The 62,603-nt window shown below is 39.1% G+C and overlaps 3 protein-coding genes across 4 annotated transcripts; all 3 read right to left on the bottom strand.

Annotated features, from left to right (window-relative positions):
• Positions 1-3,259: 3,259 nt before the first annotated feature.
• LOC107302430 (SERTA domain-containing protein 2-like) lies at positions 3,260-22,266 on the bottom strand. 2 transcript variants are annotated; one of them, XM_015831533.1, is made up of 2 exons: positions 22,165-22,266; positions 3,260-5,842 (listed from the first exon to the last, which is right to left on the bottom strand). In XM_015831533.1, exon 2 carries the CDS (start codon positions 5,836-5,838, stop codon positions 4,984-4,986), a length of 855 nt encoding a protein of 284 aa, XP_015687019.1. In that variant the 5' UTR covers positions 5,839-5,842; positions 22,165-22,266; the 3' UTR covers positions 3,260-4,983. The 2 variants fall into 2 exon arrangements, with proteins under 2 accessions (XP_015687019.1, XP_015687020.1); XM_015831534.1 differs by lacking the exon at positions 22,165-22,266 and adding an exon at positions 6,246-6,252.
• Positions 22,267-37,440: 15,174 nt separating this feature from the next.
• CDCA4 (cell division cycle associated 4) lies at positions 37,441-48,293 on the bottom strand. The gene is made up of 3 exons (XM_015831532.1): positions 48,220-48,293; positions 45,480-45,630; positions 37,441-40,569 (listed from the first exon to the last, which is right to left on the bottom strand). Exons 2-3 carry the CDS (start codon positions 45,516-45,518, stop codon positions 39,808-39,810), a joined length of 801 nt encoding a protein of 266 aa, XP_015687018.1. The 5' UTR covers positions 45,519-45,630; positions 48,220-48,293; the 3' UTR covers positions 37,441-39,807.
• Positions 48,294-59,843: 11,550 nt separating this feature from the next.
• GPR132 (G protein-coupled receptor 132) lies at positions 59,844-61,303 on the bottom strand. Its single transcript, XM_015831539.1, has one exon. It carries the CDS (start codon positions 61,281-61,283, stop codon positions 60,339-60,341), a length of 945 nt encoding a protein of 314 aa, XP_015687025.1. The 5' UTR covers positions 61,284-61,303; the 3' UTR covers positions 59,844-60,338.
• Between the last annotated feature and the right edge of the window lie 1,300 nt (positions 61,304-62,603).

Here is a 62,603-nt window from a genome sequence, read left to right as displayed (position 1 = left end):
GCACATATAAATCGCCAAGGGGGCACTCGATCTCGGAGCCTGATGTCCGAAGCTCTTTCGTTGGGTCTCTGGGCGGAACGCAATCTGGCATCTATCATGGCAGACCATATTTCGGGGGTAGCAAACACACAGGCCGATCTTCTGAGCAGGTCGACGATAGATCACGCGGAGTGGAGACTCCACCCGAGGATCTTCCAGGTTTGCCTCCGTTTTGGTCTTCCTCTAGTGGACTTCTTCGCGTCCCAGTACAATGCCCATCTTCAACATTTTTTCTCCCGTTTTCCGACGGTGGGGGCGGAACGGACGGATGCCCTTCGGAGTCCTTGGCCGCAGGGCTTGCTTTACGCATTTCCCCCTCTGCCAATTCTACCAGCGGTAATCCGCAAGATTCTTCAGGAGCAAGCGGAGGTTCTCCTGGTGGCACCCTTTTGGCCACGGAGGCCTTGGTTCGCAGATCTGGTGAATCTTTCAGTCAGCGACCCTTGGCGGATTCCGCCGGATCAGGTCTCCCTGAGCCAAGGCCCCATTCTGCATCCCAAACCCCAGTGGCTCCAGTTAGCCGTCTGGCACTTGAGCGCTCGATCTTAACTGGAGAAAGCTGCTCACAAGGGGTTATAAAGGTTATTCAGGCATCGCGCCGTCCGTCCACGAACCGCATATATGAGGCCACATGGAAAAATTTCCAATCATGGTGTTCCGGGAGGAAGTTGTCACTTTCGGCACTTACTGTGCCAATTATCTTGGATTATTTATTGGAAGGTCTAGAAAAAGGTTTAGTCCCTAATACCCTTCGCAGGCAAGTTGCAGCTTTGTCTACAATCCTCTCATGCGACTCTGCTGAATCACTGGGTCATCACCCCTTGGTAAGGTCGTTCCTTAAGGGAGCCTCCAACCAAAATCCTCCTGTGGTACACAGATACCCCTCGTGGGAGTTGTCAAGGGTGCTTCGGGCTATTACTAAATCTCCTTTTGAGCCCCTCAGGACATGTGACATTCGTTCTCNCACAACTTGAAAGCAGAAGAAGTCTTACCTTGAACAAGTTTGACACGTTAAAGGAAATAATTTGTCCTAAGATGGCCAGTCAACCATTGACAGCCGCTGCACATATTCTTGCTGCTAGTCTGTTGCTTAAAATAACATCACACTCTTTTTCTTGCTGTAATGTAAGCTCTTAGGTGGTGAATTAAAATTATGAGGTGTTAAATAAGGGCACTTATGGCCGGTGAGCAAAGTTGTGGTCTTCACAGCATCCCTGCAGTTGTGATCAACACTTGGGGGCTCAGCTCGTGACAATGTTGTAGGAAGCTGCAATCACAATCATAATTTGTGACCTTCCCTGCTGGCTTCCACAAGCAAAGTCAATGGGAAAATCCACAGGGACCATGAAGCTTTATTGCCCCTGAACAGCCTACGATTCCCAGTTTTTCCCACCTAAGAAGCTGCATGGTCCCGAGTTACAACGGCTGCCAGAATTGCCATTGCTAAGCTATGCAGTCATGTAATATTCAACTTTGGCTGCTTTAGTGATGGAAATTCCAGGCTTATTTGTGCCGTAACCCGAGGACTACCCATTTCACAAAAGAAATACAAGTTTGAAATTAGGTGGGATCTCTTTCCTTTTCTGAAGCTAGAAGTTGACCAGAGGCTTCTATGTCCTGAAAAAGTGAAAAACACAATGCTTATGGCATTGTTTATGTTCAAGAATTATTTTTGCCAGTGTTTCAGGTAAGATTGGAAACCACTTTGGAATGTATTCTGAAGATGAGAAGGATGTGAAATCATGATTAGAGAAGAATCAACATCTTTACCGTCCAGGAAAGCTTGTACATAAGACCTAACCTTTATTTCAAGCCAGAACTACTTTGGCAATGCCTAATCAACAGTTGGCAGCGAATCTGCATGTTGCTGCCACTGGTATGTAACTTGTGCAGTTCAGCTACTTGATCGTATCTTTAAGCTTACAACAAATTAAATATGAATATTTATTAAGGGAATTTTTAAAAATAGTTTTAGCCACTAGTCTGCTTTATCATAGTGCAGAGGACCCTTACCACTTTTAGATTAATTTTCTAGGTACAAAGAAGCATTATGCACAAACTGTATAAATTCTTTTTACTTAATCCTTTCTACATAAAGGATAGAAAATGTTTTGCAAAAGGGCCTGCTATGGTTTAGATGTAACTGCAAATCTCCTATGCATATAAATACATTTCACCTGCCAAAGTATGCATTAAGCAAATAAAACTGGATTGACTTGGCATTAGTTGTAGAATCCAGCTCCATCATAACTCAAGTTGGGTGCAAGGTAAAGAACCAGTAGTAAATAAAAGAAACAATCACGGGTTTTCAACAAAAGACTGCATTTGATGCTTGCTGAAGATTAAACATAAGGCAAAATCTTAATGTTCCACTGATGTTTGGAGGATTCCTTTTGTACAGTGAAGTAGAAAGAATGAAGAGAAATAACATTGATACAGGATAGCAATAGCCACGATTACATCCTGATGATCACTACTCTTATGAATGCATCAACCATATTCTAACATTACAGTAGTTGCTTTGTCAATAGGCTAGTTTTTACTCTAAATTGCAGTCTTTAAGGCCCAAATAGTCCTTCAATCTAAGACTAATCAGAAATCCTTCCTGGCATTTCTGCAGCTGGTATTAGTATTGCACCATGGATGTCCGACTCTACTTCTCTTATAGTGGTACTGGGTATTCAGCTTCAAAGAAGCTCCCTTTCATTCCCTAAATGCAATGCTACATATATTCAATGCAGCAACTACATCAGGTGATCCGAATCTCATTGCATTTCAAGTTGAGTAGTGGATTGGTTCCAACACCACAAAAAATGAGAGATGGAAATGAAAGGTGCTATTTGTGCAGCTAGTTATGTAACGATGAGATTCTCAATGGAGGGTTAGCCCCAATAGATTATTTTAAGGAATCCAACCTGCTAAGTAATCTCCATGCCAAGAACCTATCATCAAAAAATGACTATACTATAAGCAGCTTCTACTGAAATTCAGATGAAGATTAGCCAATGTGTATACTATAGTTCATTTTTAAAAAGTACCTCCCATCCTCCTAGAAAACTTAGTTAATAATAATAATAAAGTCGGAAGGGACCTTGGAGGTCATCAAGTCCAACCCCCTGCTCAGGCAGGTAACCCTATACCATTTCGGACAAATGGCTGTCCAGTCTCTTCTTAAAAGCTTCCAGTGTTGGAGCATTCACTGCTTCTGGAGGCAGGTTGTTAGTTATAAATATTAAGTTTGCTAGCATTGGAAGCAATGAGGAGTATGTGGATATGTACATACATAAAAGTCTATCTGGTAGTAGATAGAATGGTAATATTTTCCTGTTTCTCCCACCTTTTTTTTACTTATCTACATCTATTGTGTTGCTTGCTCAATGAGTGGTTTATTATATCATTTTCAAATTTACTGGATCCCTCAGGGATGCAACGTTAGAACATAAGAATGGCTATGTGTCTTCAGTATGAAGTGAACAGGTGCTGCTTCTATGACTATGGAACAGCACAGGCTTGTCATTGGAATGTCAACATTTTGGCAATACAGAGCTGTCCTCAAATGGTGCCAGCACTAAGACAGTCTGCCAAATAGCACCAAAGCTGGACTAGGACAGGCTTTGTACACAATGAATTGAACACTTCGGCATATTATGTGCAAATGTCAAACCCATCTTAAGTTGTGGCAAAAAACTATTCTTTAATTTGAAGTGTAATTCTTATGTAGGCAGACTACTAACTCTTAAATGGCAGCATAATTTGCTGGATTTCTACTCAATTAGAACTTTATTTGGCCAAACCAAGATAAAAACTGCCACTAAGAAGATACAATCCATTGCAAGCACTTTGGACAACTGAAGTTCCATTTTAAGAAAAGGAAATGTACAAAATCAGAGCGGTGCTTAGGCAAGCCATATTCAACTCTTACAGAGCTGCCAGCAGACAGAATTGCATACCTCTGATAACACAGTATTATAAATTTCCATCATTTAGATTTTATGTATTTCCTTATAATGTAGGATGTGCAAAAGTGGCCTGCTTAAGTGATATATTGCACATAAAATCTAACATTCTGTTTCAGAGAATTAAAATAGCTCAAACTATACAGAAAATACTAAATTGTAAAAAGCCATATTACCTCCAAATTGATGCACATAATACTGACAAAATTCTAAAATTTGACAATATACATATAAATTACAGTTAAATACAATAAAATTTAACCAATCAGCAAATTGCCGTGTTTGCTTCTACCACCAGAAATATCATCCAAGAAAACTAAAAGATCTGCAGTGTTAGACAAAGCAAAGAGTTAAAGCATTTCTGCTAACAGAGGTAGTGCCAGCCACATCCAACCAGAAATTCATCTCCAATCTAGAATATTGTAGTAAAATGTAAAAAGGCTATAAAATTTACAAAAATAAATAATTTTAAATGTTTTATAAAATGCAAGAGATTTTGCTGCCAAGTATCTAGAATCTTCAATCAAAGGGAAGAGATCTATAGTTCCTTAAATACTTTAGAAATATACTGTACTGAGGCTGCAAATCCAAGTATGCAATTTCAGTGAATGCCAATAATGTAATACTAAAAATAAATCTTTAGACTTCAGATGTTTCCCCTTATGAAAATCACTGTTCTGCAAATCCTTCACAGATTAAAATTGCACATTAAAAAGTTAGAAACACATGAGATATACTCATGTATAGCCTAAAAAGGTTAAAAAGATTGCACAATTGATTTAATAAATACTCCATTTTATCTAACAGACTGTCACTTTTTTTTTTGGTTTATAGGAATTTTAGGGAGGTTTTGAGAACCATTGAAGAAAAATGACTGTAGCTGCCTTTGTGGCATAACACTTTGAAGTCTGCTCTCCCTTTGGGACTTATCTTTAAACCAGCATTGTATGGCAACTTAGGAAAATGTATCTTTGGGCTAGCAAATGTGTCAGGACCCTACAAGTATTTCCATAATATGGTCTAAATCTGTGATATCACTTCTGCATATTGGGATGTTGTTTGCTGAGGAAGAATTGCAAGAAGGGAATGTCTTCAACATTTCTTCTGTTGTTGCCACAGACAGTGTTCTTGGAGAAGTTGATGAGGGGCAATCAAAGTCTGAATCATACATTGAAGTGTCAATATCTTCAAATATGTCATCAATAGCTAAGTCCTTCAAGTAACTAGTTGAATTTGAAATTTCAAAGGAACCAAACACACATTCTACTCCTTTCAAGTCTTGTCTATCTTCTTCTAATTTAAGAACTGACATTTCAGAAGTCTTGAATTGATCATCTCCAGATCCAGCCAAGTAAGAAGGTGGACTCACATCTTCCATGAAGTCCAAATCTTTTAGAATAGAGGAAATGGCTGATGACATGTCATTATCTGAAACCATCAACAAGCTATTTTCAATTGGACTTTCCATAGACCGTGATTCGTAACCATATGATTCCGGTTGAATAATACCAGGCAGAAAGTGTGAAGGCATTCCAAACAAATCAAAACCTAAGTAATTAGAAGGGGTGGTACTTAAACCACTGCACATGTTAACAGACTGTTGGCTAGTTTCTTGCCTCATCTCTTCTTGGATTTGTCTGACCGTATTGGCTATAAGCACAGAACGATGTAAATTTGGTTCCACCAACATCTTATATGTCTGTAACTTGGCAAGGCAAACATTGAGCACCAACTGACGTTTGAGTGGGTATGGCAGGTTTCGACTGGAATCAAAGGCACTTGACACACCAGCCATGTTCTCTTCATAATCATTCAGCTTGCGTTTCAAACCTTTTCCCAACATGAACCTGAAATTAAAAAATGAACCAGTGAGCATTTCTGACTTTATAGTATTTTATCTATTTTTACCCATTCATTTTCTATTCATTTATTATGACCTTAGGGATGGGTTCATATACATTTTCAGAAGGCTTCCCCTCGATACATAATTCAGAATAGTTAATATGCTGCATCTTCTTCATTTAGACTGATTAATCTTGGACAAGGGAAGGCATCTGACTTGGTCTAGTGAGTAATTTGGGGAAGATGGAATAGAATTTAAGGAATTTTAGATTATTAATTCCAGAAAAAAGCATTATGAAAATTTCCATTAAAAAAAACAAACAGGAATTTTGGCTAGGATCTTGTAAGGCAGAACAGTTTTTAAATGTTTAGTAGCATGTGATCAAGAGCAACTGAAATCCTACAAACCTATGTTTCTGAAAAGTTGATTTCTTTGTTCTTCCTCTGACAAGTAGTGGAAAAAAGCCCCTGCATATTGTGCTAACAAAAATGCATATGGTTAATTTTCATAAAGCATATAGGATGAAGGATCATAATAAATAACTTCTTTCACAAGTTCTGATTTCAAAGCCAATATAAAAAGATCGAAAATTGCTTCTTCCCCTCCACTTTACCAAAAAGATAACACATCAACGATCACTTTTGCTTATTTGAATTAAAATAGTTGGGGTGTTGGAGAGAAGATGGGCTCTTCAATGAATACTTTTAATATTGATCATACTCATTTTCTTGGCCTCTCCCCATCCAACTCAGAAGGTAGACCTTGAGTCTTGATGCACACTGGAAAAAATGACAAATATTTTTCAAAGCAGTAACTTTTCCTCATGATTATAACTACACAGTATTCTGAAAAGAGCTTTAAGCAACTCCTGGCATATTAAAAAAAAACACTTCTCTTGAAGTAAAAAAAGGAACAAGGTAGAAGCTACATACAAAATATAGCTTCTGGAACTCTTGCCAGCTCTTTAGTAAGAGCTCATGTGCCTGAGAAAAATGGAGGCCTTAGAATGGAGTAGCAGGCAACATTCCAGTCCACAGTCAAATTGTTTTCCCCACACGGATGGATGTACGATAATGGAGAATTTTTTCCCTTGAATTTTCTTTTACCAGCTCAGTTTTATACCTTATCTTTCTGTTGTTGCTGGCTTCCTCTCCTACACTAACTTCAGTTACCTTGCTGGCAGTCTTGAGCCTATTCAAATAATTGATTTTCAATATTCCATTGGGCTGGACTGAAGAAAATGGGAATGAGTTGGAGTAGCAATCCTGCCAAAACTTCTCAATGAAGTACAAGAAAGAAACTATAATAGCCTTCCTCTGGGCCAGATGCATAGGATTATAATTAGTTACCATCATCAGAAGCCAGCAAGCCTCTTACAACCTCCTCCAACCCCACCCCATCCTCGGCATACTATTTCTATGGATTTTATTATATGACCTACCTCTGGTCTATGGCTATAAATTCATACCAGTTATAGAACTTTTTACCAAAATGGCTCATTTTATGCCTTGCAAAGTTTGCCCATTACCAAAGAAACAGCTCAACTCTTTTTGGATCACATGGTGTCCATACTTGTATCGGACTGGGGCAGTCAATTTACTTCCAGGTTCTGAAAGACAGTTACAATTTTTGAATCTCCAGGTTAGCTTGTCCTCAAGCCATGAATGGTAAAACTGAGAAAACTAACCAGATGCTCCAGCAATACTTAAGATGTTACTACATCTGCAGTGAAGGTAATTGGCTCTCATTGTTTCCCCTAGCAGAATTTTCCTACAATAACAATCTACACAGATTGATTACTATGATCCCCCGTCAAGCTCTGCATGGCAGACACCCGAGGGTTTTACCAGTGGCTTCGAGGGAGGAGGGCACCATCCCAGGGGCAGTTAATTATTTTGCAGGAGCAGATGGCTGCCCAAGCACCATTCAAACAGCAGCTGGAACAGTCTAAACAGTCTTACAAGAAGGAAGGCTGCAGGTGCCCTTTGATAGAAAGGGCTACCAATTGCTATAGGAGACGAAGTGTGGCTCTTTACCAAATTCTTTGTTTCTCCTAGGCCCTCTAAGAAGCTGGATACCAACTTCAGAGGGCATTTATGGTCCTCCGGCAGATCAATCCTGTGGTCTTTCATTTGCAATTGCCACCCTCCATGAAAGTCCACCCAGTTTTTCACCATTCGCTGCTAGTCAAACAGCGAATGCTCATAGCACCTACAGCCACTGCCAGTAATTATAGGGGGTGGGGAGGAATACAAAATAGAAGAAATTCTGGTCTCTAGGCAAAGTGGCAAAAGCACACAGAATTTGATGCAGTGGAAGGGGTACCCAGAATCCAAATGTCGATGAGAATATGCCAGGTATGTCCATTTCCCTGACTTGGTGCAGCAATTCCACCAATACTTCCCTGAAAAGCCACAAACTTCCAAATTCCCAACTCTGTGCCCTACACCGCCCAAAGAATCTAAGTGAAGGGGTTTACCAGACCGAGTGCATACCTTCAGGGAGACTGGACGGTCCAAGCGTCCAGTTCTGGCCTTCACTTCTCAAGGGAAAAGAGGAGAAACCTGCTAGTCATCTAGATGTTTTACAGTCCACCACCTGCTTCAAAGTATTCTTTAGATGAGGGGGAGGAGGTCTCCTTTGAAACAGCTTTGCTTCCGCCCCTCCCAAGTTCCTGTGAGAACTCAGATGAGGAAGAGGCCATGGAAGAAGCGGAGGGCTGTTTTGAAGATCCTATGGAAGAAGGGGAGGGCTGTTTTGAGGAAGGGGTGATGTAGGAGACTGGCAGAGCCAAGAAAAGGAGTCAGACAAGGAATCATTTTAAGAGTTTTAGCTTTACCTAGGGCAAACCATCAGTTGAGAAGATTCTTGTGCAGAGCTTGAGCAATAAATCAGTAAATTTGAACTCTTCACCTTTGGACCTGATTCTTTGTGCCTCACAATTAGCTGCCATTTCAGATTATTTCTGAATATCAACACTCCCAATTTTTTTCAAATAAGCTTTCAGTTTTGGGGCAGTTTTCAAAACTCCGTACTGTTCCTGTTTACACAGAAAAAAGGTAAGTGCTATTTTTTTCATATTTACAATCTAAGTAACCAACTGACAGGAAAAATGGTATAGACCAGTGGTGGCGAACCTATGGCACGGGTGCCAGAGGCAGCACTTGGAGCCCTCTCTGTGGGCACACGCACCATCTCCCCAGCCCCGCCTCCTCCCACGGCCCCCTCCTCACCAGCAGCCCCCCCGGAAGAGAGTCACCCCTGGGCGCAGCCCACGCGAAGCAGCGCAGCCAAGGACATGGTAGCCGGGCAGCAGGGACAAGACTCTGCCCTTGCGCCCCGTCACGCGCAGATGATGCTGTGGGGCATGGGCAGAGGTCGTGGCCACCATGGCGCTGCTGGGATGCCTGGGTGATCTGTGGTGGGCCATGGAGGTGGTGGGTGGCCCAGTGGGCAGGAGGGGGCGGTTTTTGGGCACTCGGTCTCTAAAAGGTTTGCCATCACTGGTATAGACAAACAATAACAACAACAACAACAACAATAATAATAGAGTTGGAAAGGGCCTTGGACGTCTTCTAGTCCAACCCCCTGCTTAGGCAGGAAACCCTATACCATTTCAGACAAATGGCTGTCCAGTCCCTTCTTAAAAACTTCCAGTATTGGAGTATTCACAACTTATGGAGTCACGTTGTTCCACTGATTAATTGTTCTAACTGTCAGGAAATTTCTCCTTAGTTCTAGGTTGCTTCTCTCTTTGGTTATTTTCCATCTGTTGCTTCTTGTCCTACCTTCAGGCGCTTTGGAGAATAGCTTGACTCCCTCTTCCTTGTGGCAAACCCTGAGATATTGGAACCTACCCTTGTGGAATTTATTCATTTAATTGTGCCTTAGTCTTATCTCCTAGCACTACATGGGCAAGTCTATGCAGTTCTTCTGACATTTTCCTTTATCTGGATCCTACTCAGGGAGGTGGTATTCTTTCTTCATCACTGGACTGCCATCTTTGGGCCTTGAAACCTATATGCTATTTTACTTCACAGTCTGTTAGAGACTTGATTGATCAGTCATGTGAGCTTTTAGTCCATGCTTAATGTTTAGGCAAGAAAAACCCAATGCACAGGTACAGTATAAGTGGTACCTGGCTTAATAGTAGTAACTGTGAGAGGGATCTCGGAGTCCTAGTAGACAATCACTTAAATATGAGCCAGTAGTTTGCTGCAGCTGCCAAAAAAGCCAACACAGTGCTAGGTTGCATTAACAGAAGGATAGAATCAAGATCACGTGAAGTGTTAATGCCATTTTACAACGCTTTGGTAAGGCCACACTTGGAATACTGCATCCAGTTTTGGTCACCACGATGTAAAAAAGATGTTGAGACTCTTTCTAGAGAAAGAGTTGAGACTCTTTCTCTACAGAGAAGAGCAACAACGATGATTAGGGGACTGGAGACTAAAATATATAAAGAACAATTGCTGGAATTGGGTATGTATAGTTTAATGAAGGACGAGGGGTGACATAAAGTCTTAAAGTGACCAAGTTTGAGGACCCCTGCCATAAAATGTCCAGAGTTGGGTGGCCTCTAATTTGAATGAATAGATGAGTCATCATAAACTTTTAAGAGAATCTCAAATGGTAATAAACCTAGTATTACAATAACATCACAAGACTTATAATAGCTTACTCTGTTTACTTAATTGATGCAGAAATTAAACATTATTCAACACTTTAATTGAACTGAACATTGTATCTTGCATCTACTGTATTATTCTATGTTTATATGAACTAGAAATAGGAGAGACTGAAATGTTTGCATACAATTATAAATGTGCCCCTGAGCTCTTCTGATATGTTTCATTCATCCTTTAATTAAAAAAAAAAAGGTGATGGGGGAACTTGTGCTGTAAAGGTCCATTTGCAGCCCCTAAAATCTTTTTCCCCTGCATCTATAAACCATGATGCCAAAATTCAGCAGCAAATCAAACAACTATGGTACAATACCCTTCTGTTTTTGGCAAGAAACAAAAAATGGGAAGCAGTCAAATAAGCTACTTTTTAACCATTCCTTTAACAAACACAATCCTTACTGTAACATGTCACATCAGTGCATCACCATATGACCCACGACAATTCTTACTTCAACTTGCCCTCCCCCAAAATGTAGCTATATAACTGATACACCTGTAACTAACGTTAATGTAGGAAGCACCCAAATTTAAGAACCGTTTGAATTTAGCTGTAAGAAAATTGGTTGATTAGGATACTTAAATTCTTAATTACATTATTTGATATATGAAATGATCCATTCAGAAGTTTAACCACTTGAAACAAATCAACTAAAAAAGCTGTCTTTTGGATTGAAAAATAAAGTTTTCAGTTGGCCTAAAATTTTTATGTATATTTATACTATAGCAAGCTACAATTCAGTCAGCTGTGAAAGGAAAAAACTGTCGATTCTGAAGCATCAAAAAATGTATAACTGTAAGCACAGGAAAATTGTCAGAAATTGTACGAATGTTCCCCTGCCGCTTCCGCAGCCCAATTCCAAACGGGTTGTAGCCCAGTAGTGGTTGGGGACGCCTGTTCTAAACGGTGACTGAGGCAAAGAAAACCAACATTGAGAGCAAAACCAAGATGACTAATATTTCAAATGAAAAAAAAATGGAATTTGGAAACAGATAATCTCTTATTACTGTCTGCTTTATGCAGGAGAGTACAGGTCCATCAGCAAGAAAGCATTACTTATATAGCTTAATTAAAAGGCCAATTCCTACCTTAGCCGATATAAGCAGTCAAAAGGATAAGAAAGGCTGTTGTGTCATGAGACATACCAAAGGAACCTTTTCTGTTCCCAAAATTTGAAGACTTGCCCAAAACGAGAGCAAAGTGGATAAAAAATTGCAAATAAACTACTGATGAAAAAGAATATATTGGTAAGAACATTAAAAATAAATTAATTATCATATTTAAAGTCAATATGCTCCGGTGCAACACATTTATAAACTTTTCTGCATGTTTTATATGAAGTGAAACTTATTCCCACCATTAATTGCCCCCATGATAGGAACCTTTTTTTGAGTTCTGTTCTCTCCACTGACACAGTAACTTCACTAGAAGGTTTCCAGCAGCTGACCAGGTGTGCCAATTTGAATTCTTGTGAAAACATTGGCAAGACTAATCTCATCAAAAGTTATTTCACCTATGATAATGGACAACAATAAACTCTTTCAGCACTGCAGCACCAGATACAGTTAAATAGGACTCAAATTGCGAGTATAACTTACTTCAGGTGGGCTATGTAGTAGTCGGAACAGGCTTATATCATGGAAGCAGTCATGAAATCTGGAGGTAAACCCTGAGCTACTCCTGATCAAGAAGCTCAGATTCAATACTAGCTCCTGCAGAATAGTACACATCAAGAGAATGAGGCCATGACAACCCAAGGGCAAATTCATATAAAATTTGGCAAATATTTAAAGATGCTTTTGATCAGTAAAACATTTCTGCCACTCTACTATCATGATACACAGACTATTATACCCAATGAGCTAACCTGAGTGAGAAAAATTCACCCTTCATCCCATAGGAAAATATTTTGCAACTCATGATAAGCCAAGGTTTTCAATCAATCCTAGATGAATAAAATTACAGTAAAATGTAGGTTTTTAAACGAAGCAAATACTTGATCCGTCTCTCAAAACATTTTTAATTTTTTTAAAACAATTGTCTCCATGGGACAAAATAATTACTAGTTCATTGAAGCGTATTTATATATATTATTACACTTCATAATTGTTATACAGTTGTAATAGCACTATTTGGAATACATAATGTCAACATTTTATGAACCAGTAATACATTTCAGTAATTCTTGCTATTATCTCCTTTTTGTAAAATGCATCAATTAGAACATATTCCAGGGAATACTATGGGAGAAAAAGCAAATGCAGAAATTAAGAGTTCCCATTAGTGTTGTTCAGACTTCTATAACCTGAATTATGTATCTGATTTATCTGAGCCAACCACTTTAATTTAAAACATAATAAATGGGAAATTAATGTGTTTTCTGAAAGAAGCCAGAGATGTTATCTTTTGTGTTTATTGTTGATGTAAAAACACAGAAGACATAGGTAGCATACAATTACTATTAAATAATTTGAGCTGTAAAAAAAATAACTGAAATAGCTATTTGCCTATGATTTATATTGTTACAATTGCTCATAAATCTGAAAATTATTATATTTGCACTGATATTAAATGTGATTAATAAAAATCAATTACCTGTTGACTTAAAAATGAGCATCGTGTTCAAAACCTATGAGTCACATAAATATTATTTTAATTTCTAAATGAAAACAGAAATGAACAAGATGAGTGTAGTTTGTCATGGCTTGAAAGCATACAATTCAGACTGTAGAAACCAAGCAAGTTTGAATCTGACTAGTGTCTACATGAGAGATCACCAAAGAACTGTATGTCTGTCTGCCTCAAAAGAGACAAACAGCCTAGACCAGGCATATCAAATTTGCTATGTCACATGACGTCATAAGGACTTTCCCCCCATTGCCGGCAATGGGGTGGGCGTGGTTTCGGTGTGACGCATCCTGTCCGTGGGCCAACAGTTTGACATGCCTGGCCTAGACAGAAAAATTCAAAGCCTTCTTCTTCAATGGAGTTAAGTCAGTAAAATAATAAAATGCTAACTCATTTTTTGCAATAAGCAAAGAAGTATCAATTTACATATACATACAAAGAATTAGGTAGTTCTTGCTTACTGACTGCTTTGTGCAGCAATCATTCAAAATTACAGTGGTGCTAAAAAAAATATGTGACCAATCTTTGCATTTAAGCTGTCACAATGTCATACGATCATCACTGCAACACTTTGCAACTTGGGCGTGGCCAGGTTTGAGTTCCGCCACCTTTTCTCCGAGAAAAAAAGCCCTGGGCTTGCAACAAGCAGAGTTAATAGAGAAGAGCACTTCATTTAATGACGGAAGGGGAAATAAGATCATGCTGTCAAAAGCCCATCACAATCACCTGATTTTCCATTTAGCAACTTCAGGCCATAGCAACCAAATTGCAGGTCCCAATTATAGTAGTTAAGTAAGGGCTACATGTAAACAAAATGCACTTAAGACATTCACCTGAACACATGAAGGCTTGGAAGTACATAAAAAGATGTCCCTGCCCAAACTCTCTTTAATTTCCACAGGTTTACTGGGAGATCTGAAGGAAAAAAATATTTCCCATTGCTTGAATGTGAATACAACTTTCCACCTTTAGAAAATATGTTATTAGCATAAATATGTAAGTTGTTTATTTTATTTTTTAAACCTGTATGCTTCCCATCTTGCCAGTGGTGACTCAGGGGTAGGCAACCTTGGCTCTTTTATGACTCGTGGACTTCAACTCCCAGAATTCCTGAGCCAGCTATGCTGGCTCAGGAATTCTGGGAGTTGAAGTCCACGAGTCATAAAAGAGCCAAGGTTGCCTACCCCTGCTCTAGTGGCTTACAGACATTCAATTAAAATGCACTACAAAACAGTAAAATAATAAGGATCATAAGTTTAAAATTCAATTAAAACTAACCAGGGTGAAGAGAGAGGGAGCAAAGTATGCACAGGAAGGAGATGGGGTGTTATCTACTCCATGACCCATCTCCAAAGTTGTTAATATGAAAATATAGCTCCTCATGTAATCTGGGACTTTAATCAGACAGAGTTCTAAATAGGGCAGAAAGCTGTACACATAATTCAAGTGAATGTGTTTATGGTTCTCTTTCAGTCTCTTTCTTTTGGCTGACACACTGGAAAGATTAAAGGACAGGGTAATCTAGTGTTACTTACTTTCAAGGGATGTTACATTCAGCAAACACCTGAATAATTTTTCAGTGTTTTTGTCTATACACTTAAAATAAGATGGTTGAGAAGAAATTCCGGTCAGCACTCCTTGAATTGTTTCAATTGAAGTGTTCAGCTGCTCTTTTGTGGCCACATGAAAAGATGTCAAAAGTGCTGCATGTGCAAAATTGTTATGAATCAATGCAACAACACTGACTTATTTCAAATGTGTATTACAACAGAAAAACAAAAGGCAGTGTATGAAGTGATGGCAGCAAGGACAAATGCAAGAATATTTTATTTAATGCCTAAATTTCTTTGACCTACTAATTTTTCCGTGACTGTATATACTATATATATGTATGACAACACAAAGTTAAAATTACAACTTAAAATTACATTATGATCTAAACTGATCCTGGTAAGATATATTAATGATCACTTGATCATTTAGTCTGTACAGCAATCCAAATTCAAAAGACAAAATGTAATTCAGAACTAAATCATATATACATTCATGCACTATTATCCCCAAATGGCCAACTATTTGTCAAGTAAATCCAGAGTTGCTTCAGACAGCAAGATGGGTAGCATGTATCTATGAATTTTTGGCTATGCCATTATATTATGATCCATTTTGCTCTTAACAAAACAGATATTTAAATAATTTTAGCTTAAGATACACTGTCATTAATATAAATGCTTCAGTTACTGTATACTAGTGGACAAATAGCATGAAAATATTCATAAATTCCAGGAGTACTTTAACAAATTAATTTATATATAATTTTACAAGAAGCAGCTTCACCAATGCAAACTTTCTGTTGAAAGTAAACTGACAGTTAATTTGAACTGGATAACCAATACTGATTTGTCAGCTTACGAATACTTTTTATCTATAAAGATTTAACATAAACTACATTGAATGGGAGCAATTGCAAGAAGATTTGTACGCTGGTAAACAGTAACAAAAATTCCATGGAAGATTTCAATATATGTTTACAGCAGTGAGATTACTGTATGCACAGAGATGGAAAGTTTCGACCCTACCCACTATGGAGAAATGGTTGGTAAAACTGACAGATTTTGCTGCAAGATACATTGACTTCTTTGATTATAGAAAAAAACCTCTATATTTACTGGGGACTGGAAGCTCTTATAGTGTCTTTGCATAAAAAATTAAAAAATAAATTTGTGATATATGGTGTTGAAGGATAGATTATAGAAAAACAGATAGATAGAAAAAGCAATATAATGTAACTTTAGAGAGTTCAAAATATATTTGTATTTATAACTGCTGTGTAGAATATTGGAAGCCACCTGTTGCAATTCCTTTCTTTTCTATTTTTTTCTTTTCTTGTACTTTATTACTTTTCTTTTTTGTTCCTTACTTTATAATAGTTTGTTAGATTTATTTTAATGTTTAAGGGTTTTAATAAACATTTGTATAGATTTGTAAACAGATTTTTAAACTGTAATCCTAAATATATTCAGTAGGAATAAAGTCTCAGTGAACACACAGGAAATTATACTTAAGTAAACACCTATAGGATTCTGCTGTAGCCATCTGCTGAATCTATTCTCATTCCTATAATTTAGTTAGATTTTAGAATCTCATTCCTTTTTTAAAGGCAAATTAAAGAGAAAGAATAAGCCCAAATCAAGAATATATCCATTCATATAACTGTAGGTAGCCCTTGAGTTGTGTACATTTAACAACCATTTGAAATTATAATGGTGCTGAAATATGTGACATTTGACCAGTACTCACACTTACGACTGTCAGTGTCCCTGCAGTCATATGATCAAAATGTATTTACAACAGTTGCAGTGTCCCAGGGTCCTGTGATCACCATTTATCACCTTCCTAGGGAGCTGCCAACAAGCAAATGAATGGAGGAAGCTGGATTTACTTAATGACAGCAGCAACAAAGTCGTAAAACTGCATCACACCTGATTTTACAATCTTCAGTCCCAACTCTGCTTGTAAATAAAAACTACCTATAGAGCAGGGGTGTCAAACTGCCTGCCCGCGGGCCAGACACATCACGTGGAAGCTGCGCCCACCCAATTGCCAGCAATGGCAAAAAGGTCCCAATACGTTGCGTGGCGTCACATGATGTCGCGAGTTTGACATGTCTGCTGTAGAGGCTTAGAGAACTATCAAAGTACAGCAGCAGGAGAGGACTGGAAACTTTGTTTTTTGTTCTTTATAATTTTATATTTTTTAGTTTTCAAAATGAACACTAGTTGCTTTAATATATAAATCAACTAAAGCTTTAATGAGAAGTTAAAAATAGCCAGCTATATTCAGTATCACTACATTAACAGTACAAAGCTATAATTGGTTTGGGGTTATGCTCCATTTTCCAATCTTGCTATCTTTTTCTCTGCCTGAATTTGTTAGCTAATAAAATAGTATATCTGTCAATTTGAATAGTGAAATATTTTGGTACCATTATGTTAAAATGAGGAAACAAGCACTTAGTGCTTGTTCTTACATCTTATGTTAAAGTCACGCAGAAGATGTTCCTTTTACATAAAAATTTATGGGTTCCTTGGTGCTCTCTGAGCTTGGTTGTTTTCTTGCAGACATTTCATTAACCCGAGGTAGGTAACATCACCAGTGCTAGACTAGCACTGGTGATGTTACCTAGTTTGGGTACTGAAATGTCTGCAAGAAAACAACCAAGCTCAGAGAGCACCAAGGAACCCTCATTTCAACCCTGAGCTACAAATATTCTCCTTTATTAGTACAAAGAGATTTTGCTACCTTTTCCCAAGTCATACTTCTATCTGAAAGAAGTAAGATAGCAGTGGTGGAGTGGCTGATGGAGAGGAAGTTTGTATGAGAGGAAGAATAGAGGAATAGTAGATTAAAATTCTAGTTCTATCTATTACAACTACTAAGGAAGCATGCAGGTAGCAACCCTGTGAAACCATTAAGCAATCTCAAGAAACTGCATTTTGAAAAACAATGAAACCTTAAACTTAATAAAGTTTCAGCCAGAATAGTTCAGATATGGTGCAGAGTTTGTCCAAAATAATTTTTAAACACACTTCTGATAAGTCAACAAACCTTTTCAGTCAAATGATGCAATTTCGAATAAAAATTTAACAAATATTTGGTTATAGTGACAGTATTTTAGACAGATTAATCCTAAAAATAAATTGTAGCTAAGAAGAATATTCTAATTCATATTTATTGCCTTGTGGATATTTGTAGCACCTTGCAAATAAGTGTATTTAATAATTGATAGCTATATAGTATAGCAAACAATTATATATCAATGTTCCCTAGTAGATAAGTACCACCATTGCTATTCATCACATGTGAAGGTTGCAACAGGGGGAAAAAGCTCTAAAAGCACAGTTGAAATGTCTTAGATTAAAAGTTGATATGGTTTTAAGTTTATAAAATCTCACACTTGGGCATCATGCAAACCCCTCTACAAAACTACACTGAAGCCAAAATAAAAAATACGACACTGATTTATTCCCTATACATGGATCCTCCCCTTCAAAAATATAGCAAGACCCAGACAAAGCAATGTCTCCAAAATTCTGTACTGCATCACATGCTATAAGAGTTACATAGGCAATATTTTCAGAATTTATTATTGTTTGCTTTACTTTTTTGAGAGTCTTTAATTTGGAATCTAATTTTTTATCAATTGTAACACTCTATGAGTAAAACAAATACTACAGGCCAGAAATATGTGTCATGAATTGCTATTAGAAATTGCCAGTAATGTTTGCTACCAGCAAATAGACAAAGAATATAAATGATTAATGTCAGGTATTGCTTATTGTAGAAAAGTCTAGAAATTTTAAGAAATGTAATACAAACTTAAAGTAGTGTTGTTCTTAATGCATTATTTTAAACTTAGCATTAATGAACTGTTTCTAACTGTTGAAATAAGGATCCAAAGCAGTGTGCAATTCTCCTCTTTCTGCATTTCATTTTGTATTAAGAGTTAAGACATAAAGGGCAATGTATTCAAAATGAAACTAGACAGAAGTTCCTGGAAACTGTTGCATGCACCTCCCACAATATCAAGATTTAGTTTACAGTCCTGTTGTTTTCTGGATGATGAAAAATAATTCCCCACTCCAGACCAACAACTATAACAAAACAACCTCATTACAATTCTGCTCGTAAGGATAAAGCTACACCTCTGTACCAACAAATTTGCAAACTTATTCAAACCACCTCATTTCTTAAATGAAAACATTTCTCCTTAAAACTTCTGTTGATAGCAAACTTCTTACCAAATCCTTCATCCAATTATATACAGTTTTATTTCAGTCCATACCATAGCTAAGCCCACCTTAAAGTTAATGACAAGATAGTTTTCAGCTAAAGATGAGTCTCTTTATAAAAGTATTCCAATGTACAACTTATGTTGGCATTTCTATTCTTGCCTTCTAAAACAGACATGTCAAACTCGCGATGCAACATATCGGGACGGTTTTGCCATTGCCGCCAATGGGGTGGGTGCGGCTTCCGGATGACGCGTCTGGCCCATGGACCGGCAGTTTGGCACTCCTGTTCTAAAACATTCTTCTATGCTTCTGATAGCTTGAAGAGATCTGTAAATATTCTGTGCCATGGAATCCTTTTAACAATCTTTCATTCTTCCAATGCACTTCCCCATTTCTTTAACCTAAGCACTTTTTCCTATTGACATTTTCTATCTCCGATTTGACCATTCTTGAGGAGCACTTCACTGTTTTTTTCATTCATGTGCAGTCAATGTTCTAGTCTCAAATAATTTCAACATATGCTTTCTAGCCAGTTTCTATTCTGTACCTAATCCTCCCACAATTTCTTTTAATAAGCAATTTCTTTTATTAAGCAATTTCTTTTAATAACCAAATTTAATGTATCTTATAGCAGGGCTTTTCAACCAGTGGTATGAGTACCACCTGTGGTACATTGGCACCTGGCAGGTGTTATGCGACCATCCTAGAAAAGTGGTAGCGGGGGAGGGGAATGAGCTGAACCAGTGGCAGCACCGCACAAGCCTGAGCGAGAGATGGCTGGAGCTGCAGGGCTGTCAGGGCTCAGTGGAAGTGCCAAAATCAGCGCCAGACTCCAGCTGCAGGGCTGTCAGGGCCCAGAAGAAGCGCCGATCAGCTGGAATGTTGCAGCATCTCCAGGGTCTTGTGATTTACATTCAGATGCCTGGCAACTGATTCATATTTATGACAGTCACAGTGTCCCAGGGTCATGTGAAGTGACCAAAACCTGCTGCAACCACCCAGCAGACGGGGGAATAAAAACCAAACACCCCTCCACCTCACCCCAGCTGCCAATCCTCAACAGAAATGCTCACAACAATGAAAACCTCAGACAGGAAGAAGAGCACCGCCAGGTGGGCAGGCAGGTGTCTTGCTCGGCTGTGGCTTGGGGGGCACTTTTTTCAGTGCCATTGTAACTTCGAACAGTAACTAAGCAAACTGTTGTAAGTCGAGGACTACCTGTACTTTATCACTTTTTCCTTTTGGGGGAGGGTCATCAAGTTTTTGACACCTTGCTAGGCGACTGGTGGTACTCGGATGTTGCCATATCCTAAAAGTGGTACAATGGGTGAAAAGGTTGAAAAGCCCTGTCTTATAGTACTGAACTTCTATTTTAAATGCAATTCTCTTCAAATACACAGAATTTAGATTTTTAACCAGTTTTTACATACTGGTCAATACATCCTTTCTCATTTTGAAATACAGATCTCATAAACTCTGAATTCCCATTTGTGTGATCACTTCTTCAGAGCAACAAAAATATTAAGTGTTCCTAAATACTCAAGTATATAGAAACTTTTTGCATATTTTGTGTATTACTTTAAATTCTACTTTTCTGTCAAAAGCAGGATTTAAAGCAGCCACCTCCAAAATACAAAATAAGAATGATAGGAACATTAGTATTTTATCATTCACCCACAAATAAACCAGCAGGTTGTTTCAAAGCACCTGAATACAACTTTATTCTCAGTTGCATAAGTTTGGAAGTTATGCTGGGTGTGATCAGGTTAATACTTGGATGGAGACTGTCAGAGAACACCAGTTATAGCTCTCTGGTTAAAGCTCATGTTGAAGGAGACCCCACCTCTTATACAGCTCTAAATTTATTTCCTGGCATTAACTTTTTTTCCTGTTTTTAACCAATCTTATACTATCTAAACTAAGGGTCCCTAACCCCCGGACCATGGACCAGCACCGGGCCGTGGCATGCCAGCAACTGGGCTGCACAAACAAGCAAAGCCCCATCTGATGGATGCAGGCAGCACACAAAACCACGCCCCCTCTGGTCCGTGGAAAAACCTCTCTCCACATAACCGGTCTCTGGTGCCCAAAAGGTTGGGGACCTCTGATCTAAACTCAATCTCTTTGTCAAGATATGCCCCTCCAAACATTGCAACAGAATATTTGTAAAGTACCCTTCCCCCATTGCTGGATTCAGCTTCCAACCCCCTTCATACTGTATTCCTAACACTCAATGGTTAAAGAAAGGCTTCAAAAGTAACATATATTATCTATATATCTTTTATACAAGATCCTAAATAGCTAAACCAAAGCATCACTTTTCAGAAACAAACCTCAGCCGATTCTCTACTGCTTTCAGTCAAATAAATCTATGAAATAAATCATGCCCCACCCACTTTTCCTAAAGCCTTCATTCAGCCCCACAAAATTGTTCCTCATATTCAAATACTACCCAGAGCACCAGCAGTTTCTTCCTTGCCATCTCTTCAGTGGGCTCCTCAATTCCTTCCACTAATTCTACTTGGCTTTTTCTCCTCTTTTAACTGCAGACTCTTTGATACCCTCCCTACCCCAACCTTAATTTCCTCTTATTGGCAGCTTTTGTGAATCTCAGTCTGATACCCACCTCTTATCCATCATTCTCTCCAAGACCTCTCCCAGTCCTCCTTATATAACTGTTCGTTCCCTAAATCCGAACCCTCCAAATGTGATCTACAATCCCTATTATCGCAATCAAAAGATGGCAATTATAATTCCAAACATCTGAAAAATGTTTATGAAAAAAAAATACCCCAGCTCGTTAGACGGAGACGGTGCCTGTGTATATATGGGGGGACGGGGGGGGGGAAACGGGACTACTTGCTTATTTCCTTACCCAAGCAAGCTTCTCCCAGATGATCCACATCGCCGTTTGTAAGGTACCCCTCCCAGGCCCCCAATTCTTAAGTTTTCTGGCCGAGATACCCCCAATCATAAGTTTCCCCCGCCACATTCGCCAGCCCCTATTTCCTTACCAACTCCCCGAAATACCCAAACAGAGATCTCTTTTAGTTGTAACTCCTGACCTCCATCTCTCAATTTAGCCCAGCACACTCCTTCCTCGCCCTGCACCACGGCCACCAGCCCGCATTTGGCTTCTCCCACCTTCCGGGACGCCCGTTCCCGAGTCCATCGTTCCCGCGATCTAGAACCGAGTCCAGCCAGCCAGGGTCTCGCTTACCTGCTAGGGTTCCAGAGAGAGTCGAGGGACACACGGGATCCCCTCTCCCTCGGCTGGGCGGCGCGGCGCTGGCTCCCAACCCAGCCAGCCGGGATCCCTGCTTAGGGATGGCCAAATGCTTGCGTGCTGAGATGAGGAAAGAGGAAGAGGAGGAGGCGGCGGGGGGGGGGAGAGGAGGAGGAGAGGGCGGCGGCAGCAGCAAGTGAGCCCCACCCCCTCCCCGCCAGATTTCGGCGACAACAAGAGTCGTTACTCCTCCCCCGTGCAGGAATAGCCCTGGACTCCGAGGAAGGAGGGGCGTGTGTGCGCCCACTCTTCCTCGTCCTTCTCGAGCCCTCCTAGCTATTGGCCAGCCACGCCCCACCTTGCCCAGCAACTGATTTTTACTGGCTTTCAGTTCGCGGGGTCGACTTCGTCTCGGAGAGGAGCTCTGAGTTAAAGAGGGCGGAGCTAGACTTGGGCGGCCGTCCAATGAAATATTCACCCGCTACTTCTTCCTCCCTCCTTTTTTTCCTTTTGCTCAGCCGCGGCTTCTTCTAATGCAGAAGGTCTTTGCCTCCCTCGGGGAGGACGGGGGCAGTTTTTGTGATGGTGGAAAAGGGCAAGTGAGGCCTTTTGGTAGCCGGAGGCGGAGATGTTTATTTAAAGACAGCCCTTACTTATTTCGGTGGGAGCTCCTCCCTATAACCACCTTTAGAAATACCGTACAGCCGTATAGATAAATAATCCCCATTTATCCAGTGTTTCTCTCATTCCACTTTAAACTCCCTCTTGTGAAGGGGGCTTTTGCACGAGTTCACTAGGAAGGAACATCGGGGACACTGCCTTTGTGCTAAGGTGGCAATCCGGGAGTATCTCAGTCACAGCCCTACATGTGGAAAGCAAAAAATATAGCGGGTCTCCGATCTTTGCCCAGTCCTGAACTCCCAAAATAGCTCCACTCTCCTCTGGTCTATCCTAACGGGGGTCGCGGTTTCCCCGAAGCATTGGCGTTCCACAAGGATTCATCTTGAACAGAATTAATCACCTCAGTCTGACGCTTTAAGGATGATGACCCCACATCCCATTTCAACTCGGGCGCTGAGGAAAAGTTAGTAATGGCGCCGGTAAGGGCACACACCCCTAAGTTAAATCGAACTTACTTATACAGGAGGACTCATTGCAGGAGGCAGTTCACTGTATTTTATGTTTAGTTCCATAATTATAAAGTGCTTTGGGGTAGAATCGGTTTTGGATTGTTTAAAATAATGGTTGGCTTTGTGACAGCAAATTCTTCCTGTGAACCAGAATCCCATCATAGTTTACATGACGATGTTTATTTGCAGATAAACTTGTTTTACATATTACTGAAACGTAGTTGAAACGGGATAAAAGTGCGGGCCACAGAGATTTTGCTGTCATAAGTTTCAGGTCAAACAGCAGCCTCAGTGTCAGCTGTGCCTCAGAGCAGCTGCTGTGTGATCTGAACATGAAATTATTATTTTGAGTACTTTGACATGGTTGCAACCTAAGACCTCTACAGGTGGAAGGACCAATTAAGATGGTCTCCCCTAAACATCTTACAGATCTTGATAAATTCCTATGGGGTTGTTTGGATTTCCTAGTGACCTGATAGATAAAATAGGATCTTACCAAGGAAGGCAGAGGAATTGAATTCCTTGCTATTATTATTATTTTTTAATGATGTAATTGTGGAAATTAGCTGCAAAAAAATTAAGGGCTCTTAGGTCTAAATAAATTTGAGAATCGACTAATCCATTTTCCTTATTCATATAATATACTAATCTGTATCCCCATTGTTCATTTTCTTGTGTCATGCAACAGAATTATTCTTATATGTAATGTAGGAGAAAACATGGCGTTGGTTAGGACAAGCAAAACATTCCTCTCCCTAAATTACCTTCCCAAACAATAGGCCATGCTAGCTCAGTGATAAAAAGAACGTAGAAGGCCAAGCAATGTTGATAAAACTCAGAAAAGATACTGGGAGGCAAGCAAAGTATTTGGGAAACAAAGCCAATATAAGATAAACCCCCCTCCCAAAAAACAATTCTTTAGTACTATGTACTCTTGTCAATACATCATTGTTTTTCTAGTTCTACACTGTTATTACATACAAAATGCCCCATATATGGACCCACCACATGAACCATTCAAATGTATGTTTAAATCATGCCGTTTAATCATATATTTATTTCTATTTCTATAACCCTATATGAAAGGGGTTGCATCTCCAGCTCTTTTTAGGTTTCATTTAGTTGAGTAAAGTAAGAGAGAAATCTTGTGTGCTATTTGAGGGAAATCTGTTTCTTCCAAAATAAAAGGTTTTCTTGGACCCATTGTCCCTTCACTCAAATGGAATGTTCAGAGATATCAATAAATATTCAGATATTAAGAGTGTTCCCACATGTTGTTTTACCACCCCATTTGGTTCTGTTAAATAAATCCACACACAAATCAGCAAAAGAAAAAGGGGTTAAGAAATGCAGTTAACATTAGTGATTCATACCCTGAACATTCTGTGATACCAAAGCTTTTTAAGTGTTGACAATAGATGGCTTCCATTTAACATTTCTATTGTTTCATAATGCAGTTATTCCTTGATTAACAACAATTAGGACCAACAACTTCGTTGCTATGCACAAAATCAATGACTGACAGGCTTACAATTTAGGATTAGGGGTTAGGGTTGTTAAGAGCTAGGGTTAGGGTTAGCATTTGCTAAACACTTAGTGTTTGCTAAGTGCAAAATCGTGATCATGTACAATTTTATTTCTGCCTTCTGTATTAACTGCTCATTGCAAGCTGGTTATGAAGCATACAAATAGTGATCAGGTGTCTATAGGATGCTGCAGTGGTCATAAATGCAAGGATTGGTCACAAAATTACTTGTTTAGCACCATCATAACTTCAAATGTCACTGCATGAGGCTGTTGGTAGGTAAGCAAGGGTTATCTATAATAATCAGCAGATTTTACTCCCAAATGTATCTCCTGTCAATTGCAAATGATCAAGAGTACAAAGCCAACAGTCATTTAATACAAGTATATGTGAAAGAATTCCAGCCAACAGTCATTTAATACAAGTATATGTGAAAGAATTTTAGGGCAGAAACAGTATAATGCTGGAACAGAGACTTTCAGGGTACACTTGCTCAAGTTCAAATTGTCCAATAATGATTATTATTGTTAACCTGATCATATTTCAGCTGGTCTTTCTTCACTTCTCTTTTGGAGGAGAGATAATAACTACTTATTAGATAGCAGATCCTCTGAAGGAGTTACTTTCCAGCGATGGGATGTTTGTGTCTAGGTAGTTTAACCCTTGCATTTCAGAGCAGTGTGAACTATTCCAACATTTTATGGTGTAGTCCTGTCCCCTGTGATGAGAGACAAATGTTTCTCCAGTTTTCATGTAGGAGGATATTGCTGAGTTAGGAGCTGAGGATGCTAGTTTCATCATGGAGGAAATAGAAGTCATTTAATAAGGGACAGAGAGTGCTTTACTAGATCTTTCCCCAGGCTAGCAAGGTTTTCTTTTACAATAAGCCAATTGGGGCTGGTTTGTCCTAGCATTGGCCAACCATTCACAATTTTAAAAGGGAAAGATCATGTTTTCTGTTAGGAATAGTTTTGCCCATGAAAATTTCCCTATGTGGGATGACATTTGGCTTAGAAACCAGCATTTTAATGTCTCGGTTCCACCTTTTTATACAGACAGAACTTTGTGTATTTGGGATGTGGATCTGTAACTTTATAATCATAGTTTTGTAAATATTATGGTCATCTGACTGCTGAAATGAGCATTCATACTGGAATCCTACCAGAGGAGCAAGTCCCACTTAGTAAAAAAATAAAATAAAAATAAAGTTAACAGGTTCTTTGCTACAGTGCCATCCACACAGTGATGGGTAAGATGTTATCCTGGGAAAGTACAGATAGTTATCAACAAATAACAAAGCCCATTTTTTGGGGAATCTATCAGAATGGTATATAAACTCTACTTTCCCTTAAGCTCTGAGAGAGAAACAGATACAGAGTGTCTCCATGTTCTGTATAAAGTTTTACATGACTTCCAGCACCACTTTTCAGGTGAGGGGATGAAATTTATTTTTAATTTAGATAGATAGATGCTAAAGGTAGTGTATTGTATGTAGTCCCGAGTACAATGTTCATAAACAGGAGCTGTACTGCATGGAATAAGATCTGGCTATGGACCTCTGAAAATTTCTGTTGAAGTTGAAACTGCTTATTGATGATCAATGTAACATTCCTTTTGGGTGTTCTGCAAAACTTAGAAGGGTTCCTGAGCCTAAGATCTAGTGACTGAGAGAATAACTTCTCCTTTGTGCAGAAGTCAAGAGGAATACAGATATTAATTGTCTTGAAGGGTAAAAGAAGCATACTAGACAAACAAATATTGACCCTCCCCTGTTTTTTGCATGAGATTCTTTCTGCATGATACAAATCAAATGTGGAGCCTTGGGCATCAGTCTGGATGTTGCCAGATCCCTTGGGAGTCTGCTACACATCTTACACATAACAGCAGCAGTATTCCTGAGTGCAGGCTCCATTTTGTAGTCATTTGAACTGAATTTGAGTAGGAAATGGAGATTGAATGTCCCCCAGGGGAGAAGGAGCAGTGTTATAAGCTGCTGCCGATTATAAAGCTACTTTCCCTTCACCTTCCAAAGAGTAAAGCTGTAAGTGTATGCACTTGGATGCACACCTTCCAAGTGGAAACACAGAAGTTGCAAAATTCTGAGATCAGAAGTGAGGGAACCAGAACTCCTTGGTAGATTTTGTATAGGTATGCCATTTCGTATATATTTAATGGCCCAAGAGCCATAAATATATTGTGTAAGTTTAAATGGAGTTCCACTAGCTAAATCTGTAGCTGAGATATGACATACTATACTCTAGTACAGTGATGGAAAACCTTTTAGAGACCCAGTGCCCAAAATGCAACCCAAAACCCACTTATCACCGGGTGCCGGGTGGGCGTGGCCGTGGTAGTCATGGCAGACTGGGTGGGTGGGGCCAGGGTGGCGGGGGCCAGTCCCTCATCATCTCTGGGGCATGGCACGTGTGCCCACAGAGAGGGGTCTGAGTGCCGCCTCTGGCACGCATGCCATAGGTCCGCCACCACTGCTCTAGTATATACTCTAGTCTAGGTCAGGGGTCTTCAACCTTAAACACTCAAAGAGCCACTTGGACCTGTTTCCCAGAGAAAAGAAAACACTGGGAGCCGCAAAACCTGTGCGCGCACACGCGCGAGTGGGAGGAGCTTAATTGAAGAGTTTAATTTAAAAAAATAGAGGCTGCTGTGCATGAGTTCTCTCTCTCTCCCTTTCTTTTTCTCTCTCCCTCCCTGCCTCTCTTTCTCTCCCTCTTTCTCTTTCCTCTCTCTCTCTCCATCTCTTTCTCTCTTTCCTCTCCCTGTCTTTCTCTCTCTTTTTCTCTTTCCTCTCCCTTTCTCTTTCCTCTTTCTTTCCTCTCTCTCCCTCTCCCTCTCTCTCTCTCTCTCTTGCTCTCTTTCCTCTTCCTCTCTCCCTCTCTCTCTTTCTCTTTCCTCTCTCCCCCTCTTTTTCTCTCTCACTCCCTTTCCCTCTCTTTCTCTCCCTCTCTCTTTCTCCCTTTTTCCTCTCTCTCTCTTTATCTCTCTCCCTCTCTCTCCTCTCCCTCTCTCTCTCTGTTTTTCTCTTTCCTTCTCTCTCTCTCTTTCCTCTCTTTCCTCTCTCTCTCTTTCTCCCCCCCTCTCTCCCTCTCTCCGATCTTCTGCTCACCTGGCAAGCTGGCTTCAAGCTGTTCTCCAACAAGTTGACACACATTCTTATTGGGCTGGCTCTCTCCTGCCCTTCCTGCTTCCTGCAGAGACGCAGCCAAGGCAGGAGCCCCACCGAATAAGCTTGTCAACTCGTCGGAGAATAGGGTGAGTCCACTCTCTTTTTTACACACACACACACACACACACACACACACACACACACACACACAGAGGGAGGGAGGGAGAGGGAGAGAGAGAGAGAGAGAGAAGGGAAGTGCCAGTGCCTCTCTCTGTCTCTCTCTTTCTGCAAATGGCAGAGGAGGCTGGGAGCCGCAGGAGAAGGCTCAAAGAGCCGCATGTGGCTCTGGAGCTGCGGGTTGCCGACCCGTGCTCTAGGTCTAGGACCTGAAATGTTGGAATTAGGTAGTCAATAATCAGTTAATCTCCCTTGCATTTAAGATGTTTTCTGTTGAAAAGTCTGATCCTGCTTACAGTGTCTGCACTCAATATAAATCTTGATTCAATGTTTCCAATGGTCAAAACTTTCACATAGATAGAAAAATTTAGGGGGGGGATCAATAATTGGGGCTGATCTTCATCTCTTCTGATTGCCCACCAATAATCCCTACCTCAATGACCACATGTCTAACAACTTGCCATAGAAGTATTGCCAAAACCTCTAACACCAATTTCTGGGAGAAATTTCTCTCACCAGTTTCACCCAAGAATTGTTTATAATGGAGACCAGTACACTTTTTGGTCAAAGCACAAATAGTTTATTATGGAACTAGAGGCAGAAAAAGCAATTTAAAAGGGAGTGGAAATGCAAACTCCATCATATAATTATGTAAATTAGAATACATATGATTTACCAATATCGTAGGGTTAAGCACACTGTACGTGTGAATGGTGCATATAGTTGACAAAATCAGGAATAGAATGGTTTCTATGCGGTAACCTTGGAATTAGAAAAATAAGTTTATTGAGACAAGAAACACAGTATTTTAGTAGTGCAGTTCTTTCTAAAGAGATAATTTTATGGGTTTATCTTAGCGTGGCCTTGCTTCCCAGAATCTTTGCTTCTAGTATCTTTTCTCAGCTTAATCAACATTGCTTGGCCTTCTAAATGTTAAGGTGACATGGTCTATTGTTTGGGAAGGTAACTTAAGGAGGGGGCTTGTCCTAATCAACACCTTATTTTCTCCTATGATAGTATACCTATATCTCAATAAAGCTTTCACCAAAGTGCTTCATGATATCTTCTTCATAAAATGGTAGCATATGGACTAGATTATACTGTCAGATGGATAAATGATCCACCCTTATTACCTAAATTGCAGCATGACTGCTGGGAGACCAGCGGGTTTCCTTATTCAGTTGGTTGGCCATGATGAAAACAGACTGCTGGACCAGATAGATGGGGGTCCAATAAAGCTAGGCATTGCTTATGTTTTTATGTTACAATTTTATGACTGCACTGGAAGGAAACATCAAATGGAACGCCACCGGGCAGACCCTATTTAGAGTTCTCTGTTCAGCTCTGGGTATCACAGTTCAAAAGGAACAGTGAGAAATTGGAGCAAATTCAGACAAGGTTGCCAAAATAGTGAAGGGTTTGAAAACCAAGTTCTGAGAGAAACAGTTAAAGGTTCAAGGTATATTTAACATACAGAAAACAGAACTAATTCTAATAGGTGACCTCTAACATCCTTTTTCACCCTCTTTCATTCTGTGAGTGCGGTTATGAAATGTTGAAGATCTAGTTTTTTTTCACCTGCCTGATATTTATAACTGGTGGGAGAAAGTGCTAAAAATATAGGTAATCCTTGTTTAGCAATCATGGCAACTTGGTCATTAAGCAGAGCTATCACTAAGCGAAAATTCAACTGTGCTTATGACCTTCCTTCAGCTTTACTTTACTTTATAGACTTGTGAAAATCATAAATATGTAAATTGGTCACAAAGTTATTTTTTTATTACATTTGTATCTGCAAAAGGTCCCTGTACAAGGCAATAGCTAAACGAGGACTACCTGTTATTCAAGTTGGTCTTTGTTGACAGTGAGATACCAGGGCTGTGCACATTTCAGAAATGATTTGGAAGAAGCACTTCAAACAAAGCATGAACATAGCACCTTTCTGTATTCATTAAAGCAGTTCCACCCTATTTTCTGGTTTCTGAACAAGGCTAAAAGCAAATGAGGATGCTTAAAAATTTACCTTAATGAGTTCACTAAGCAAAGCAGATATCTTTTTTTTAAGGCTCACATGGAAACTGAAAAAGAATGATTGTCCTAATTGGTAGCAGAGACGCTATGATCACATTAGTGCGAAGTCCAGAGCACTTCTTCTAAATCCTTTTTGAAATTGCACAACCCTATTTGATATTTGCATATAGCATCGGTCTCTGTGACTTGTACGTATAATCATAGGCACTGGAGGTAAAAAAGGCAAGATAGCAATCACAGTACAGTAGCACAGTTGAAGCCTGCCTATTTGAATATGCATGCAACAACATTGTTAACAAAAGCCAGAGTTTTCATAGTGCTATTGAGCCTGCTGTCTTGTCTTTTGACAACTTTTCCCTATCCAGTGAATGCTTATACTCATATCACAATAAGCATGTAAAAACATATCAATCAATCTCTGTTAATCAATCAATCATCTAGTCAGGACATCCTGAGCCAAAATAAAAAATTGCGATGGATATAGGAACCTCAACACTAAGAAGTACATAATTTTTCAAAGGCAGTTTGCTAGGCTTTTGCTTATGTCAGAATTGCTAAGCTTTTTCAGGCAGAAAAGCAGAAATTAGTTTGCTATATTTATATGTTTTGAGAAGAAATCTATATATGAATTCTGCTGTGAAAACAATCTCATTTGAGATGAGCTCAGTTCCGATGATTTAATAAATATGTCCATGCATTTGTCCTTGCAATGATATGAAATTAGTTTGCCATTGCATTCATTTCTAGACACAATAAAATAGCATATCAAGGATATTGCACTGAATCCTTTACTATATGTAGAAAAAACTCTTCAGCCCTCTCTCCTTACCTTATTGTATTCAGCAGAAAATGCAACCCAGTAAAACTTTATTATTCGTTTCTCCTAAAAGTTTAAATCTGTAAACCACCTGGTAAACCATACAGTGTTTTGTATGAGTTGGATTAAAGGATTGTGGGAAGTCAGCTGCAGTGATTTGTAGAATATGGCTTATCGCTTACTTTCATGATAGTTAATTCTGTCTTATTCAATGACTTTTGTGCTATGTTCATACTAGGCCCAAAGCACTTCTTTTGTATTGTTTCTAAAGCTTGGACGGCCACATAATTTATCCCATTTGCAACAATAAGAATCCTTTTTTCTCATATATGTTCCTAAACAACAATTTACATTTTTTAAAGATTTTATTAAAGATGCTAGATTTGGAACTCCAGACTCCACCTATGTACATTACTTATACTTGGTCTTTAAAAAGAATAATCTTCAAAAAGGTGACATAAGAATACATTTGTATATATATTTGCAAATATATATAAGAAAGACAAGGATTGGGCTTATGTAATTTGAAATTATATTTTGCAGTAAAATTATACTTTGCAATTTATTTGATCTGGAAGAAAGAATAAATGTTGCTGAGAAACATAAGGTTTTTTGAATTAGAAGGATGTGACCTTGAATTTAGGAGGCATGGATATCTATGGCATGATAATGCTAAGGTTAATGTAGATTTTAAAAATTGTTAGACCTCCCATACTGAGAACATGGAGCAGATACAAACCTCGGTTTTTCTCAAAAATACCTTTGTATTTTCAGATCAGGAAGTATTTTACAAAAGACAAATGATTACTAAAGATAAATGGTTGATTTCCTAAAACATGTTAAGAATTTTGTCAAGGAGAATGTAGAATAAAAACAAGAGGTGATGGTGGTAGAAGAATATATATGTCAATAGTTTTCTTGTCTGCAATTATTAGAAAGATTTAAAGTAGCTACAAAAACTTTTAGTTTTGAGTAATTAAGATTGAATTTGAAATGGAATTGTATACAAATGGTCAATATATTATTGCTAAAATGCATAAATCTTTTGCTGAAATATGAAACAACAAATGGAAGTTTGTAATGATAAAAAGGTCTAAAACTTGGGTTATACAAATAATATATAAATTGATCAGTGGGAAAATATGTGGTTGGAAGGAGAGAAATTTACACTAAGGAGAATTTTTATAAAATGATGTATTGCTAGTATATATCAGTGGAAAAACTATCTTAACGTGTAAAGTTTCTTACAACTTTACACTGGAAATGTAACTAACAAGAATTTTTGTTGGAAGTGTAAAATCAGAAAATTTTGGACTCAATTACATTTAGTAATACAGAAAATTTTAAAGATTCAAACAGTGAGGGAAAAAAATATTTGATCCCCTGCTGATTTTGTACATTTGCCCACTGACAAAGAAATGATCAGTCTATAATTTTAATGGTAGATTTATTTTAACAGTGAAAGACAGAATAACAACAAAAAAATCCAGAAAAACGCATTTCAAAAAAGTTAATTGATTTGCATTTTAATGAGTGAAATAAGTATTTGACCCCTTTGCAAAACATAATTTAGTACTTGGTGGCAAAACCCTTGTTGGCAATCACAGAGGTCAGATGTTTCTTGTAGTTGGCCACCAGGTTTGCATATATCAGGAGGGATTTTGTCCCACTCCTCTTTGCAGATCCTCTCCAAGTCATTAAGGTTTCAAGGCTGATGTTTGGCAGCTTGAACCTTCAGCTCCCTCCACAGATTTTCTATGGGATTAAGGTCTGGAGACTTTTTGGGCACCAGGGATTGGTTCCATGGAGAGAGGTTTTTCCACGGACTGGAGGGTGTGTGGTTTTGCATGCTGCCTGCATCCCATGGATGGGGCTTTGCTTGTTTGTGTGGACCGGTTGCTGGCATGCTGCGGCCCAGTACTGGTCCACGGACCGGAGGTTAGGGACCCCTGGGCTAGGCCACTCCAAGAGCTTAATGTGCTTCTTCTTGAGCCACTCCTTTGTTGCCTTGGCTGTGTGTTTTGGGTCATTGCTATGCTGGAATACCCATCCACGACCCATTTTCAATGCCCTAGCTGAGGGAAAGAGGTTCTCACCCAAGATTTGATGGTACATGGCCCCCTTCATCGTCCCTTTGATGTGGTGAAGTTGTCCTGTCCCCTTAGCAGAAAAACACCCCAAAGCATAATGTTTCCACATCCATGTTTGACAGTGGGGATGGTGTTCTTGGGGTCATAGGCAGCATTCTTCCTCCTCCAAACACGGCGAGTTGAGTTGATGCCAAAGAGCTTGATTTTGGTCTCATCTGACCACAACTTTCACCCAGGTCTCCTCTGAATCATTCAGATGTTCATTGGCAAACTTCAGACGGGCCTGTACTTGTGCTTTTTTGAGCAGGGGGATCTTGAGGGCACTGCAGGATTTCAGTCCTTCATGGCAAAGTGTGTTACCAATTGTTTTCTTGGTGACTATGGTCCCAGCTAACTTGAGATCATTGACAAGATCCTCCTGTGTAGTTCTGAGCTGATTCCTCACCATTCTCATGATCATTGAAACTCCACAAGGTGAGATCTTGCATGGAGCCCCAGACTGAGGGAGATTGACAGTTATTTTGTGTTTCTTCCATTTGTGAATAATCGCACCAACTGTTGTCACCTTCTCACCAAGCTGCTTGGCTATAGTCTTGTAGCCCATTCCAGCCTTGTGTGGGTCTACAATCTTGTCCCTTACATCCTTGGACAGCTCTTTGGTCTTGGCCATGGTGGAGAGTTTGGAATCTGATTGATTGCTTCTATGGACAGGTAACAAACTAAGATTAGGAGCACTCCCTTTAAGAGAGTGCTCCTAATCTCAGCTTGTTATCTGAATAAGACACCTGGGAGCCAGAAATGTGGCTGATTGATAGGGGATCAAATACTTATTTCACTCATTAAAATGCAAATCAATTTATAACTTTTTTGAAATGCGTTTTTCTAGATTTTGTTGTTGTTCTGCCTCTCACTGTTAAAATAAACCTACCATTAAAATTATAGACTGATCATTTCTTTGTCAGTGGGCAAATGTACAAAATCAGCAGGGGATCAAATAATTTTTTCCCTCACTGTATACAATGGAAAGCAGAAAATTTTCTTTTGGGATTGATAGCTAAGCAGCTGGGAAAAAATCATGCAACTTTCTTTTTATATATGACAACTGCAGCAAGACTATTATATGCACAAAGGTGGAAGGATTTGACTTTATCTACAATGTAGGAATAGCTGGTAGAATGATGGAACTTGTTAAGATGGCCAAATTGACTACTTTAGAGATAAAACATTGTCTAAGTTTAATGATGATTGGAAACTATTTATTGACTTTTTGCAGGAAATAAAAAAAATAAAGTTATGATATATGGTTTTGATTAAAACAAAAGTATTATAAATATAAATAATGCTGTAACCATAGAATAAGGTTAATGTATATTTTATACTTATAACTGCTATAAAAGTAAATTGGAAGTCACTTCTTTATAATCAATAAAGGAGAATATTTGCAGCTCAGGATTGAAATGAGAGGTTCTTGGTGATCTAGGAGCTTGGTCCTAGCACTGATGTTACCTAGTTTAGGTAATGAAAGTTTGCAAGAAAACAACCATGCTCAGAGAGCATCAAGGACCCCTCATTCTTTATAATCTTCCTTTTTCTTTTCTTGTTTTTCTGCACTTGTCTTTGCTCTTTTTTCCCTCTTTTTCATTCTAAATAAAAGTTCCGTTACTTTTTGTTTTCAAAAGTCTAATAAAGTTCATTTAAAAAAAGATTGAAATCCTTCATTTTTAAGCAATTATTTTCTAGCTTTGCAGAATAGAAAATAATATGTATTTCATTAGTATTATACAAATATGCAATAGCCATCCTGCTTTCCAAGGTAAGCACTGTGCCATTCATGTAACTCTATTGCATTTGCGTTCCTTTAAAACTTGCACCATCAGAGTATCATGGCAAAATTGGCTATGGGAAGCAAAATTTCTGTGTGCACTTTTGAAATCATTTGTAGAGAGCAATTCAAGTGAATAATTAAACAATGCTATGACTCAGAGTAAATCATTGCTAAGCAACAGCCTTCATAATTTTATATACTTGTAGGAAAATGGTCAAGATAACCTTTTGTGTATGTGTGTATGTATGTGTATGTATATATGTATACATATACACACGCTACCATGGAGTTTTAAGTTCCAATTTCCTACAATCAACAAAAATAAGTTTTCCCATATAGTATTATGTCAAGTTATGAAAGGTGCTGTCATGCATTCCTTTTTAAGGTACTTAATTGCAACTGCTGCACATATACCCTGTGCCCAAAGGCACAGATGAGGAAACTCTTGCAGTCTCTTCTATGACTGGAGATGGTACAGTCCAGAAAAATATTTTATCATTTTGCTGACCTCAGCTAAGGATCTAGCTGTGTCACAAAGTTTATAATCAAAGGTCCAAGGTACTTTTATAGGGGAGGGGTTGTGGGCATTTTGAAATGGAGCAACTCCACTGCCTAATTTGCATTTTATGGACTTTCTTAAAGTTTTAATTTTAAAGGAAATAAAATAGTTTGTAGGGAAGGGGCTGTGAGCATTTTGAAATAAAGCCGTTCCTCTATCTAACTTTGCATTAATTTATTTATTTATGGATGGATGGACAATTTTCTTAACACTTTTAATTTTTAAGGGGAAAAATTACAACACCAGATATCTGTTGACAAATTTTGGTGTGTAGTTACATCATACAATTCCAACAATATCTTGAAGGCTAATTATCCAAGAGTTCCACATTTTTTGTCATCTACTGTTTTTTCAATGTATTGATGTCAGAGAGGCCAGATCATAAAACAATGTTGCTGTGTACAGTATAATGTTTAAAGAGAATGGGCTTAATCAGTTGGTATGGCATGAAACTGCTGAGTGTTTAAGGGTGTATGAAAGTGTATGTTCAGTGTATGAAAGCTTTTCTTCTGGGGAACCAATTTCGTTTTCAATTATTACTTATTCAATTTCTATAGCCGCCTATCTCAACCACTGACTCTAGGCAGCTTACAGTTCTAAAATTATAAAACAATTAAAACAATGTTTTAAAACATCTAAAATAAAATAATACAGCAACTGAGATAATTAACAGTTAACAGTAAAGCCAAGAAAGAAGGCCCTTAGCATATTCAGAGCCCCAGTCTGGGATACAATTATCTTACATTTCCTACTAGTTTTCAATTGATCTATTTTTTCCTGTAAAAATGTATTACAAAGACAATTTTGGAGAAATTCTCATCGATAGATGATACTGCACTTAATTTGCTTCAAGGTGGTAAAATAGTCTGTGTAGATTAGTTTATTGAATGTTGTCTTTCATTATGCAGCTTTTCTCTCCGTTTCTCAGGCTTCAGTTATATTCCAAAGAAAGACTGCAAGAGAATTTTCTCCTTTTTCCCCCAGCAGCTTGGGAGACTTCAGACTGTTGGAAAGATGGGTGACAGAAAGCAAAGCCTGCGCTGTCCACTGATTCCAATGGTAGAATAACAAAAAACATCACCAAGGAAATGTACTAATAAAGGAGAATATTTGTAGCTCAGGGTTGACATGAGGGGTCCCTGGTGCTCTCTGAGCTAGCTTGTTTTCTTGCAGACATTTTATTACCCAAACTAGATAACATCAGTGCTACATTAGCACTGATTTACCTAGTTTGGGCAATTAAATATTTCTCCTCATAGAGAAATGTAGAATTTATTGCTTGTTCCATTATTTTGATAGGTGATCCTAAGAAGTAGCAGCCATCTACCATGTCATTAAGCGAATGCTGCAGTCATTAAGCAAACCCATTCATTTGAATTGACATTTGTTTGCTGGAAGCTGGCAAAAACCTGAATGATGGCTAGGTGACGATAGAAGGCTGTGACGAGTCATAAGATAGCCCTTTATGTCCTTTTCTAGTATTACCATGAGGAATGTGATTGTATGACTTCTTTGGGACTGAAGTATATCAAAAGTCTAGACTCTAGAGGATGTAATGCAAGAGTAGTCTATAGCTTCAGCCTGTCCGGTTTTAGTCTAAAATATCATTTTTGCATTATTTAGTTACAATTTTTCTCTTTACTATTTTGGATTTGTATATGGAAAGATCCATAGCCTGTGAATATTACAGAACAGAATTAGGCTGAAGATCCCCAACATTAAAACTAGGTATTAAGGGACAAAAAAAAAAATCAGTCTTAAAATGTGTATTTGGAAGATAAATATTAAAGATATTTGAAAAATAAGCATAAAATTCTGTAATGTTATGTTTTTGAAAAGTTCCATTGGATTTTCTGTAAGTCCTCATTTCTAAAAGAGTAAGAATACTTACAATAAATATTTTCTATTTCATTAAGCTACCACTCAGAAAGGAATTTCATCAATCCTGTTCTCATTAAGACTAAAATTAGTACACAAAAATTACAATTATCAGTCATTTCATATTCAACTTTAATATAAAAAGATATTAGTCACTTCCAAATGTTTAAGAAAGATTTCCTTACAAATTGTGTGGTCTGGCACAAAACTGAATTACAAAATTAGACAGTACTTGCCAAGATTAAAAAACATACAGTGCTATTTTCAAATTAGCTGTTTCAAAAGCACTTAAATTATTAAGGCCACAGTCATGAAGCTACTTTCTTATAAGCTGCCCCATTAAATCTCAAGAAGGGATAATCATGCAAAATGGTCTTAAGTTCTAATATAAACCAAGACAAAGACATTTAATGATATACACAGAAGACATGGATCTTTATGCATACAGCAGTTGCTTTAATTGTGCATAATGAATCTTACTGGTTTAAAGAGTTAGGGTTAACTTTTTTTACACAAAGATATACTGCATCTATGATCTTATGCTGGGAGAGAATGTGTCCAATATATTGAAATCTGTATTTGATCTCAGCATCACCACCAGAGAAATCATTTTCAAAAATATTATTTTAAACAAGCAATCCATTCAATTTTAATTACAGGGAACAAATGCACAACAGCTAAAATTGCCTGTGATGGAAATACTTATATTGAAGCAAATGTTTATCTTTCTCAATGTAATTTAGTTCTTTTTTCCCCACCTTGCAGTTGTTTTACCTGTATCTCCAGTTAACAAGGAAAAAATTGGGCAATTTATTGTAAATGGTATGCACTAGGATTTTTAGTAGATAATTACATGCGTGTGAATGCATGTTTATTTTAAATACTAATTTGCTGATATAATATGTTTATAAGGACTCACAGGAATGCACATTTACAGACTGGCAAATAGAACAATTTCAGTTTGGAGAACTTGAAGGTCTCTGTAACAGTTGGTTAGTAATTAGTGCAATAAAGTGTCTTCCCCTAAATATAAAAGTAATGGTAAACTTCAGCCAATAATTTGTTTGATGGCATAGTTATATAAATATTTATAAATAAAACCCATATAATTTATACTTGAAGGTAACAAAAACATGGCTTGAACTGAAGTTTAAATGCATCAAGAGTTCCTGAAGCCTATTGAAAGCTCTTCCTCATATGTTTAGGTTTCAAGAATAACTTGATCTCTAATACTCTACTTCAAGGCTGAATGCTAAACAGCTCAGCTTGTAGTTACAATTACACATATTTCTACTGTACTGCACTATGCAGGGGAAGTCAGTTATAAGGGAGAAAAGTCCCTTTTTCAAAACAATTAAAAAATACAACTGCAAATATTTCAAGATATTAAATAAGCAGTTTTGAGACAGAATTCATAGCAAAAATATATCTTCAGAAAATAGCTATAAGATTCTGAACACTGATAAACACTTTTTTAAAAAAACACCTATACTTTTACAAAGAAAAAAGAACAGAAAAGACTAAGAAAATGGGAAATTGCTGCTTTACAATTTTTCAAGAGCTCATGTGGTAAATAAACTTACAGAACATAACAGTATTTATGTGAAACTAAGGAGGGAAAAAACAAAGAGTTTGCCTTTATACCAAATTAATTCCATAAAACAAAACAGCAGGCACTAATGACAGGGGTAGTTGAAAGTTTCTTAATTTAAGTCAGGGATAAATATTTTTTGTTGGGCTAGACAAGGCTGCAACTTAGTCTTTTGAGTAAAGTGTTATCATTAGAAGAGATGTACTAAAATTTTCAGTTCTGCCTCTTTCTCTAGGGTGGTTAAGGACAAAATACTTCTGGGAAATAATGTACTCAAATTGATCACTCTGCTTCTGAATTTCAATGGTACAATCTCAAAGTTCTGGTAGGTTGCAAGAAGCACTCCTAAACTAGACATTATGGGATTTGATTTCCTCTGTGATATTTTAAGGACTGGAATGTCTTTAACAGTTGCACCCTGCAGTTATGAGATAGGCAAGAAAAAAGAATCCTGATATACTAATTTGTCCCTTAATGTTAGAGGGGCCTCCTGGTAAGAATTAAAAATAAAAATATGCATGGTCAGAATACTGAGTACATGATTACACCCAGAGATCTTTTGACATGCCAGTGTGCTGCTGAAAAATAGGGAGTTTCCAAAGCAATTGGTGATATAGAATGGGTTGTAGTAGGTTTAAACTTAATTTTTTAAAGCTTGGGCTCTTGACAATTTAAATTTATGCTTTTGATTATCTCTGAACTGTGGCCACTAAAATATATAGATTGAACATTACAAATAATGGGTTAATTTTATAAATTAACTCAATTTTGCAAAATGATGTGAATTGGGGGTGAGCGGGCAAGGGAAGATCACATCCAGCTTTAAGAGAACAAAATATCTCGAAGTTTATTGTTTACAACCTAGCTTCTTCAAGGGATTTTTCTTAGTTTCAAGATTCAACCAGAATCTCTACAAAATGATCAAGCTCATTAAGATCAGACTTACAGTTAGAATTAGAATTTGTGGCTCCTTGAGGAAAGGTTTCAAGAACATCACAGTGTCCCATTTTTGTACTGCCCATCATTCCTGTTAATACAGTATCAAGATTGTAATAAGAACTGTCAACTTCTGAAAAAAGATCTTCAACAGCATCAGAAGTTTTAGTTTCTAAGGTTTCAAATATTTGATCTAATGACGACTTATGGAAGTTTACTCTATTTTCTGGAATGCTCTCCATCTCCCACATGTTTCCCTGCAAGCTTCTGGATGCTTGTAATACAGCAGGCCTTAAGATGTCTACGTTGTCTACGTTCTCTTGTGATTGTGTGTCCTCAAAATTCTTAGAGAAACCACTGTATTCTTGAGCAAGCTTTTCTTCAGTTTGCTCTTTGGAAGAACGACAGAGAATATCTGTTGAAACAAGACGGTCCAGAGAGGCTGATCCTGTATTCTGAGGACTTATCATCTGCCAACTTCCATCTTGAGTCATTTCTTCTTGGATCTGCCGTACCGTATTGGCTATAAGCACTGAACGATACAGATTAGGTTCAACAAGCATGTGGCAGAGCTGAAGTTTTACCAATGACATGTCTAGCAGTGACTGGCGCTGAAGGTTATACGAAGGAATAGCTTTAAAGCCAGTAAAACTTCCTTCAATATCATCTTCACCATCAATACATTTCCTCTTCAGTCCACGTACAAACATTGTGTCCTAGAGAGAACAGAGAAAAATATCATTAGCTAACTATCTTCTAAAAAGGCTTTGCATATTAAATGAAAGCCATTTAACAACATAGTGGAAAAAAAATAAACTACTAATCATTTTAGATACTAAGAAAGCTTTTGACAATTTGAATTGGTAATTTTTGTTTAAAGTTCTGGAATATATGAATTTTAGTAAACCAATCAAGTTGATATATACATCTTTAAAGGCCTGAATCATGGTTAATGGTGATTTGACTAAACCATGTGATATATACGTATATCTAATATGATTATAGAAATAATGTCAACAAATGTTAATTTTAAAGTAAGAGTTTGATATATTTTTATTCATAACCATACTAAATAAAGTCAGAAGTCATTCTTTTTCTATTTTCTTTCTTGCACCTTTATCTTTCTTTCTTGGTCTTTTTTCTTTTTAAAACCTTTTCTTTCTCATCTTTATTTTTTAACTTTCTGTATTTGAAAATCAACAAAGTTTAAATGAAAGCGGTTTGATTGATACATACTTTGAAAGTAGAATGTCTCGTAAGAAAAAGGCATAATCTTTCCACTAATAATTTTTCAGAATACTTTTAAAATAACATTTTGAGCTACATATTTAAATGTGCTCTCTAAACCAGGAATAATGATTTTAACTTATTTAACCACAAGTGTACAGTATTCAGTCATCTTGAAGTGCGACAAATGAATTTAATAATTCAGACAACATGGCATCGTAGAAGAAACTACCTTGTGTTTCTATGCTTTAAATTACATAAATGATCATCTTTCACCAAATCATTGGTCAGCTGGGGGCAGGAATGAGGGAGAGACACAAATATTTTATCTTACTTGGCAATAGTCTATATAGGTAAGAAGCTGTATTGCCCTAGCTCAGGGGCCTTTTATGACTTGTGGACTTCAGCTCCCAGAATTCCTGAACCAGCCATGCTGAGTTGAAGTCCACAAATCATTAAGGGGCCATCGTTCCCCACTCTGCCCTAGCTAAACAAGGCTGCCAGAAAAAAAATCTGAAACCCTGTATCTACTTCCAAATATTATTCATAAGAGTTCCTTCAATTCTTCTTACCATTGAATAGTGCAGTTCTGATTGATGGAATGTGGAGACGCATGGTCATTTCGTCATTCTGCTCAGCTTGTTTCTTTCCTCTATAAACAAACACTCTTTTCCATCTCTTTTACTTCCCATCCCCAGCACTATCTTTTCCAAATAATTGTTACTTAGGGTAATAGTAGTTTTTGATGTAGTGGTTAAGGCACCAGGCTCAAAACTGGGAGACTGCAAGTTCTAATTCCGCCTTAGATATGAAGCCAGATGGGTGACTTTAGGCCAGTCCCTCTGTCAGTCATAGAAAGAAGGCAACAGCAATGGCAAACCACTTCCAAAATCTTGCCAAGAGACTTGTCCAGGTAGTTGCCAGGAGTCAGCCCTGACTTGAAAACTCAAAAAAAAATTTTTTTTTAAAGTGTTATTTATGAATTCATTCATTCAGGTTCTTATTCCTGCACAGAACTCCATTCCAAACCTTCAAAATGTAAAATACTGGTGATACCCCATGTTCCTTGTGCAAAAAATGTTTTTAGCCTAAAGATGTGTGATTAATTTTCCTCATGACAGCTCATTTCCATCAAAAGACAAGATTTTATTCAGGATTTCACCTTAATACTCTCATAGAATAAATAGTACCAAATATAGGTAATCCTTGACTTATGACCACAATTGAACGCAACATTTCTGTTGCTAAGCGAAATAGTTAAGTGAGTTTTGCCCCATTTTATGACCTTTCTTGCCACAGTTGTTAAGTGAACCACTGCAGTTAAGTTAGTAACATGGTTGGTTAAGTGAAACAGGTTTCCCCATTGAGTTTGCTTATCAGAAGGTCACAAAAGGTGATCACATGACCCTGGGACACTACAATATCATAAATATGAGACAGTTGACAAGCGTCTGAATTTTGATCATGTGACTATGGGGATGCTGCAATGGTCATAAATCACTTTTCCAGTGCCATTGTAATTTTTAACGGTCACTAAATGAACTGTTGTAAATTGAGGACTACCTATATGATGATAAAGAACAAGACAGATGACCATTGAGGCAAATTCTGTGACATGTGAGGCACTTTTAAGTAGTTCTTTAGCAAATCATTTTGTTTTGCCTGAAAAAAATTGCACAATCTGGTACTTATTCTGTGGTAACTTGACAAGAAAAGGGGCTAACCTATTTTGCTTTGCAAAGCAAAATAACAAGAACAGAAAGATTGCCTGAAGAATATAGTTTACATCCAAAACTATCTGATCTCTTTCTTGCCAATGTGATCCTGACTGAACTATCTCTGTCACAAGGGCAGACAGTCATTGGAATAAGAATTGGAAACTACCATCCCAGATTTTATAAGGATTTTCCATGCCTAGAAGATTGCACACTGGATGGTTTACTTCACAAATTCTTCACTCACTTAGGAATAAGAACTAGAGATATGGCTGAATTCTGCATCAGCTAATAAGGGGTAGTGGATTTGAAGAAATACTTGAATGTCAAAGCAGCATTTGCACTCTCAAGTAAGAGCACTGCATTCATATTGTAGATAACTTCCTTCTATAATAGTATGTTTGAATGAATTATTTAGGATGCTATAAGGATTTCCAATAGATAAATGCCTTTTAGGTGGGGTGCTTTTGTATTTTACTTACTTTTCAGATTTATATAGCTGCCTATCTCATAAAACAAGTGAGTCTGGGTAGCGTAGTAATAGGGGCTCAGTAACCCCAGAACTGCTGGTTTTTACAGCTTGCTACCAGGAACTATTTACCAAACAAGAACTGATCTGTAGGCAGTGTTTACATGGGTTCACAACTATAACATTTCCTTATTATGTAAGCATTCCAGAACATTATATGCTGCATGATGCATTGTAAACTTTTAATAAATGCACTATAATTTTTAAATAAATGGACTACAATGAGCGTCTTTTCTGAGAAAGTTACCTGTCTTACTTCGATGATAATTAGAACAGAGTTTATAAAAGGAAAAATCTAGCTCTTCTTGAGATACACTGGACTAAAGCTCTTTAATGTAGCATTTTCCCATTGTGTCACCAGAAAAATTGGATATAAAATTCCAAGACATTCATAGCCAACATCAGGTATAGGTAGAGTGGTCCTAGAAACTGTGCCCCCAATCAATCAAAAATGATTTAGGTTATTGCAGACAAGAATCAACATATGTAATTGCTATTAGAGGAATAAATAATTGATTTAGAAGAAAAGAATTCTGAGCAGTATAGTTCAAATACTGAACTAAGGTAGGGAAGACCAGGTTCAAATCCATTTTTATTCATGGAAATATACTCAGTGATTTCTCAGCTAGAGTTGTTATTAGATATAACCTTCCTTTTTCTTCCCATACCAAGGGGAGGAGGACTATGATGTAGAAAGAAATATTTGAAGAGGACAGCAAAAATATTTTAGCATTCTAATATAGATAATTCTGACTTCATGACTATTCATTCAGCAACTGTTCAAAGTTACAATAGAACTGAATGAATAGCATTTATGACCAGTCCTCAAAATTATGGCTGTTGCAGCACCCCTGTGGTCATGTAATCAAAATTTAGGCTCTTGACAGCTTCTCTGCATTAACAACCAGAGTGCACTTCATGCTATGGGGAGAGGGGTGGCAAAGAGCAATTTAAGGGAGATGAGGGGTGGGCAACACAGAAGAGAAACAGGGAAAGGATGGCGTGGCTCAATGCAATAGAGGCTTGGGAAAGCAGGGTCCTGCGCAAGTGTAGGGAGGCAGGGGGCTTACCGGAATGACTTGGGACCTTCCTTGCTGGCTTCCTGATTGGCTTTGTAGTGAGAAGCCGGAAGGGAAGGTTTTAAATGGTGATGTCTGACGGCTGCGACAGCCAGAACCTCAAGGACCAGTCTTAAGTACTACTCGCTCAGCACCACTGTAAGTTTGAACAGTCACTGAATGAATGGTTGTTAACTGAGAACTACCTGTACTTTCTAAGGCCTGTTGATCCAACAGATCTTAATATCAGAAATAGAGACAAAGTCCCGTTTGCATTATATCTAAACAGATATGCCACAGACAAGGAAATCAGGGTAATAAATTAACACAGGGGTCCACAACCTATTTGCAACCGGGCCGCAGAAACAGCGAGTGAGGGCTTATATCCTCACTTGCATGAGCACAGACAAGCAGCATGCGCATGAGTAGATGCTGCTCGTGCAAATGGAGCTATGCGTACATGCATGTTTGCCGCTCGCTCGCATGGAAACATCCCCTCTCCCCATCCCATGTCGGTCACTAAAGTCGGAAAGATTGAGGAACTCTGAATTAACATGTCAGGATTTTTTGAATAGAGAAGTAACCAGTCAGAATTTTTAAAACTATGAGGGAACTAACTTTTGTATGTGCAAAAAATATAAAGTTTAACCATATAAACTAAAAGCATACATTATATCAATGAGAAATTGACATATTGTGCTATGCAAGTTTATAAGTACCATAACTATCCCAATGACTTCTGCTCCTGTGAGGAGATCCAACAATCATTTCTCTTTAATTGTTGGCCTCCTCTGCTCATTGAATGTGGAACTGTTACTGTTCTTTTCCACTGAACAGAGAAATATACATTTGTTTTTTGTTAGTGATATATAGAATAAAAACTAAGATCTAGCATGAGTAACAGAATGAAAACTAAATCTTTTGCTTTATGATGCTCAGAGAACCAAGTCTATAATGGTAATGTAGCCGGGAAAACATGGCACCAGTGATAAAATAACAAGTAATTATTTAATCCATTTTCTTCCATTTTACTTTAGTTTCTATACACTCATTCATTTTAGTGAAAACTTTTATCCCCTACATTATTTATTACTTACCAATAATGGTGCTTGATGCAGTCCTTCCTCTTCTCCCATTTTATGGAAGATTCCATACAGCAGGTGGTCTAGCACCACCTACCTGAGATCAGTAAGAAGTGTATTCAGTAATTAAAGTATCTGGCATACATTGTGGGGACTTCCGCTTTTCCTATGAACAAAATAATATAAATAAAAGTATGTTAACTATTTCCTTTAGTTATGATTATAATGTGTTTTATGGAGCGTTTACATAAAAACTTTTCATATATATTTTGTAATTCTTGCAAGTATTGAACATGAGAGGTCAGTATTATTCCCAAATTGCAGATTGGGAGTTGGAAGTCAATATAGCAAAGAGGAAATCCATGTAGTAACTTCTCTGGAAAGATGCTAATTAGAGACGTTCTAGTTTGAAACTCAGTCCAACACAACACTGCATAGACACATATACACACAGTTGAATCATGTTTTTAGGTCCCTACTCATTAGTTGTATACTCCTAAATGAACTGAGAAATATTACCCACTTTTCAAAATTTTATTACTGCAGCATCAAAAGACAACTATGTCGCAACTATAGTTTATCAACCATTTAAATCTTAAAACATTTAAGGATCTGACGTCATTTTTGATATTACCAGTTCCTCCTAGAAAATATACCATAGTTACTATGAATTGGGCCCAAAGAATATTTAGCAAATAACTGAGGTGAAAAAGCATATTTAAAAGTAGCTGAGGAAAAAAACCCATCTAGAATGACTTTTTTGAACAAAACCATGAAGAAAATACAAGATAAATTTTATGGATCTGGTCAACTAAGGTTTTATAAGGAACTGACAAATATCAGTCATAGATTTAACATGGTTATGGAAATTGGCTTCTGAAAATCAGTAGAATAACTAGGAATGTATGGAATCTAGTGATTAAAAAGTGGGATGAAGATGAGGAGTGTTATAAAACAGTGATTACATTGATGCATGAAAATGAAGCTTACCCCATAAATGCAGTGAAAAAAAGTGAGCTGGAAGGTAACATAAAAAGCTAAGAAATTACCAATTTAGCAGTGAGTAGACTAGTTACAAAACTAATATGTTAAGAGCTATTTTTTTAAGGAATTTTGAAGTGTTGCTTAGAATTACTAGGATTATATATTGCTGGATCCCAGAACAATGTTGGCTGTGATTTTGTTATCCTAAATTTATTATACAATAGAAGGGAAGTATTTAAATGGACTGTTTATTATTAAAAAGATGATGAGCAGTAAAAGGCTTAACAATTATGTCTGGTACAGAAAAAAATAGATAATATAGTAATAAAACTGAGTTACAATGATTCTGACACAGGCAAAATTACTTCCTGATTGTTTTACTGTTTAACATAAAATAGTACAGTATCTTATTTAGAACAGCTTTATTAAATGTTGGTGAGGATATACTCATTCAGATGTAACATTATAAATCTAGCATCCTTTTCCCTCAGTTCATATACTTCCTGTTGTATGAAGGAATTCTGGAAGATTTCTATCTCTGATTAATAGGTTAGACTATCCTGTTCTGTGAAACTACTATTGAGCTTAACTACATTTTATGAAAGATGGCTAAATCCAAAGCATTGTTTGTGGCCTGTTTTCTAACTTTACAGTTTAGGAGCTGAAAATATTAAATGTCAAATAGAGGCAATACCTAATTTTCTCAAAATAGCTCCAATAATGTTCAACCACAGACTGGAATCTGTTTCGACACAGATGGGAGACAAAGGATACCTAGTCCTATGTTCTCTTGAAAAATAAAGCAAATCCACGAACTCCACTTTTTGTTAACACCCACCTTGTGCTTGTAATATCTACAAAAAGGTGAATCATATTGCATAAGGATCTTTTGGCATGAATGTCTGTTGAAATTTCAAACCATCAATCATAGAGGGGAAATACATGTGCCACATTTCCTTGTGTGAAATGTACGTTGGGGATAAAAAAGTTACAACCAAGAAAAAGTACTTCCAAAGTTTAACGGGCCTGGATAAGAAGTAAAGAGAAAATGTAACTAGGCAACACAAAGCAGGTGAAAAATAAAACTTTTCTATCGTAGAAAACAACGTGACCAAGTTGCTTGCCTGAAAGCATACGAAAGTTGCCTGCGAAAGGAGATCAGAGGGTGAAAGTTCTGAAAGTTGATGGGATGGAGAAGCAGAATCTGAAAGTGCTTTCAGGCTGGATAAGGGAGCGTCGGGGAGGCAAAGAGGAAACGAATCAGAAGATAGATAATTCGGCAGTGACCCTAAAAAAGTAGCCGAGAAGAAAATATTATATGACGGCCTTCCTTAAAACACCCCCAGACTAGAGTAGGAACTGTGTTATTGCCTAGTGAGCGTGACTAATAACTACGCTGGTTGGGAATGATGGGACCTGTAGACCCACATTTAGAGAATTTCAAGTAGATAAAGGAATTTGAAAGAGATGCGAAAAGAGGGAGCCAGGGGCACGTGGAGTAGCTCCCGAAGAAAAGTAGCTGACTGAAGCAAGTTGAGAAAAGAAGAAAACTTGCTAAAGCTGCTACAGGACTCCGGGAACGAGGGAATGATTCATCCCCTCTCCACCTCCACGGCCGCCATTTTGGAGCCACGGCTTAGTGATCCTGCGCGGATACTTCTTCCTCGACTAGCCCTACCATGTTAATTTCCTCCTTTTGCCTCTCGGATTTCGAAACTGGCGGCTCCCTCCTTCCTTTCCCACCGCGACCGTTTCTCCCGTACCCGCTTACCCGCTGACGAAAGCCGACTGCCGCACGGAGATCCCGCTCCTGCTTCAATGATGTCGGCGCTTGAGAAAAAGGGGAGGGACCAACGGCTGTGGAAGCCCCTCCCCCTTTCTTCCAGCTCCCTACTCTGGCCATCTTTTGTAAAACTCCACAAAGAAACGAAAGCCCCGCCCTAAAGATCGTCTCGGACTTCCCATTGGGAAAGAGAAGGCATCTGTGCAACTTATGAGCCCGCCCAGTACAACTTTAGCTTCCCATTGGGTAGTAAGCGAGGGAAATCCTTTCTTCTGAGATCAAATGTTCTATTTATTGGAGGAGTGCTTGGGCTGCTTAATCTCCCTTGGCTCCTCCTCCTCCTCTTCGTTATTTTATATACGTATTACCATTGGGGCCCAAAATTACTACGGTATTCAACTCCGCCTCCCCGCGGTTAGCAGTCGTCTCTGTATAGGCGAAATTTTAAAAAATCTGCCAAAGGCCGGCGCGGGCCTTAGTCATCACCGTGAGTCGTCTGAGCTCAGCGGGACTGATGGCCTAGTAGTCCTACTGTTTCGGCTTTTCGTTCTGGGACACCTCAATAAACATGCTTTGTTGCCTCCGTGTTGTAAACCATTCAGTGGGAGAAAATTATACATCACCTGCTACAAACGTCAGTGTTTCTCAACCTTAACAATTTTAAGGCATGTGGACTTCAACTCCCAGAATTCCACAGCCAGCAATGCTGGCTGTGGAATTCTGGGAGTTGAAGTCCACATGCCTTAAAATTGTCAAGGTTGAGAAACACTGTGCTACATGAAGAGAGTAGAAGTCAGTTGTGCTTCTCTTCTGAAAATTATCCGGAAAAAACAGTGGATGGGGGTCCTTGGTGCTCTCTGAGCTTGGTTGTTTTCTTGCAGACGTTTCATTACCAAATTAGTTAATATCACTGTTAGTGACTAGCACTGTTGATGTTACTTACTTTGGGTAGTAAAACGTCTGCAATAAAACAAGCTCAGAGTATAAAGGACCCCTCATTCCAACCCTGAACTACAAATATTCTCCTTCGATAAAATGGGATGCCCAGCATGTGAGAGTCTAAAATGGGAATCTATAGCAATGTTTCTCCACTTTGGCAATGTTAAGATGTATGGACTCAGAACTCCACATATCTGCCTTAGGCTGTTGCATTGCTTTCTATCTCGCTCTTTCTTTGCTGCTGCTTATGTGGGTGCCATAATGCTGGGAAAGGGCAATAGAAAGGGACGACAGAGAATGAGGTGGCTGGATGGAGTCACTGAAGCAGTAGGCGTGAGCTTAAATGGATTCCAGAAGATGGTAGAGGACAGGAAGGCCTGGAGGAACGTTGTCCATGGGGTCACGATGGGTCGGATACGACTTCGCAACTAACAACAACAACATGTGGGTGCCAATTCCCACTCCTGAATCCTATTGTGATTCCCTTTGTCCCTGATGTGGTCTTTGACCTTTGGCCACCGATGCCTCCACTGGTTCTCATAGGACTGCGTGCTCCATCTATGCCAGGGGTGTCAAACTGCTGGCCCATAGGCCGGATGCATCATAGCAAAACCGCGCCCACCCCATTGCCGGCAATGAAAAAAAAGTCATGATACATCACGACATGTCACATGACATTGCGAGTTTGACACCCCTGACCTATGGTATCAAAACTTTATTTTAATTTATAAACACATGAAAGGGAAAGTGGTATCAATCAATCAATCAATCGAAACTGGTATGCTGCAAAGCAGCACACTAGCCTCTAATATTATCTGGACCCCCTCAGATGATCTTTCCCCACTGCTGAGTGAACTGCTTTTCCCCATGCTTCAACTGGCCAATGGCAATAAAGGTAGTCCTCATTTAGTGACCACAATTGGGACAGATAACTCAGTTGTTAACAAAATGGTAGCTAAGTGAAAAATTACATGACTGTGACTGTACTTATGATTTTACTTCAGCTTTCCTTTACAATGTCAGAAGACTCCAAACAGCTGGAAGATGGTAGAGGCACTTTTCTCACAAGAAATCAGGTGAAAGACAAATCTTATAGTCCCCTTTCCCTACTCCCCCACTTGGTTGGAAAGCTCATGCTGGTGCTGGGATAATCAATAAGAAGGGAATTGTTTGTATTTGCATTTTTTTGAGCGGAAGGGATTTCAAGAGAATAAGCAAGCACACAAGTTGGAATATACATCAAAAGGAATGCCCAAGTGCCAGCTCTTTGCGTAGCACAGTCATAGCTGCAAGCCAGAAGGCAAACAAAAGTCTTTAGTGTGAAACTGATTAGGGTCTTGTCAGTATTAAGAGAAGCTGCAAACTAATTAAGATAAAGAAGCTGAGTATGTTAACTTGCAGTTAGCACTTTTTAGAGCTCCCCTGTGCTGAGAAAAAAGCTGCTCAGGAAGAGATAGCTTAAGTAATCTCTCTGCTCTGTGAGGAAGGGAAAAATTTAAAAATAGGTCAGGCACAGAAAAACTTGTATTAATTTGACTGTAAAATGATGAATACATTGGTTGCAAAGTTACTTTTTTATCACCATTGTAACTGCAAACTGTTCAAGGCAGTTGCTAAATGAGGACTACCTATATTCACATGACAGATTCTGTCTGTGTATTGATTCCCATCCTACCTCTACTGCATGGGTGTCAAACTTACCACGTCACGTCACGTGTTGCAACGTATCGCGACTCTTTTTGCATTGCCGGCAATGAGGTGGGTGCAGCTTCGGTATGATGAAACTGGCCCACAGGCCGTCAGTTTGACACCCCTGTTTACTGTGTCTATTTAAATACATCAAATACCTAGGTAACCTTAAGAAAATAAGGAAATACCATCATGATATGGAACATCATGGATACACAATAGAATTCCTGTGCTGGCTCAGGAATTCTGGGAGTTGAAGTCCACAAGTCATAAAAGAGCCAAGGTTGACTACCCCTGCTGTAGATGGCCACTTTCGCTATGCTAGCCATTTTTGAGAATTACAGAAACCTGCCAACTGTTCCAGTAAATTTATGCATTTCTGGATTGTATAAAATATTATTATTGTTTATTAAATTTACATAGCTGTCCATTTCACTTACATGACTCTGAGTGGCATACAATTAAATGGTCTCAACTCTGGTTTCTATCCATTGTTTCCTAGCCCCCAGAGCTTCCTCTGATTGCAGTGCAGAATGTTCGGTTTCCTTCCCTTTTCTCAAATATGAAATACATGAAAAAATAGTTACATAAGCCCAAGGTACGCTTGGCCCAGTTCATGCATACAATTGAGAAAAGAACATCTGTATATTCTTTTTTGAAAAGCCCAGCTTTGTGCAGGTGCGGGATGTGGCTCTGCCATCTGTGGCCTTCATCCTTTTGCCATGAAATGCAGCATCTTCAGCTACTAAAATATTGCCCTTGTAGATCAAAAGGATATTATTATGTATATAAATGCATCTAAAGACATTGCCAGCTCTTATTTCTTTTGTTTCTTTTCTGTACATTGTGAAGTGTCAAGCTGTTAAAGCTGAAAGCAAAGAGCGTGACACCAACAAGGCTATTATCAAAATGTGGTGCAGGCTTCAATATGGTGCAGGCATCTTCAACATTCAAGGCTAAGGAACAAGTAAGATTAATGGATTTGTCCAGGGGAGACTGCAGTGGGTGACAACAGAGCAAAAAGCCAGGAAGACTATATCGTAGCCTTAAATGACAATTTGATGCAGCCATGTGGCCTCACTTTGATTACCCTGTCTCCATCAAACCGGTGCAGTTGGAAAATATTTAAATACATGTTAGTGAGAAGGCATGGCTCAGAGGGAATCCTACATGCCTTAGCCCAGTGATGGCGAACCTTTTAGAGTCTGAGTGCACAAACTGCAACCCAAAACCCACTTATGCATCGTTGGGTGCCGGGTGGGCGTGGCCCATTGGGCGGGCATGGCTGCGGTGGTAACGGCAGACTGGGTGGGACTAAAAAGTTCAATCAATCAATTCCAACTTTGCAAGATCTTTTTTTTCCCGCGAGAAGTTGAAATTGACTGATTGATTGAACCCCTTTTTTTTTTTTTTTGCACACGGCGGCAGAGGCCTAAAGTGAAAAGCTTTTATAAAACCCAGCTGAAGGCCTAGGACTGGGGCGACGGCGCACGTGCCCACAGAGAGGGCTCTGAGTGCCGCCTCTGGCACCCGTGCCATAGGTTCGCCACCACTGCCTTAGCCAATCATAATTCTGGTGGGAAAAAAACCCCAGTCAACAGCTGATAGGAAAAATCTTGAAAAGCCAGCCCAGGAAAAACTGCACTCTGGGCAACCAAAGCTATCTTTTGCTGCACCAAAGGGTTTGTAGCAACTGCTCTCTTTTTCTCTCTCCCTCCCTCCTTCCCATATTATTAATTATAACACTAACAGTGTTCCTTACATTGTCACTTCAAAATTAAACTATGACCTGCTGATTCTTCAGGAAAGGAGCAGAAGGGGGAAGGACCAGAGAAGTCAGCTTGGAAACTCAGAACAGAAGATGAAGAAAGGGGAATTAGTGTAGGAACAAAAGAAACAGAGTAGAGGGGGGAGAGAGAAAAACCAGAACAAAGACCCAGCTTTGGGGGGGGAGAAGGATCATGAGCTTAGAACACTGGAAATTATTTTTCGAACCAACCGTGGCTGCTGAGATTAGTAGAGGCATTATTCTTCACCACCCCCAGTGAAAACAAACAGGTTCAAAGTAAATCAGAGTAAGCACAATGATTTGGTCCAGATGCTAGGCAGAACAAAAATAAATTAATCAATACGGTAGAATCCAACATAATAGTTAAAGAGGTTGGTGTGAAAGGACCAAGCCATGAAACTGGATGCAAATTACATGAAAAAGTTAAGACTTTATATGAAAACATTTATGCATTCTTAATGAAAAGGGTAGAAGATTAGGAAGGCAGACAAGGGCTCCTGCAGCAAATGGATTATAGTGTTTTCCTTCAACCTGTGCGCTGACAGATGAATATGCTGGCATACATTGTGACGTGCTGCATTTGGGCTGATGCTACATCGAAAGTACTTCTGAATAATTTTCATTTTTGCACAGCCATCAGAGATTTTCTGGTAATAAAAGGGATGTGGTTTGCCACTACCTTCTTCTATGATATTTTTTTTCCAGAGTTTTAATCTAGGTTACCACATATTATTTCTTGGTCCTATTATACATTTTGACTGTTTAATTTTTTATATATACGGTAATTAAAACTTTTAAATAAGATAAACGCTAACACAAGCTAGTATAAAGCAAGGAAGAAAAAAGAAAAAGAAATCAAAGCAAAAGCAAAACAGTGAAAGAAAAGCAAAAAGTAAAGAAAATAGAAAAGAAAGAAAAAAGATATAAAGAAATGGCTTCACAGCAGATATAAGTATTAATATATTTTAACATCTCTCTTGCTAAGGTTATATCATATTGCTCTTTTTCATATAATTTATCTGGTCTAATCATTACAACAACCTTGTTTAACTTCACAATCAAGCAAAGTCAGTTGATTTCTTCCACCTGCACCCTCCTGCTACAAAGAATGCAAGACAGGATTTCCCCCATATTATTTGTAACTCACTTACGACCACCACTTTGTTAGCTAGTTTGGTCTTATGATTTCCAGGCTTGAAAACATGAGACCATGAATTCTGGTTCCACCTTAGCCGTGAAAGATGGCTTGGGTGACTTCAGGCCAGTCGCTCTGTCTTTCAGGCCAACTCAACTCACAGGGTTGCTGTTGTTGTGAAGAAAATAGGAAAAAGAAGGAGTATTAGATACATTTGATGCCTTGGGTTATTTATGAAAAATAAAGATGGGATTAAAATAAATAAAATGTATAAGTGATCTATATGTCTTTACATCTCCTAAACATTGTCTCAGGAGGGTTTCCCCAGCTGAGTGTGTTCTGTACTGAGGTAACTCTCTCATTGTTACTGTCATCATTATGCTTCATCAAATCAACATATTATTTTGTCCAATTAATCAAATAGCTAATTAAAACATCAGGATCTTCTCTGCTGTTGCTCCTGCCCTCTGGAACAGCTTGCCCCCTGATGTGAGGTTGCCCCAACCCTCCTATTTTTTCGTAAAGGCCTAAAGACATGGCTTTGCCAGTCAGCTTGGGGTCCCAGTGGGGGGACAGCGCAATGGAGGTTGTTGATTGAGTAATAATAGATCCCAATGTAAGAAGACAGCAACACACACCCCCCAGAGAAAGAAATATTTGGGGGAATATTAAAAAGGCAGAATATTACATTTCCCCAAAGGATCTTAAAGGCAGAAAAGCAGGCCCAGTTTTTCTTAATAGCCACAGGTAGAGGCCAGCTCTGTAGAAATGCAGATTTGATAATCCCATTCAGAAAGACTGAGGCCCCATTCATGAGCAAATGCTACCTGCAGAAATCCATTCAAAGCAGAATCTTTCAAAATCCCTTGGAGCAAGATTTGATAGCTAACAACATTAGAGTGATAGGATTAGAACCAGCAACCCCTTACCCAAAAATCCAGCACAGGACATAGCCATCAGCCACAGCCTCAGGGAAGGAGGACTTGACCTTTACGACACAATAGGATTAACCCACCATCATCAGAATACCAGAAGGGCACACTGAACCTCAGGTCAAAGTTCATGCCACAGGAACAGGAACAACTCCAAGCACAAAAGCCCAAGAAGATATAAAACCCCACCACTCTCAGCTCCATGTGGTCAGCCACCCCAGAAACATGCTGCTATCACTGAAGTTTCTGGCAACTCAATAAACAAGAACCTTCTTTCCTAAAGCAGTCTCCATTTTGTTTATTCCCAGCTTGGGCTGGACCCCAATGAAGAATTTTCTTTTAACATCAACTCTTCCATCACTCTGCCGCCACCCTCCCCATGTGTCCTTGGTTTTAATGTTTGTTTTTAACTTCTTATGTTTTAGCTTGGTGTAACTGTAAACTGCCCAAAGTTACCCTATGGTAAGATGGGCAGCCAATAAATTTTATGAATAAATAAAATAAAAAAATAAAAAAAATGTTTTGTGGGGAGTTTGATGTGGCTATTGTTATGGTGATCTTGAAATTAATAATCTAACTATGGATGTTTATATTTTTGTTTTATATTGTTTATATTGCCACCAATATATTCTGGTGGGATAGAAATAGGATTAAATAGAAAGAGATAGAAAATTAGAAAAAATAGAAAGGGGTATGCTAATTTTCTTTGCTCAAAATGATAGTTACTGTTAGTGAAATAAGATAGCTTTGGGTGCCATCTGGTGACGACATCTATGCATTGCAGTTGAAATTATTGTAAAAAAAAGAGATCTATTTTCCCATGAACCAATATTATAGTTCAGAATTAGCACCTAGGCAGCTGGAATAATATTTTGAGGAACTGTGGTTTCAGTGAACATTCAGTGAACAATCTACCAACCAAGTGATTTAATAGTAAAGGAAATTTTCTGCGTGGGAAAAAAGCATCTTTGCCATTTATACCTTGACTACTAGAAATTCGTGAATTAATTCCAAAGCAGAGTTTTATACAATTGCTATGTGGTACAGTATTAGAGAAGAAAGAGTTGGATTCAAATGCCATGACACTTTCTGGGTGAAACTGGAGCAGTGACTATTCTAGCTGAATTTGTAGATATCATCCTGCAATCTTAGAAACAAGGGTAGGATTAGAGTGTAATTACTGTAAATGATTTGGGGTTTCAGCTTTGAGTCACCAGAGATGCTACTAGAACGAAGGAAGGCAGATCTGGCATTTTGCATGATTCTTCCTGCAACTCTCAATGCCTCTAAAACAGATTTTGCAGGAGCACAGGAAACTATATAATGAAGGAAACTTGGAAAAAAGACATATTTACTTTTTTTTCATAGTGAATGAACAGAATATATGAAAATAGAATCCAGGATCAAACATTCCCAACTTGACACTCCTTTGCATATGTTGGGAGGTTGTGGTCTGGGTAAGATGTTGTATTATGGAGGGCTGGTTTATACATTTGTGACTGTCCCAAATGTGCTTTTTCAAGAGGTAACTGGACCGTCTTGTTTTTCTATAAAGACGTTTTGCTTCTCATCCAAGAAGCTTCTTCAGAGCTGAAGAAGCTTCTTGGATGAGAAGCGAAACATCTTCAAAGAAAAGCAAGGAAGTCCAGTTGCCTCTTGAAAAAGCGCCTTTGGGACAACCATGACCCTGCTGACTGAGAATCTCCAGGGATACATTTGTGATTATTTTTTCATAAATTGAGCACTGTGGCTTGAGGTAGATAAGGAAGATGGTAAGAGAGAATGTAGGTCTCCAGGATCAATTGGATTACACCTCAGTGAAAAGAACTAGTAGAAGTGAACATAGGCCAGGGGTAGGCAACCTCGGCTCTTTTATGACTCATGGACTTCAACTCCCAGAATTCCCGAGTCAGCACAGCTGACTCAGGAATTCTGGGAGTTGAAATCCATGAGTCATAAAAGAGCCGAGGTTGCCTACCCCTGACATAGGCTCACTCTTAACAATCTTTATGAACACTTGAAGAGACATACTACAAATAACAGGGGCCAGATTATGCCAGATTAATTTCTTTGAAAAGAGTTAAACTCATTTAGAATTTTGAGGAAGCATTGGAGACATAGTACCATGTTTCCCTGAAAGTAAGACCCTGTCTTACTTTCTTTTGGGCTCTGAAGTAAGCACTAGGTTTTACTTTCGGAGAGGGCTTACTTTTTGCCAGTACCGGCACCAGTAGGCTGCAAGCGCACAGGCGTGGGGCAGGGCCTGTACATGGGGTGGAGAAGCAACATGGCGGAGAGAGCATGGTGATGGACCAGGTACGGTACCAGTGCAGCCGTGGTGGTGGGCAGCGGAAAGGGTGCCGAGCCTGGTGTGGGGCAAGTCAGCCCAGATCTGGAGTGCTGCCCCGCCGCCGGCCTGCCAGGGCTCTTTGCCAGCGGCCCCCGGTGGAACCGCACTGGCCACGCCTCCACCTTTGGGCTGCTTGAGTGCCAGCCTGCACACCTACTTGGTGCTGTAGGCGCCAGGCTAAGGGCTGAACCTGGCGCTCTTTGGGCCTGACAGGCACTGCAGCTCTCATGCCGGCTGGGTGCTTTTGACCTCTAACGGCTACTCCTGCCAGATCGCCTTCCACCTGGCCGGCTGGCTGCTGCCGCCGCCATGAGATAAGGAGGCGAGGCAGGTGGCAGGGGGGTGGAGTTGCTTCCTTCCGCCTGCCAGACACTTGCTGAAGCTGCGCAGGGTAAGGTTGTCGTGCCCGCCCCTGCCCAGATGCAATTGCCTCCCCCAAGCATTTTTTAGTAACCTGCCTTTCAGCTGCATTGCGTTTCTCCATTTGCTTCTCAGCCTTCACCGCGTGTTTGTGAAATAAAAAAAAAGTTCAATCAGAGTTTCTAATTTATCGCACTCTGGATCTGGGCTGACTCGCCCCACGCCAGGCAGGAGCAGCCCAGCAGGGCAGCCCAGAGCAGCGCGGCCAGGGGGGCAAATAGCCCCGCGAGGCAGAAGCAGCACGGGCAGCCACTTGGCTGCCACATGGCACCCAACGCAGCCGAGAAATGTCCCAGCAGCAGTAGGGCCAGCAGGCAGGGCAGGCACAGGCGGGGGCTGATTGAGGGTTTGTTGTGGCCGCAGGCAAACAGACAGTGGGATGGAGAGGGCGGGGTGAGCGGCGGCCGGTTCCACCGGCGGCTGCTGGCAAAGGCCCTGGCAGGCCGGCAGTGGGGGGTTGCTCTGGCTGTCGCACACTAGGGCTTGCTTTCTGGGTAGGGCCTATATTAGGCCCACCCCCTGAAAAATCAGCTGGGGCTTATTTTTGGAGTAGAGTTTACTTTTGGGGAAAACACGGTATACTGGGATATCAAGAAACCATTGTCAGAATGTCTCATTCTAGTGCCCTTAATTAAATGGTAAAATAGAAACTAGATGAGACCACTGCTAGACGAATTCACCACTGGTTAATGACCACATGAAAGGCTGCTTGTTGACGTTTCCACTTCAGCTTGAGGGAAAGAATTGAGTAGACTTTCACAGCTCCTGGCCATATGCCATTGACATGGATGAAGAGTTGAAGGGCCACTTATTAGTCTTGCAGATGATATAAAATTGGGAGGAGCAGCTAATATTTTGGATAAAAGAGAGAAGACTCAACAAGACTTATATAATCTTGAGCATCAAGCTGACATAAATAAGGTAGAATGTAATAGAGTGAAACATAATGTTCTACATCTGAATAAGAAAAGTGTAAATCATATATAATATGCATCTTGGCAGTAGTATCTATGAAAAGGATCTAGATGTCCTCATGGGCCATCAGTAAACATGAACTAGATGTGTCATACAGCTGTTAAACAAGCAAGTGCTATCTTAGCGTGCATTAACTGGGAATAGAGACCAGATTGTGGAAATTACAGTAATTGTTCCACTCTTCTCTGCCCTAGTCGGACCTCATATTGATTATCGCATCCATTTTGGGGCACCATAGTTCAAAATGGGCAGTGAAAAATTGGAGTAAATTCAGGACAGAGTTATCATAATGGTGAAGGTTCTGGCAATCAAGATCTATTAAGAATGATTCAATAGCAATAGCATTTAGGCTTACATACTGCCCCATAGTGCCTTACAGCATTCTCTGGGTGGTTTACAATGTAAACATTACAGTAGTTGTATATTGTCCCCAATAATCTGGGTTCTCATTTTACCGATCTCAGAAGGATGGAAAGCTGAGTCAAACTTGAGCCTCATCAGGATTTAATTCCAGGCTGTGAGCAGAGTTTGCCTGCCGTACTGCATTTTAATCACTGCGCCAAAGCAATGTTCTGAGAATGTCTAAACCTACAGAAAAGATGTCTAAGAGGAAATAGGTTAGCAGTCTTGAGTTATGTGAACAGTAGTCGTATAGAAGTAGATCTATTCATTATTGCCTCTGGGGGCTGCCAAGATTAAGCAATGCTGGTTTAGCCAAAGACTTTTGCAGGAAGCACAAGAGAGTTTGGCGTTGATCTAAGCTTCAGCCAGCCAGCCAGCCTTGACCCCTTCCAGATATTTTATTTTTATTTATTTTTTACTTTATTTATTAGTTAGGGTTGAGTATTTATCATTATATATTATTTAGTTTGAATTGTATATAGGTTTTGTAAAAAAAGTTCTTTTTAATATTGTAAACCACTCAGAGTTGCCCTGCGATAAGATGGGTGGTCAACAAAATTAATAAAAAATAAATAAATTGCCTTGGAAGGTAGGATCAGAGCCAGTGGGACCATTTCATCCAGGTTAGAATCAGGAGGAACTTCCTGATTGTGCAGTCAGCACGTGGAACAAACTGCCACATCAAGTGATGAGTTTTTGTTCATTGGGAGATCTTCAAATGGAGGCCGGATGATCAATGATGTTCTAGTAGATCCTGCACTGAGCAAGGAGTTGAACTAGATGATCTCAGGGCTCTTCCAACATGGAGTGGAATTCTCTTGTATATTTTCAGAAGTCAGAAACTCAACTTTTGATACAAATATATATTTTCTTTGAACATATACAATATGTGCTATCAGTGGCCATATAACCTAATAGATATCTGGATTGCATAAATTCAACGTTGTGTTTGTGTGAACAGCAAGGGGATACAATAAAGACTTGGGTAATTTATTGAAGAATAATTTATCTTAGTCAAAGATATCCTAACCATTAGGTCAACAGTTTTATTTTTTTTTAAAAAAAATCCAACATCCTAGGACCTAGAAAGTATCCCAGAGAGGTAGCATTTCTTATTCACTTTGCTTTTTTATGGCTTGTGCCTTTTTTCATTTTAGTCCTTTCCCCATTAGCAAAGAATTGATAAATGATCCAAAACTATATTAGCAGCTTCTCCGTGATGCCATATGATCCTTCATCAATGCATCATTATGTCTTGAGCATTGCATAGACCCAGTTACATATCACAATATTGTGACTTTATTGTGAAGGCCCATCGACCAAATTCCAAGTATGAAGATCAGAATTCTCTGAAACAGATGGTGACTACTGGAGAAAGGGAATGTTTCAGTGCATTTGAAAATGTTATCCACTTTCCATTCAGGTCTTTCAATAGTGAAGTGTCTTCTTTATTTCCCAGTGTGTGTGTTTCTGATGTCACTGGGAATCATCTGGCCAATGAATTCCACATACCCTACATGTGCGGTATATCTCCCGCCTGACATTTTCACCAGCCAGCACATAGATAAATGGATCTGCAACGCTGTTGGCAGTGGAAAAGCACAGAAAGATCACAGAAGTAGTATATATTTTTTTCTCAAATGTGCATATCTCATCTGGATACCGAAAGAAGAAAATAGCTCTCACAAGGAGTACAAAATGGTAGGGAGCAAAGCACAGTACAAATACAGAAATGATAGCAATTGCCACGTTTCTCACTTTAGCTTTCTGGTCTGGATTGAGGCTGCAGCTGGTCTTAATACTTTGAAAAATTCTGTAGTTTGTGAAAAGAAGGAGCCCCAAAGGAATGAGAAATCCCAAGAAGAACCGGCTGATATTGTAATAGGCCAACTTGTCACTGAGAGGAGTTTCAAAGCAGGTTGCTATGTTATCTTCCTGGATACTTTTGTTGAAAAACACAGGGCAATAGATGGCAGCAATGATGCCAAAAAAAGCGACTGTGACCATAGTAGCAGTCTTTTGGGACCTGAAGCATTTCCCTCTGCTTTCCAGTGCACGTACCAGAGCCTTATAGTGATCGATAGAAATGCAGCACAGGAGAAGAATGCTGATGTAAATGTTGCAGAAAAAGATATATCCAGTCACCAGGCATGACGATGTCCCCATTTGCCAATGGTGGTCATTTTTCACATAGAGGATCCAGAGGGGAAGGGTGCTCAGGTACATAATGTTGCACAGGGACAGGCCAAACAGGTAAATGGCTGTGATATTTTTTCTGCAAATTTGTACAAGCGTCACAAAAGCAGTTAGGCAGTTGGCTGGTAGGCCTATGGCAAAAATGAAGCTGTATACTACAATCAAAAGCTCGCGGCTTTCTTTGAATGGTAGGTCTGTGGAATTGCATATCCTGCTGATACTCATGCTTCCTTCATTTGGAGCCCCTGTTAATCTAAAAGCAAAATAGGTTTGGTTAGGTAATCTACTTTCAAGTTCATTTCTAAAAGCCACTATTTCTGTACATGGCATGCAATAGCTTTTTAAATTTAGACTGATTTGTCAACTATGACTTTAGTTATGTGAAAACAGCTTAGTTTCATTCATCTAGGAAATCTTTTGTATAGATCTCTGCAATGCATTATGGATGTCACATGAAAGACAAGTTGATGCAACTTATAGAAACTTGGGTACTGACAGGGATTGAGCATTATAACTATATTAAATTAAAATTGTATCATCTTCACAGGCCTATAATTCACTTCTGCACTCAGTTCAAGGTGCTGGCAATAACCTTTAAAACCTTTGGCCATGATACCAAAAGAAACTTGACTTCCTATGTATACTGGTTTATTGAGTCCTGGCATATGGTTACTTGAGAGCAGGAGTTCTCAGTAATAGTTCCCCAGATAAAGAATTCACTTCCCAGAGAGATCCATCTAGAGCAGCGGTTCTCAACCTATGGGTCGTGACCCCATTTGGGGTCGATCGACCATTTCACGGGGGTCGCCAAGCAAGGCTGTCCGCCATTTTTTTCCCCTTTTCCGGCCTTACCTCCCTTGGGCTGGGCCAGCTGGTGGTCGGCCTGCTCCGTCTCTGCCGCTTGCCAGCTACGCCTCGGCTGGCGCAGGGGGCGGAACCACGCATGTGCGGTGCTCCCGGGCAGGGAAAGTCCTCGACTTACGACCGGTTGGGTAGTCCTTGACTTACGACCGGTTTAGTCCTCGACTTACGACCGGTTTAGTCCTCGACTTACGACCGGTTGGGGGTCGCGTCATTAAAAAGGTTGAGAACCACTGATCTAGAGCAGGGGGTCTTCAAACTTGGCCCTTTTATGACTTGTACACTTCAACTCCCAGAATTCCTCAGCTAGCGACGTTGCGAGTTTGACACCCCTGTTCTAGGAAGTGAGGCAAGATATTGATATATGATGTTTACTCAGAGTTGCTCTTCCTCTGCTGACTAGAAGCCAGAAGTTCTATTCCTGTTTTAGGAATGAAAGATAACCTGGTGACTTTGGGCCAGTCAGTCTCAACCCAACCCACCTCACAGGGTTGTTGTTATTGTAGGGAAAAAGAGAAAGAGGAAGGAGTATTATGTAAGGTCATGACCTTGAGTTACTTATAAAGTAACAAAGATGGGATAAAAATCTAATAGATAAATCATTGGAAAGTATCAGTGTTCTTTAGTCATCTTTCCCTCCAGAAGGAAACCTGAGTCATGTGGAATTGTCACTGGGGTTAATTG

Source organism: Protobothrops mucrosquamatus, unplaced genomic scaffold (genome assembly GCF_001527695.2).
Source record: "Protobothrops mucrosquamatus isolate PMUCROS unplaced genomic scaffold, P.Mucros_1.0 scaffold_258, whole genome shotgun sequence".
In the NCBI taxonomy this organism is placed as follows: domain Eukaryota; kingdom Metazoa; phylum Chordata; class Lepidosauria; order Squamata; family Viperidae; genus Protobothrops; species Protobothrops mucrosquamatus.
The sequence above is the reverse complement of the archived record's forward strand: the minus strand, read 5'-3'. Positions and strand labels throughout refer to the sequence as shown.

Coding starts and splice junctions, on each gene's coding strand:
- LOC107302430 (XM_015831533.1), bottom strand. CDS start 5,838: ATGTTGGGAAAAGGTTTGAAACGCAAGCTGAATGATTATGAAGAGAAC.
- CDCA4 (XM_015831532.1), bottom strand. CDS start 45,518: ATGGGAGAAGAGGAAGGACTGCATCAAGCACCATTATTG. Junction 40,570..45,479: donor TGCATCAAGCACCATTATTG/GTAAGTAATAAA, acceptor TGTTCTCTCTAG/GACACAATGTTTGTACGTGG.
- GPR132 (XM_015831539.1), bottom strand. CDS start 61,283: ATGAGTATCAGCAGGATATGCAATTCCACAGACCTACCATTCAAAGAA.